The 72,089-nt window shown below is 26.1% G+C and overlaps 4 protein-coding genes across 8 annotated transcripts; 2 read left to right on the top strand and 2 right to left on the bottom strand.

The window, feature by feature from the left end:
• The first annotated feature begins 5,615 nt into the window (after positions 1 to 5,615).
• Positions 5,616 to 9,822, top strand: LOC114178437 (serine/threonine-protein phosphatase PP1). Its single transcript, XM_028064340.1, has 4 exons — positions 5,616 to 6,146; positions 7,376 to 7,935; positions 8,457 to 8,669; positions 9,420 to 9,822. The coding sequence occupies exons 1-4, from the start codon at positions 5,969 to 5,971 to the stop codon at positions 9,432 to 9,434; spliced, it is 966 nt and encodes a 321-aa protein (XP_027920141.1). The 5' UTR covers positions 5,616 to 5,968; the 3' UTR covers positions 9,435 to 9,822.
• Positions 9,823 to 11,105: 1,283 nt separating this feature from the next.
• Positions 11,106 to 24,899, top strand: LOC114175787. 5 transcript variants are annotated; one of them, XM_028060587.1, is made up of 9 exons: positions 11,111 to 11,484; positions 11,578 to 14,166; positions 14,249 to 14,352; positions 16,812 to 16,881; positions 18,334 to 19,122; positions 20,384 to 20,586; positions 21,367 to 21,493; positions 23,093 to 23,299; positions 24,687 to 24,899. In XM_028060587.1, exons 1-9 carry the CDS (start codon positions 11,323 to 11,325, stop codon positions 24,699 to 24,701), a joined length of 4,266 nt encoding a protein of 1,421 aa, XP_027916388.1. In that variant the 5' UTR covers positions 11,111 to 11,322; the 3' UTR covers positions 24,702 to 24,899. The 5 variants fall into 5 exon arrangements, 3 of the variants coding, with proteins under 3 accessions (XP_027916389.1, XP_027916388.1, XP_027916387.1); XM_028060586.1 differs by lacking the exon at positions 24,687 to 24,899 and adding an exon at positions 23,691 to 24,592 and having other exon boundaries at positions 11,113 to 11,484; XR_003602910.1 differs by lacking the exons at positions 20,384 to 20,586; positions 21,367 to 21,493; positions 23,093 to 23,299; positions 24,687 to 24,899 and adding exons at positions 19,872 to 19,976; positions 20,060 to 20,077 and having other exon boundaries at positions 11,106 to 11,484.
• A 3,800-nt stretch (positions 24,900 to 28,699) lies between these two features.
• LOC114177110 (probable WRKY transcription factor 29) lies at positions 28,700 to 30,132 on the bottom strand. Its single transcript, XM_028062360.1, has 2 exons — positions 29,652 to 30,132; positions 28,700 to 29,458 (listed from the first exon to the last, which is right to left on the bottom strand). The coding sequence occupies exons 1-2, from the start codon at positions 30,005 to 30,007 to the stop codon at positions 28,903 to 28,905; spliced, it is 912 nt and encodes a 303-aa protein (XP_027918161.1). The 5' UTR covers positions 30,008 to 30,132; the 3' UTR covers positions 28,700 to 28,902.
• A 5,161-nt stretch (positions 30,133 to 35,293) lies between these two features.
• Positions 35,294 to 39,434, bottom strand: LOC114175953. Its single transcript, XM_028060809.1, has 11 exons — positions 39,216 to 39,434; positions 39,040 to 39,124; positions 38,854 to 38,930; positions 38,737 to 38,761; positions 38,560 to 38,653; positions 38,403 to 38,469; positions 37,592 to 37,685; positions 37,327 to 37,508; positions 36,064 to 36,288; positions 35,870 to 35,986; positions 35,294 to 35,676 (listed from the first exon to the last, which is right to left on the bottom strand). Exons 1-11 carry the CDS (start codon positions 39,291 to 39,293, stop codon positions 35,611 to 35,613), a joined length of 1,110 nt encoding a protein of 369 aa, XP_027916610.1. The 5' UTR covers positions 39,294 to 39,434; the 3' UTR covers positions 35,294 to 35,610.
• Positions 39,435 to 72,089: the final 32,655 nt, after the last annotated feature.

Below are 72,089 nucleotides of genomic sequence, written 5' to 3' on the forward strand. Positions count from 1 at the left end.
TAAATTAGACAAATTGAAGTAACTCAATATTCTAATCAATTGTCCCTTTTATTGATTATTTGTTTATTTAAATTTTTTATGTTTAATTATATTTTAATTTTAAACAATGTAAAATAAAATAGTTTTATTATTTAATTATATTTTTATTTTAATTCATAAAGTTTAAATAAATATTAAATATAATTGACCGATACTTTACTTTTAAAATAAAATAAAATAATATTAATAATTATTAAATTAAATTTTATTTAATATCATAATTAATTAAGAATAATTTTTTTTAGTTGCTAATAATCGTGACTCATTTATTAATAATAAGGTTTAAAATTTATTCTTGTGACAAAATATATGTCTGTAATTCTGTGCAACCACAAACTGCACGCAGAAAATAATCATATTTGAAAAAAAAATTATATTTGTTTTATTCGAACGATTAAACAGATAGGGTTGTCAACTAGATATACGTGTCAATAGCTAGAACACAATTAGTGAGACATGATTTGTCAATTGTTAAAATCCAATCCATTGGTCAAACTACTTAACTTAATAATAAAATAAAATAAATTGTATATAAAGAGTTCCAATCAGGTTACTTCTTACTATTACTTAAAGTTAACTAAATGTGATGTCAGTAAATCATATGATAAGTTGATATAATTTTATATGATTAATTCTTTTCAATTAGAAAGAAATTAATTAGATGTGTTTAACACATTTTATCATTTTCTTATTATTGTTTATAAAGATTTTTATCTTTAGAAGAAATTTAAGTGTGAAAGAGTTTCATATTAAGTGCAAATAAATAATATATAAAAAAAATTTACAAATTCATTATTTTTTTTTTGAAACATATTAGTGTGATCTGTTATATAAATTTACTTAGTATGTGTGTGGATATTCATATAAATAAAAATTATTCTAAGATTAATAAAAGTCAATTATTTTTCTAAAAGATACATTTTTAACATTTTAGAATTTATTATTTTGAAATCTTAAATTTTTGTATTAAAGGCAAGATATAAAATTGAAGAAAAATATAAAAAAAATATTAAAAAGAAAACGTAATTTTAAGGTATATGAGATAAAAGAGTAGCACTTGATTTTTATTTTATTTTTTTAATTTTATGGACGATTTCCTTCCTTCGTTCGATTTCAAATAATTTTAGTATGTTATAAAGATTAGTAAACATAGACTTTCTTATATCACAAATCTTTTATAGTGGGTTTAAGACAAGTGCATTACTATGACAAATATCATAAAATAATGGTACAAGTAAGGATTATTACTGAAATAAGTATGATTAAAATATTTTTCTGAAAGAATAATATATAATAGAAATGACACATTTTAGAGATTATTAGAAAATCCTTTATCCCAAAAAACAACTAAATATTTTTAACATATGTCAGTATAACTAATTACTTTCAAGCATATAGTTTCTGGTCCCACATAATATTTTTTTCATATACCAAGTACAATCACAACATATTTCTAAAATAACAAGTACAATATCACATTATTGAAAATAAATTAATCGTATCTTGACCCAGTGATGAAAATAGACGGATCTAAATATCAGAACTAAAAAAACAAAGTAATGAAACCTTATAATGATGGTTCCTAAAACATGCTTGAGAAATATATACGAAAATTTCTACAATTTATATATTTATATATATATATATATATATATATATATATATATATATATATAATTTGAGATTAATACGAGATATTTTGTTTATTTATATTTAAAATAATCTATAATAATATATATAGAGATTTTCTCTTTTATGTTTATATTTTCAAATACTAATTTTATCTTTTAAAATATAATTATTTATTAAATTTTTGAGAATTAACGGTTACTTTTACGAGTTTATTTAAAAAATTGTTTGCATTTGTTTTTTCTCTTATTCTTTATTTATCAACAGTTATCCTCTCATATTTTCTGATATATTTCACTTTATTTTAATAAATATAATTTAATTTTATATATTAACTTAAAAACATTTCATTATAATTACCTACTAATATAATATCACGTATATTTAAAAAATGTGTACACGTAAGCGTGACAGTATCTGTTTGTACAATAATAATAATAATGATAATAGAGTGATACAGATGTCATTTTTTCATTTTATTTAATATATTTTTATACCTGACATAATTGGTTAACAAACTTGAAAAATTGATATAACAAAGAATAAGGAGAGATAACTACATCACTCCCAACCACCGTGGTGTTAAAAGAAGACATGCAATATGAATAGAACATACATCTTGTTTTTGTTCACATTAACAAATTCTTCTCTTCAATTATTATTTTCACATCTCAATATTTTTTTGTTGTTATACTAATTCACATTAAAATTGAATTTAAATTTTCATTCACATCACACCAACATTATGGAGAAATGACTCAATCAGTTCACACTGCTATACACAATTAAAACGTGAATGTTCCTGTAAATTGTTTTCTTTTATCAACCATATAAAATGTACAGAAAATGTTAAAAAGGTGATTTTTTTATTGAAATTTTCCGGTAACTCTAACATTTATAAACTATTATAATATAACAAATTAAAATTCATAAAAATATCATAATGTTGGTTCCATCTTATTTATATTTACTTTTTATTTATTTATACCTTTTATGTATCTTTTATATAGATATCTTGTTTTGGTGTCCATAATTTGACTTTCAATTTTATTCTTTAATAAATAATAATTTTTTAAATTAAAATAATTAATTTATCATTTTTATCTTTCAAATTATTGTATTATTCGATTTAATTATTTCCTTCATTTATTATTTTAAATTAATATTTTTAAAATAAAATATCTTTAATAAAAAAAATTACAAAATAAATAAATATATTTATATTTATTTTTAAAATTAAAAGAATTGAAAATACATACAGATATTACATGGGTTTTCACTAGTTTATTTTAAACGAATACAAATTATATATATATATATATATATATATATATATATATATATATATATATATATATATATATATATATATATATATATATATATATATATATAAACTTAATTAAATTAAGTTAGACACTTATTAGGTCCAAAAGAATTATAGAAATAAAAAAAAAATACATGGAATTAAAAAACACCTGTGTTCTAAAATTAATTCCGATGGAAAACAAATTCCAGCCTTTTCGATTGTTATTAATTTAACAATTCAAATAACGAAAACCAAATGAAAAATCAATACAAATTCACATCAATTCAATGCTTAAATATTATTTAACTTCTTACAAATGTAATTTTTATAAATTGCTTTTACCGTACTTTTTATTTGTAAGTTTTAGATATTAATTTATTTTTCTACTGTTGTTTTATTCCTTACCTTTAATAATATTTGATTTAACTTTTAAAAATAGAAAATTGAATTAAGATAACAAATTTAATTATGAAACTTTAAATTAATATAATTAAATTATGTTTAGGTGTATCGTTCATATTTATTATTTATATACGATACTTACTTATATTTTTTACTTTTAATGTCGTGACAAATATATTTTATATTATTTTTGTTAAATCATATATTTATCTGTATTTGTCATTTTAAAAGTAAAGAATGATAAATACCAAAGTATATTTAATGAATTATTACAACATTACTTTTAATATGTTAAAATTGTATCATATTTATTAATTAATATGTTAAAACTGTATCATATCTAATAATTAATGATCCTGTTGTTATTTTTTTGTCTTTGATGTTGAAAGTACTGTTTCTAATATATTAAACACGAGTATACTACAGTCAATGAAAAATATGATTATAATAATTAAAATTTCAAACGTAATCCTATATTGAAACTAAATCATACACTTGTAAGTAAATCATAATTCTGCTCTTATAAAAGTATAACTTGAAAAAATCATCGAACCAATATAAATAATATAAAAAATTGAAAAAATTATATATACTTATGTTATTTATAGAAAAAATATAAAATTATCTAATTTAGTCGAGTTTCTAAAATAATATAGTTATCTTAATTTACAATAGAATGCATTAACTTAATTTCTTTAATTTACATTTTTTATATTTAACATTAAACTTGTGTTGCAAAGTTATATTAGGTAATTTGATCCTTCTAATATATAAAAAACTTAATTACTCATTTGATCTTAATTTTTGTTAAAAAGTTTTAATAGTTTTCTATTTTTTTTAATTGAATTCCAATTTTGTTAAAATATTTAACCAAGTTATAAGTAACTCGTGGGTGAAGAGGAATAAAGAGTGAATTGGGGGAAATAAGAGATGGATGGTAAGGGTCTTGAGGTTTTGGAAAACTTTTGGAGGGAGAAAAAATAAGGAAGTTGACTTTGTTTATCCAAATTTTGGTGTTCTAAATCCACCAAAAAATCCCAAATTTCATTCACATTTAAAATGCTGCTATAAGTAAATTCCCACATTAGAAAAAAAAAAAAAACTATGTCAATGCATCGACTACCAAATAAACATGTCTCATCACTTAATTATTAACAATCGTAAAATATTAATATTTAGGATATAATTATATGTTTTACCAAAAATTGAAACTCAATTAAAACAAAAATAAAAGTGAAAAGAGGAGAGCTACTTAAATTTTCTAACTAAAATTGAGAACAAAAATTAATTAAGCCTTTATAAAAGTAAGAATGTAAAAGAAAACAAATTTACCTAAAATTAAGTTAATTTGTAATTATATTATAAAAAAAAGTCAGAAAATATAAAAAAAGCAACAATAAAGATATCAACAATTAGTTCAAAGTTAAAAAAATCAACATTTTTTATTACTAGCTGAAAACGAAAAAAAGAAGAAGATTTCTAGTTGACATTTTTTGTTTTTAATTTTAGACATTTGACTTAGGTATGAGCTCATATTTTAATTATTTTTTAAAATATATTTCAATTTTACGTTTATATTTTAACTATTTGTAGCATGGGTGAATTATAAAGTCTAACTAGCAGCATTAAAAAATGCCATATATCTAAAACTCAACCATTTTCCCCATAAAAGAAACCAACACTTTTTCTTTTGTAGAAATTATATAAGGGTGATTTTTACATAAACTTAAAATGTATTAAAAATTGAGATATTCATCACATAAATCCCATTGAAGAACACTGAGAAATATAAGATCCTTGATTATCATCATAGGTGATGATTATAGTGAATTGAAGCACCGAAAAAAAAAATGTCACAGGAGAGGAAGAAAAGATGACGTGGCGACACATTGCACGTGCGAGGAGTGGGTCCCACTTCCTAAAATGTTTCAGATAGGGTTCCAGACGAGGATTCAGGAATGGAATGCATAGCAGGGAGGCAAAGTAAGGTATCAGATTTTAATTTCTTTATTACTTTTTAATCATGATGTTGGTGCCATGACTAATTTTCGTAATTTTTTTATATTAAAATTTAAAGCTTATTTTAGAAGTGAAGTGCATCGTGTATGAATTAAAGATAGTGTTTTATTTATTATTTATAGTTAGTTATAAATTAGTTACTAATATTTTATTTAATTTTTTTGCAATTTACTTATAGAGAAAAATGAGAAGGAAGATGAATGTGTATTATTATTTGTCCTTGTCACAAGGAAGTAGAACTAGGGTAGGGTTGGTACTAGTGGCCACTCCCCTCCGCCAAACCCAAAGGGTACAAAACCTACATAACTATTAGCGTCGTCGATGCCTCTCTAAACAACTCCGTTTGTCATTTCCGTTCTGGAAGCGGGAAACGGCGCCATTTCCAATCACTCCCTCGTCGTTTCGCTCCTTTCCCCGTTTTGCGTTTTCGATTCGTTCGTTAAACCCTTTGCTTTGCCTTCGCTCTATCTCTTATTTCTTCTTCGGCTTTATCTTTAAGCCAAAGCGAGAACCCTTTCTTCTCCTTCTCAAACCCACAACCCGATCATCCGCTTTTGAAATTCTCGCGAGATGGACGAGAACTTGCTCGACGATATTATCCGCCGGCTCGTTGCGGCAAAAAACGGTAGAGCCACGAAGCAGGTGCAGCTTACGGAGGCGGAAATTCGACAACTCTGCGCTTCCTCTAAAGAGATCTTTCTCAGTCAACCCAATCTTCTCGAACTCGAGGCTCCAATTAAGATTTGTGGTATATTTTTTTCCCGTAATTAGTTGATTATTGTAATTTTTTGTATTGCTTGTTATTTTGTTGGTTGTTGTTTTGTAATAATTGTGAATTGTGATATGTGGATTCTGTAATTGAATGGAAAACGTGGGGTGAATCTGCATGTGATACTCCTTGTTCGTTTTACATGCGGTTTGGGATTACCGTTTTTTGCATGGAATTGAAATTAGGGAGCGATTAGGATTGGGCGTGAATACGGAGGTCTTAGGTTACGGCGTCATGTCTCTTTCCTATCTCTTTTGGTGCATTGAATTTGCTATGGGCCTTTTAGGTTGGTGTGTGCTGAAGACGGGGTTGCTGCTCACTATTTTGTTTCGTTTTCTTGCGGCTGTTTAGAAGACAGGTGAGGAATTGGTGGAAGCAAAGGGATGTGTGATCAGTGGTGATAGCTACTACGCTTCTGAGATAATCACCAACTTTTGCAAAATCATTAACTCTTCATTTCTGTGGAATTGTGTGTTGAGGTTTCCGTGTAAATGAAGAATTGTTTTCGATGCGTTGTTGGGTAGAATTTATGCCTTCTAAAGTTCTATACCCCAATAATTGCATTACTACTCGCAGTAGCTGATTTTCTGTAAGTTTGTTGTTTATCTGTCAGTGTGACGTATATAGTTGATAGGGACCAATAAGGGGGACCAAGGATGGAACAGAAGGAATTGATGGGCTTTTGGGGTTGTAGTTGTAGACAACGTGCCCCTCCTGTCAGGCTTCTGCTGCCTTGTGATGTTTTCCTGGTTCGACCAAGTTGCTTGCCTTGATGACTTTTCCATGGTACTTGGTTTAAATGGCCAATAATTGTGACAACTCCCAAAGCCTACCCATCTAATTTTCTTTGTCATGAATTTAAACTTTAGGGCTGCGGTGTTGGCTGTAGTATTTATTTTTGTTTTTGAAAATTTGACATTGGAGCCTGTTTTCAACTTATTATTGTGCTTTGCAATTGAACATCTTTCACTTTTAAGTAGTAATGTCGTGTTTGAGTAGTTGATTTATGTTGAATTGGTTAACATTTTACTGTTTTCTTTTTCTAATTTTAATGCCTTGCTACTTTAGGTTTTTACTTTCTGGCACTTTTTGGTTTGGGGCGGTAAAAGCCCTAGAACCTTTAGGTTGCCTTCCTTTGCTTTTGACCACTGTGTTATCTATAGATGTTAAATAATAGATGGCATCTGTGTTAAACGATTCTTTTGCAGGAGATGTTCATGGCCAATACTCAGACCTTTTAAGGCTGTTTGAATACGGGGGATACCCACCTGAAGCAAATTATTTATTTCTTGGAGATTATGTTGATCGTGGTAAGCAAAGCATCGAGACAATATGCTTACTCCTTGCATACAAGGTCAAATACAAGGAGAATTTCTTTCTTCTCAGGGGTAACCATGAGTGTGCCTCCATCAACCGAATATATGGTTTCTATGATGAGTGTAAGAGGAGATTTAATGTTCGCATCTGGAAGACATTTACTGAATGCTTTAATTGTCTACCTGTTGCTGCTCTGATAGATGAGAAGATTCTTTGCATGCATGGTGGTTTATCACCTGATCTTAAACATTTGGATCAGATACGAAATATTGCTCGTCCTATTGATGTGCCAGATCACGGTCTTCTCTGTGACCTTCTATGGGCTGATCCTGATAAAGATCTTGATGGGTGGGGAGAAAATGATCGAGGTGTGTCATTTACATTTGGGGCTGACAAGGTTGTTGAATTTCTTGAACATCATGATCTTGATCTAATTTGCAGAGCTCACCAGGTAATGAAACCTATAGTTTTGTCCATTTCTCTGTAGTTTGGCATGCATGATGTATGCGTTTGCAATTTACTATTCATATTGTTAATGTTTAATGAAGAATAATCACATGCATTGAGTAGATTCATTATTTTTTATAACTGAGTCAGAGGGGAAAAAAGGGACAGAATGCATGAGAATGTGATTAATTTGTGTTTTGACCTCACGCATTGAGTATTATAATAAAAATTATTATGTTTAATATTTTAATCCGTAATTTTCTAGCACCAGTTGGATTTTTCAATATATTTTCTGTACCATCAACTCTGACACCTTGTAAATATCTGATGGTGTTTGATTGATGATCCTGATTTTTGTTAATGTACTTGTATTGCATTGTTTCTCTGTCTGACTATTCTAATTTATTTGATATTTACTTGGCTCATCAGTCTTCATTCTTTTTAACGAATTGGTGAATCTATCTATACAAATATTGATGAATCTGGTTTGATGTTTCCCTTCTTAAATTTTGGGTTGTGTTTCAGGTCGTAGAGGATGGATATGAGTTTTTTGCCAAGCGTCAGCTGGTGACTATATTCTCCGCCCCTAATTACTGTGGTGAATTTGATAATGCTGGTGCTATGATGAGTGTGGATGACACCTTGACATGCTCTTTCCAAATACTTAAATCTTCTGAAAAGAAAGTGAAAGGTGGATTTGGCAACAACACATCAAGACCGGGAACTCCACCTCATAAGGTAAAGATTGAAATTATTTTAAGACATGCACTTGTTCATTAATATTTATGTTTATGGATGTGGATAGCTGTTTGTATGTTTTAATGTAAGTATGTCCCAAACTCGAGTTTTAATCAAGAAGGTGACTGTATCATAACTTCTAGGTCTATCTATTAACAATCATTATCCATGTGTATTACTTAAGTTGGTTAGTGTACATATGAATCAATTAGTGTTGATTTAACCTGTCCAGAAGATCCAAGTCTGGCGGGGCCTTACCCATAAACACTGCTCACAATTATCTTAGACTTTTATACCCAATAATCAATTTTCTGGGTTGGTTACATTCTATTTGGGGGCATGAGCGTCAAGTGAAATAGTGACCTATAGTGCAGAGCCCGTGTTATGTTGCGTGGGACATGAGTGAAATGGCTAGGCTATTCTCTTTGGGGCAATTCCTCTTAACGAGGTGTATACCTCCTTCACGTGTTCAAGGAGTCTGATGTTTGTTGATATTAAAATTTGTTTAGTTGTCCACCAATGTTGATTTTCCTTTTTTTTTTTTTCTTTTTGCGAGCCCATCAATGTGAGACAGGATAAAAGGCGAAAAGAGTAGTACGAATTTTGTTAAATTATTTGAGCATCTATTAATTGTGGCTTGAAAAATTTGGCGAAGTTTGCTAGCTGCCTTCTTTTCATTCTATCATATGCTACGTATATTTTTGAAATTATAGTACCGAGTTCTAATCTATCCTACCCTTTTGCATCCAGGGTGGGAAGAATTAACATTTCGATCTATACAAAAGGTCGATGAGCTGAATGGAGGCTTTCACTCTTCGTTTAGTTCAAAGGCTTATCGTTGTGTTGCCTGGCATGATTCACAGCATATATATATATAACGCATAGTGTCTTCCTTCCTTGGTAACGAAACTAAACAGTGTAGCAAGGAACAGGGCACTTCATTGTGCAACTGATTGACCCCCTTTCCTTTGTTTCTTTCTTTCTTTCTTCACATAGTTTTTTTAATGTACAATGGGAATTCAAACCTTGTAAGGAGAAATCTGGATATCTTATTTCGTCGCGGAAAGTTTTATTTAGGTTAAATTCATTTCTCCTTGCTTTAAAAGTTACATTTTATATTTTAGTCATTACTAATGAAATTTACACTTCAGCTCCCTGTGTTTTATATATCATTTGTATTGATTTTTACATAAAAATGGTTATTGTCATAGTTTTTATCCTATTGAAGAATTAATTTGAACCAGGCGTGTTTTTTTATGAATTGAAATGTAAACATTTAAAACAGTGTAATAAGCATGCAGTCTGTTAGTATCTTGAATAATGTTATATGAAGATTAAAACATCGTGATTTGTATGTGGTCTTAAGAAAACTAACCTCTTAAGTGCTTGAAAACTTGTGAATTGTTATGAGTGTGTAATTATTGAAACTTTAAAATCACAGGAAAGTAAATGTACCTTTGCTCATTTTCACAGGATTTGATTCTTCTAAAGAGAGTAAGTGACATTGAGTAACGTCTGTTAAAAAAGAATCAACAGTTTATATTTCAATACATCTGCGAATTATTATAGATAAGTATGTAATATTAACGATTAATTTCCTTAATCATAAAGAAGTTGTACACATGATTCTATTCCTCTTCATCTCTCTCGTTGCTTCTTTGTTCTTCTGTTCTCAAAACTCTCCTATTTCTTCCAACCTTTTTATTATATATCACTTTTTTACTTAAAATAATGCCGTCATTTCATTTTGTTGGTCATGTTAATTTAAAAGTCATGTTCTTTACTTATTATTGTTACCAACACGAAGAATGGCAGAAACATTAGGGGTGATATAATGTTTTTCAAATAGATATACATTAAAAAATAAAATTACTATATACTAGTTAAATATTTTGCATTCACTCGGTACACAGACGATGCATGTGACAGAAAAATGATATTAAATTCTTATATACAAAACCTCGTTGAATAACTGGCACTTACAAAATTACAAACTAAATAAAAAACTAGTTTTTTAGTTTATGAACTTGGAAAAAGTATAACAAAATGAAAAGTTATATCAAAGCAAACATTTTAAATAATCTTAATATTAACCTTGTCTTTTTCTGCTTTCATAAAAAAATTTATTAACATTTGTTTTTAATTGATAAAAAGTATTTTTAGAAATAATAAAATTTAAACCAATTATTTTTAAACATATCCAGAATAACCGTCTTCATCATACTAATATTTTTGAAACTATCATCTCTAAAAATGTAATATTATTTGGTGAAACAAATTTGTCCAAATTGAAAGTCTATGTATCCCAAAAATTGAAAATTAATGCGTCACTTTAAACTTTCCATAAATAAACATTCCATGAAAGAATGGCACAAGGACATATATTTTTTAGACCCAAAATATAAATAGGTTGCTTTGGGGATTAAATTAAATAAACTGTGTTGTGCGTTAACTCTGAAGTGAAATAAAAAACGTGAATCTAACAATATCAAACAAGCAACAACGAATAGTGATCGAGTTCAAATCAAGTGTCCAAACCAAAACCCCTTCGTTTCGAACCAAAATTCGCGAATGGAGTGATAGAGTAATAATCACACATGCGATGTGTAGCCGTTATTCAAAAAAAGCAATGAAGTGAGAAATTCGATTATCGATGAAGTGCAGATCGGTGGCGTGCATATGGTCCGGCACGCCGTTCCCTCACCGCGTCACCGCCGTCGCCGCTTTGACGGAACCACCGACGCCGACCTTTTACACAGCCGGATCGGATGGCTCCATCATCTGGTGGACCATCTCCAGTTCCACTTCCACACCGGTATTTTCAATTTTTCTGTTCTCCTTTCCAATTATCAAATAATTATAACAACTATTTCTCCTTCAATCGCTAAGAGCCGCGTCGATTTTGCAGGAAGTTAAGGCGGTGGGCGTGTTGTGCGGTCACGGCGCACCGGTTACCGATCTCGCCGTCTGTAGGCCCATTGCAGATGCAGGAAACGGTTATACTTCGAGTACAAGTAAGTTCAATGCGTTGATAAGTGCGTGCTGTGATGGTTTTCTGTGTGTGTGGAGCAAAAACAGTGGCCATTGCCGGTGCCGGAGGAAATTGCCGCCTTGGGTTGGCACTCCTCGCTTAATTAGAACCTTGCCTTCGACACCGAGATATGTGTGTATAGCGTGTTCTTTAGAGGGGAATGAAGGATTAATTGATAGAGAAACTCAGCTTAGGAAGCCTCCTAAGTGCACTGTTCTTATTGTGGACTCGTATTCGCTTTCCATTACTCAAACTGTGTTTCATGGAAGTCTATCCATTGGTCCAATTAAGTTTATGGCATTGGTTTTGGGTGATGATGACGAGAAGAGAAACTCTGTGTTTGTAGCTGATTCGGATGGGAGGCAGCAGATGGTTCCCATATCAGAGGATCGAGGGGAGAACTTGGCGGGTTCACTTGGTGATAAAGGTCAATTGGAGACCTCTTTTTTCGATGAAGAATTGAGTAGTGTGGAGCAGGTTGTTTCGGTTTTAACCTATGGGAATGTTGTTGCTTCAATATTGGAAGATCGGTGTGTCTTCAGGTTACTGAATCATAGTGTGATTGGAGAAGTTTCTTTTGCGGATAGCTTATTCAGTTTGGATCAGGGTTGTACTCAAACACATGCTGATGGTGGCATTTTTCTTGAGAATGATGATGTGGAGAGTGTCTGCAATGGCAACGAATATGGAAACTCGATTACAGTAAGATTTGTTGTGTGGAATAATGTAGGTTATGCAGTTATATATAATGTATTGTATCAGAATGATGTTTTCCGATGTGAACCTCTTTCTGAGATTCCTGGTATTCGTTATCAACCTGATATGAGATTATCTGTTTTTTTTCAACAAGTAAGTCAATATCTTGTATGCATCAAGTCAATTTGCTATAATTATGAGGATCCTTTACTATGGAGGCCACTTGCCACAATGTGGTCATTGCATGATTTTAGTGATGAACCTGGTAGATTGTATCGTCAGTGCAGAATGATCGGTGATGGTGTATCTTTCACCGGCTGGTTTGAGAAATCGACTCAGCTCAAGGGATTCGATGGTCTTGAGACTAAAACTTTTGGTTTGAGTCCATATTCTGATATTGTTGACAACAAACATGCTGGTACTGGAACTAATTATTATGCTTACAAGGGGAAGGTTGTTTCTTCTTCCATGATCATCTCTGAGAACCTTTTCACTCCTTATGCTGTTGTATACGGTTTTTTAAGTGGAGAAATAGAGGTTGTAAGGTTTGATCTGTTTCAAGGGATTTGCTTGGATGATGCAAGTTCCAATCCTGATGAAAAGCCATCTGCATGCAAACAGTTTTTCTCAGGACATACAGGTGCTGTACTTTGTTTGGCAGCACATCAAATGATGGGTAGTGCCAAAAGCTGGAATTTTAAGCAGGTTTTGGTGTCTGGAAGTATGGATTGCACGATTCGAATATGGGATCTTGACACTGGCAGTCTTATCATGGTAATGCATCATCATGTAGCTCCTGTGCGTCAAATTATTCTTGCTCCACCTTTGACTGTGCATCCTTGGAGTAATTGTTTCCTTTCAGTAGGAGAGGATGCATGTGTTGCTCTTGTTTCTCTAGAGACTCTGCGAGTGGAGAGAATCTTTCCTGGACACGTGAACTATCCTTCTAAAGTTTTATGGGACGGAGCAAGAGGTTATATTTCCTGTCTCTGTCAAACACATTACGGAACTTCTGATGCTAATGATGTATTATACATTTGGGATGTAAAGACAGGTTCTCGTGAGCGAGTCCTACTTGGGACAGCTGCACATTCAATGTTTGATCATTTTTGTAAATGCGTCAGCAAGAATTCCGTATCTGGCACATTGCTGAATGGAAACACATCAGTCTCTTCCTTACTCCTTCCGATAGTTGATGATGCAAGGTTCTCTAACTCCCCCTTAAATAGTTCAGACAACTTGCTTACTTCATCAAGGTCGTCACCAAATATTTCAAATATGACTGAGCTGAATTCTTCCAACACAAATGCAGGTAAAGAAATTTCAGTGAAGCCAGATTCATCCTCTCAGATTGCTCTTTTGAGTAGCAAGCTTCCTATCAAATGCGCTTGCCCTTTCCCAGGGATTGTGTCTCTTTGTTTTGATCTTGCATCCTTGATGCTCTTATTTCAAAAGAATGAATCCATAGAAAATGGTGGTGGCAAGCCAGTGATTATCAATTTGAAGCAGCAGGGAGTCCAGGAGCAAAATCCCAGCCACCGTAATTCAGAAACTTTAGAAGGGCATGACTTGGTTAACCTGTTTGAAGAATACTTGCTTCGATATAGCTTGTCATATCTACATTCGTGGAGTGTAGACACAGAGCTTGATAATTTGTTGATAAGTGACATGAAGCTGAGGAGACCAGAAAATTTCATAGTAGCTTCTGGTCTGCAGGGGGATAAAGGGTCATTGACATTGACATTTCCTGCTCAGAGTGCTAATCTTGAGGTAATATTTTGGACAGTACATTGGGACTTTTCTTTTATCTCTGTTTTCAATAATTCCTGAGACATTAAAAACCTTGTTTCAGCTCTGGAAATCATCATCTGAGTTTTGTGCATTGAGATCATTGACGATGGTGTCCCTTGCCCAACGTCTGATTAGCTTGTCTCACTCTGGTTCAGCAGCCAGCAGGTATAGTCACAATTACATTAATAGAAAAGAAAAAAAATCTAGTTATTTGTACTCCTACATCTTCTTTTTGCTTTTAAATGAAAATATTTTAATCACAGCTTTTAGTAGTTTTTTTTCCTCGGAGGAACCCTCTTTTCCCCCCCTAAACTGAACTTAGAAACATACTTTAAATTTAAATTTTAACAAACCACTCGAGATGTTTTTTTTTTTTTTAAACGCTACAAAGTTTCAAAGTCCTATTTGAGGTTCTTCACAAAATGGAACAACCATCCATTTACTTAAGTAGTTCCATGTGTTATGGAACTCGTGTTATAGGTGGATTCTTGGTATTATGTGAAACCAGCTCCTTGGAGTTTTTCTTGTAACATATACATATTTTTTCATAAATAGAAAAGTGATGAAAATAATAAAAGAAAAAAACTATGCCCCGACTATCATGGCCAACTAGATATTTTAGGTCCTACGTTGGCTTATCAGTCGAGCTGGTCAATAAGCCAGACTAGTTTGACACTTTTGTAATATTCTGAATAGAAAAAGTATTCATCAGGTGTAGGATAAATAATAGTAGGTTTTTCCATGGCTGGTTTTGGTCAAAATCCCTTAATGTATGCTGCAGTTAACATTTCCGTGTACAATTTTAATTACATAATTGGAAGATTTAATTACATTTCATAAATAGGAGGATTAATAGGCTAACAATATATTTTATATTTATTATACAAGATCATTGATCTTGAATTGTAGGGATAGACTATATCCTTCGTAACTTAAGATTTTCAGTTATTATGTCTATGTATTCTATTTGAGAGCAATTGCTCCTGTATGAATAAGACAAGAAACAATTTTTCTGACATGGTATCAATGCTCTAAAATCCTTGGGAGCCTGTGTAATTTCTTGCGCAGCCTGCATTGCTGCAAAACAACATTCCTTTCTTTCTTCTGCTGTATTTACCTGCGCAACATGGATTGCTGCAACAGCAAAAACCTCTATTCCAATGTATACCTTCTAGGCCTGCATTACCGTAGTTCAACCCTAAAAAATGTCTGATACAGAAAACTCGACCCACCAGAGTTCAGCACAAAGGAGACTCTAAAATTAAGGGGGTTGCTGAACACATTAATAAAACCTGCAGACTCAGGTAATTGCTCCTTAGCATTCGCATGTAATATTCTTTATTCCTACACTCAATGCCTTAAATTCCTGTAAAGAAGGTGTCTGGGTAATTGATTCTGGTGCCATAGACCACATGACTCAATTATCTACTAGGTTTATATCTTATAGACCCTGTCCAATATAGAAAAAAATTTGGTTAGACCCCTTTCGATTAGGTCATCCATCATTCAGTACCCTACAAATCATGTTTCCTAACTTATTTTAAAAGGTTGACGAACAAATGTTTCATTGTGATCCTTATGAATTTGTAAAGCACAAGTGTGTAATATCCTCGGAAAATCTAAACAATAATAGTCACATTCAACTACTCTCTGAATTTCTCCCAGACTTTAGGATAACTAATCATCTTGTACCTCGAGTCTTTGGTTATATATCCTCTGTCCATGTTCATCCCAATCTTAGGGGAAAGCTTGATCCTCGAGCTATTAAATGCATATTTATTGGTTACTAACCTATCAAAAGATATACAAATGTTACCACCTTCCAACAAAACGATTCTTGTGCCTTGTGATGTCACCTTTGATGAAAATACACAATATTTTCAACCATATCTTCTGGGGGAAAGCTCATGCATTGAAGATAAGGATAATCCAATCTTGACAGAAAACCTCATTTTCTAAAAAATTAAGTCTCATTAATACTCTATCATCTATTGAGTCTAATACTTCACCATCTATTGAGTCTAGTAATACTTCACCATCTATTGAGTGTAGCCCTAATACTTCACCTTCTATTGAGTCTAGTCCTAACCGGTTATTCATTTTAGTCTATTATTGGCAAATTGGGAATGGATGACATCCAATCAATAACTTGAGGGGGAGTGCCAGAATCCCTTGATCTATGTTGCAGTTAATATTTCCTTCTACAATTTTAATTACATAATTAGCTGACTTAATTTCATATGATAATTAGGAGGATTAATAGGCTGACAATATATTTTATATTTATAGTACAAGATCGTTGATCCAGAATTGTAGGGAGGGATACATTATATCCAATCATAAATTAGGATTTTTAGTTATTATGTCTATGTATTCTATTTAAGAGCAATTGCTCCTCTATGATGCTTGCAAAGATTCTGTTCCTATTATCTTATATTTTTGCCCTCTTACTAATCTTACTTTTACTGTTTGGGTAATGGTATTTTTGTGCAGTTTATAATGTGGTAATCCCTTTTTAAAGTCGAATTCTTTAATTTATTAAACAAGCCGTCTTAAATTATTTTCTAAAAATGTACTCAGTTTGAAAAAATGTGCTGATGATTGATAGTATCATATGTATGCAGTGCTTTAGCAGCCTTTTATACTCGGAATTTCCTGGAAAATTTTCCAGATGTGAAGCCACCTTCATTACAGGTTGTAATATGTAAACGTGCTTTTGTAGCTTTATAATTTTATTCGCAATTGATTTTATGCATGCCCTATATTATTTGTGTTGTGAGCTTGTGAAGAATATATGATAACTTTGGACGCATCACACTGCATTAGACATTAGCCAACTCTGAATAAGAGAATAAGATTTGGTGGCATATTCCAGAAGAAAAAAAAGTAGTAGGAGACCAGTGGTTAGGTTTAGGTGGTTTCATTTCAGGGGCAGTAAGGAGGTTACGTAGTTAAATTAGGTAAATTGCAATAGGAATGTATCTTTTTGGTAAATAACCAAAATTAAGATTTTCAGTAGGAGGAGGGAGTGCCAAGGATTCTTCCTCTTGTATTCTACACTTTTCAATACCGATATCGTTCTTTCTACCTTTCTCTTTCTTTCCTAATCTTACCTTTTATTTCTTTCTCAACATCTGTTATTTCTATTTTCTTGATTTTACATTCTTTTAAATCAATCTTTTTGGTAAGTGCTGCACATATTCAGAAATGTATCTTGTAAATTCATTTCTCAAAGAGGAAGAGTTACAATTCAGTGTAGCTCAAGCAGTTCGATTTAGAAGTAATTCAGTTTTTTTTTTTTTTAAAAAACTAAACTAAAATAGTTCAGCTTTTTTCAGAACAATTGTAATTCAGTTCAATTCAATACTAATGTGGTCCAGTTCAATTTTGTAATAGCCCTAGCTGTGAGGCCCGAGTAATCCAGAAATAGTACCACATACGTTAGGTACTTTCGAGGATACAAATGGCTGGAATACAAGTTCTAATCCTCTCCTCTCCACTTCCCATAAAAACTGCATCATTATGCCGCAATATTCCCTAAAACAAAAAAAAAATGAGGCAGTTGGAGGAAATAGATTATAGCAAGGAGAAAACCCTCAGTTGTTTTGCCTTTGTAGTTTGATTGTTCCTGTTTGTTGTTTGTCTAAAATTTCATTTTTGAGGAAAATTTTTGGTTTCAAATACCTAATTGGCCTTTGAATGTTGTCCATTGTGTGTTTCCTAGAATAAGCTCCTCTAAAGGGAGTTTGTTTTCTGAAGGTTTTAACTGCATTTAAAAATTAGTGCGTTAATTAATAAGATGCACTTTAAATTAAATTGAGGGTGGATACTACCTTACTTTCTAACTTAAGAAACAGACTCAATTTAGGCCAGCTTTGCCATGTTTCTTGTGTTTTTGAGATAGCTTAAAATCTGGCAGTTTAGTCCATTCTCTTAGTTACAGCATAACATTTTACGAAAGCTATTTTTTATTTGTATTTTTGTTCCATTAGATGACCTTACTGGAATGATCAATTCCAATACTTGATTAATGTTGTTTGTAGTTTGTCATATTATGGGCAGTGGACTGTGTCCATGCGCTGTGTTATTGAAAAACTTCCTAATTACTTGATTTCAACTTCTGAAGGCTATTTCCTCTTTTTGCAGCTCTTGGTGGCTTTTTGGCAAGATGAAAGTGAACATGTGCGTATGGCTGCACGCTCTATATTTCATTGTGCTGCCTCTCATGTTATTCCTCTACCTCTATGCAATTTGAAACCTACTGAGTCAAACAATATGAGTTTCCATACTGGAAGTAGAGACACGCATAATCTAGGAAACATGAGGGAAGGGAGTATATCTCCAAAGGTAGAAAAACAAGGAGTTTCCCGAGATGAGGAATCCAAGATACTTGCTTGGCTAGAATCATTTGAAGTGCAAGATTGGATTTCTTGTGTTGGTGGAACTAGTCAGGATGCAATGACATCTCACATTATTGTTGCTGGTGCACTGGCTATCTGGTATCCTAGTCTTGTAAAGCCAAGTCTTTCCAGGCTTGTTGTTCATCCATTAATGAAGTTGGCTATGGCTATGAACGAGAAGTATAGCTCCACTGCTGCTGAGCTACTTGCAGAGGGCATGGAAAGTACATGGAAAGAATGCATTGTCTCTGAGATTCCTCGTCTGATTGGGGATATTTTTTTCCAAGTAGAGTTGAGTGGCCCATCTTCCAAGTCAGTGAAAGAAATATCGGATGCATCTTTTTCTATTAAAAAGACATTGGTGGAGGTTCTTCTTCCAAGTTTGGCTATGGCTGATATAACAGGCTTTTTGGCTGTGATTGAAAGCCAAATTTGGTCTACTGCATCTGATTCACCTGTCCACATGGTGTCTTTGTTGACTCTCATAAGGATCATGCGTGGTTCTCCAAAGAATTTGGCTCAATACCTTGACAAGGTTTGTGAAAACAGTTGTTGCTAAGACTAGCCTTATTTTTATTAATCTTTCTGGTAGATTCATTACTGCGTCTTGATTTTTGACTTCACCTTATGTTTGTGGTTAGGTATCTACCTCAAGACTTAATTTATATTTAACTTTTTTGGTTTCAATCCACCTTTGATCCTCAAAGTTGTGATTTTGCAATTTTGGACCCTATAAAAATTTAATTGCACATTTGGTCCTTTAGTTATCAAAATTAACTAATTCTGATCCTTTACTAATATGTCATCTAATCGCTAACAAAAAATGCTAATGTGTCTGGTACTAATATTTGGTGTTAAACCTTGCTATTAATATTATGCTTGAATAAATAGCTAACAATGTTATCATAATTGGACACACCAGCATTTTCTGTTAGCAATTGAATTATATTCAATGGTGGAGCAAAATTGCTTGAGTTGGAAAAATTAGTGGATTAAATGTGCAATTAATTTTTTATTGGGACCAAAATTTACATCTTTACATATCTGTAGGGACCAAAAGTAGTTAAGCCTATTTCTTTTCTTATTTTATTATTGTTCAATTTCTGTTTACTAGAAGTGAATCCTTGAAACCAAACATTTTAGCATATATTCCTTTTGGTGAATGACTATTGTTTGGAGAGAATTATATCCAAGGAGCATTTGCTTTACAATAATGATACTTTATTATTTAAATATGAATTTTATTTTTTAGAAAATAAAATATTTTTTCCATTGTGATATCAGATGTGTTTATTGCTGTGTAAAGGGAGGCTGAAAAAGTTATAGGCAAAATGATTAAGAAAGGTTTAAAGGTTAGCAAACAGGCATGATTTGAGACAAAACATCAGGGTATCCTTTTATCCATGTAACTAATCTCACTAGAGGGAAAAACCTTTATTGTTGTTTTCTTACTTATATACTAATGTTGACAGATTGAACTATTTGGTATTTATGCCGTGCAAACTGAATCTTATCGGTATATCTCAGTTCTTCATTTTAGATATACATTTGTTTCATATTGGTTGTGTACTTTCTTATAATGAATTTCCTATTCTTATATCTTTAATTACTTGTTTCTCTTCTTTTTCTATTCGGGAGTAGACTGATTTTTGTTTTTTGAGAGGCTATCATCTGTTCGTACTGAAACATATGATTTGCTAGTATTTCTCTCTTCCCCAATAGATTTAAATTCATACTGCTTATTTGTTTTGAAACATTGAAGCATGAATTTTTGTGACAGTGCGTCAGATCTGCAGGTGGTCAACTTCATTTTACAGACTATAGATCCTAGCAACTCAGTCATGCGGAAGGCATGCTTCCAGAGTTCAATGACAACTTTCAAGGAACTTGTACGTGTATATCCCATGGTGGCTGTCACTGATTCATGGACCAAACTAGCAGTTGGAGATGTGATTGGAGAAGTTAACAACGCAAACATCAGGGTTTATGATATGCAAAGGTATTAGGATTCAGATATAGATTGTAATTAATGATTCAGAATGGGTTCAGGCTGAAATGTTAAAATATCCTCCAATTTCTGTCTCTCTTGTACTTGAGAGAAGTGCACTTGATTTTGTGGCATTTATATATTATATGCAGGGTTGGAAGGTCAAAGAATAAAAACCATTAGAAGTACCTAGTCGAATTAATTAAAATTTTGTAAGGGAAAAAATAACAATAATAGTATATTTAAGGGGGGGGAAAGACAAGGTGTGAGCCTAGCTAAGATGCCAAAGTATATAGTGATGCTTAATATGACGTTCTATGCTTAGTGCTTAGTCTTACCCCAGGTTTTATCCTAAGTAGCTGACTGGTATTTTTTTTTTTTGCTTTGATGGTATTCTTCAACATCATATTCAGCGAATGATGAAGAAAATCACCAGATCTAATCTAATACATACGGTGGCATTTGTAAATCCTTGTGACAGTTTTAATTTCCATTTTCAAATAATTTGACTAAAAGGATAATTTAATAATTAGCACCATCATAACCATGGTTAGCCTATGATGATATAGACAATTTCTTAAGAAATGAATTAGAAATTTATTTTGGACCGAACCTACATTCCCAGTTTATACGATAATGGCATTTATAACTTGTTCTCTTCTTTTCTTTCTTTCGCACTTCTATGGTTCCCTTTTTGAAATTTCTGATTCAAAATGTTGTCATGTATTTCTTGTCTCTTAGATATCTGGAGATAAAAGTTTCCTAAATGGAGAGCCTTCGTTTTTTATGCAGTGTGACAATGATAAAGGTTTTAGATGCAAGTGGGCCTCCTGGACTTCCAACTCTACTTCCAGCATCATCATTAGGAACAATGTTGACCACTGCTATTTCAGCACTGAGTTTTTCACCAGATGGAGAGGTACTGACACATTTTGTTGATAAAAAACCTTAACTACTTGGTGTTTCATGATATGATTTACTTAGTAGATTTTGGATTACCTAACCTAATAATTATATATATATATATATATATATATATATATAAAGGTTTGATATTATTCAGAGTCTTAATTATATTAAACAAACTATAAACTTTGATATATCTGTGACCGAAATATGGGCTGTTACTGGTTTCAGATCATATGTATGCTATGATAATGTGATTAATAAATTCAGTTGGGAATTACTCTGACTACTCAGAGCAATAGGGGAATCCTCACAACGTAACTTCCTAACAGACTTCCTTCTGGCTCCCACCCATTTTCGTTCACTATATTATTTTTTATGATTTGACTAAACTGTTCGCATTGGTTCACTCTACTTGATTGGACCAATTTAAATAAGATGAAAACCTTTCTTTCATATATATTCTTTTCCAAAAATCTGAGTGCACTGTTAACCAGAGAAAGCAATCTTGTATGAGGATAGGGCCTATAGGTTGAATCAATCTTGTTTGTGCATTATTTCCATAGATTTTAGCAGACTTGATTATTATTTTAGTACATTTTGAACTTTTGATTGATTTGCCTTTATGCAATCGGCTCATGCAAGTATTGCTCATATAACAGTTGGGTTCCTCTTCTCCCTCTCGTCCTGAAAATTTGGTTCAGAATATCACTACGTAAAGTAATTTGCCATTTCCATTCAAAATTTTACTTATTTCTTTTTATTTCTGGTCTACAAGAGTAGCCAAATTGCTAGAGGTAGATTTAAACTCAGAAAAAAACTATAGGCAAAACCATTAAAAATAATTTAGAGATATAAACGTGTTTCATGACAGAACATTATAGCGTCATAATTCATTTGATCCATGGAGTTGACCTATTCTGGTGAGGAAAGGCTGGATTGTTGTTTTCTGCTGGAACATACACTTTGAATTTAAAAGAAAATATTTGAAAGCTTTTTTATTTTTTATTCAGAAGGAGAAATGCATCGGGGTATGTGTACTATGCACCGGAACTTAGGTGTAATAATTTCCAAATCTTTCCAAAAACATGTTCTGTATGGATATTATTAGGAAGTTTGTGAAGGTTTGCTTTAGTCTCTGTACTCTGCAAGGATTAGGATCACACGAACATCCAAACTCTTTCTATTGGAGAAAGAATATTTATGAACTTTTAGGAAGTAATGATCAAGAAAGGGGTAAATTCTTTAGTTCCTATCCTTCTGGTCAAATAAAAGGATTCCTAACAAGTGTTACACTTTCTAACGCACTACCTGTTATTGCTTACAGAATCAGGAGCTGAACTTATTAAATAAGAAATGAAACCCTAAAAATAATTTGATTTTCAATAAATATCAATGCACAACAGTGTGTCCAAGAATATTAGAGAATGTGCTGCTAGTATTTTTTTTTTCCTTGATTATTCAATAGCGTCTTTAATTTCTGCATGGCCCCATTTTATGCCAAATAGTGTTTCTTCTTTATCGATCTATTTGCTTCAAGATTGGTACTTATCGTCAGTATCTCAAACTGATATTTCTTTCCCTCCTATACCCCAATATTCTTCACTGATAGGGGCTGGTTGCTTTTTCCGAACATGGACTACTGATTAGATGGTGGTCACTGGGATCTTTCTGGTGGGAGAAACTCAGCCGGAACTTTGTTCCTGTCCAGTGCACCAAACTAATATTTGTTCCTCCTTGGGAAGGATTTTCACCTAATTCTTCAAGATCAAGCATAATGGCCAATATTTTGGAAACTGACAGGCTGCAGAACTTTCAGGTAATCTATATATATATATTTATCTTATTTTTTTTCATTACTGAAGCTATTTACATCCAGCGAATGAGCCTAGGATCCGGTCTTCAACTGAATCTGATACCTGAGGGGAAGATACAATGAGTTGTATGAAATTATACTTAGCAGGAGAATTCAACTGCCAAGCTGGATATTATTAGTTTAACTAAGTAAATGATGAAAGCATAATAGAAAGTTGGTTGAAAGCATACTAAAATACATTCAATTGGTTGAGATGCATGAATATAAATGGTAGACAGGTCAGGATGAAAACGTTTCATTAGGAGTCATAAGGTCATTAATTAATCAAGTCATCTACCATGTCAAAAAATTTAGTTCTTATATTGAGAAATAGCACCTATATTTTCTTTTGTAGGATAATGCGAGGGATTCAAATCACGGGGACAGTCCAAAACAATTGCTTCATAATTTGGATCTCTCCTATAGACTAGAATGGGTTGAGGGGCGGAAAGTACTTCTTACAAGACACGGTCATGAATTGGGCACTTTTCAGTTATAAGCGTCTACTAGTACTGATTCTTAGAAATTCTTGCTGAGAAATTTCATTTATTCCATAATTTAGTTGAGGCTGCATGAAACAACACTTTAGCTTCTATAGCCAGCCCAAACTAGCAACAGGAAAGATTTTTACTAGCTCATACTAGCATAGTAATTGAAAAGTTATTCTGTGGAGCTCCAATAATTTGGGACACCGCCTTTGGAGGATTTTTAAAGAACAGCTTGATGATATCAGTATAAGGAGCCAATTGGATGGCCTTTAGTATGAGTTGAGATACTTTGGCTATCTTCTTTAGGATGAAATGCTGGTAAAAGGAGAAGTAAGCCTTTCAATATAGTAACTACGAACTTATTTGCATTTGGGGGCCAAATAATTGCCACGTTATTCAAAGTGATTAACCATTCTGGTTTGACTATTTGGTCTCTATCTATGAATAAGTTAAGTAGTTTCTGAAGTCCCAGAAGAATAATCTTGAAAAATTAGTCTTCACAGATTGTGTAATCTTTATATGGACAGAAATTACGTTGATCTCTCCCCAGTTTTTCGGAGAGCATCCCCTTAAATTTTGTATAGATCTCTGGCTTCTCATGCAGTTTGAGTTTTTTTATTTTTCTTTTTCTGAGTATCACATTGATTTGGTCATGCTCACGTAATATTGTAAACGAAAGGAAAGCAAATAAGACAAGAAGGCCACGCTTACGTGTGGTAGTTATATGTAAAAGATTATCATATATCAATGTAGCTTTATTTATACCTCCTTGGTTGGGCAAGTTGAATTACTCTAATGAAAGAGTGAAGGATAATTATTGAACTCCACCGTCATTCATTACAAGACTTTTTGTGAGATCTCAGGTGAGACTCTTTTAAGAGAAACCGCGTGAACATGCTGGATTATCCAAGAATAGTGAGAAAGGGAGATACCAAGAAAGATTATTTTACATTATAGTAATTCGTCCTCGATCAATCTTAACGAGGCAATATATATTTTAGTTCTTTACAGAAAGAATGGATGAGCTGTTTGGAACTGTTACATAATTCAAAAGTCCAATAGTTCCTTTTGGAAAATCCAATGTTGAAGTCAATTGTCTTTGTTAAAGCGTAATTTCTGTGATATTTACTTACGAAAAACCTTTTAAGTCAACATCCCGCTGTTATGGTTTGCCACTGAAAGGCATTGTTGTACCATGGAATTGTTTACCTGTTCTTTCTCACTTTAATGAAATGTCACCTACTCTTAACTTTTGCGAAAACTATACCTATCAAGCTACATACCCCCTTTTGAATGAATTTTTCTTCATAACAACGTAACATCATAGTACCTTCCATAGCACAACAATTACAAGTGCAAATGACTATAACCAGAGAGATCTCTCCTACAACCTACACTTTTGAAGGACTGAGATTTCAGGAGGTAAGTTTCGAAAACTTCGAGTTTGGTTGGGTAACTCACAGAGTTATCTAAGTAATTGTTATTTGTTTAACCTGTTATATTACATAACTTGGCAGAAACGCACGCAAGTTGGTGATATTTATATCTGCATTTTGAGTTATACAAGCATTGACATCAAATTTTATTGAGGTATATTGAGTTTGAATAGAACTCATAATTAAAGATAAATAAATAGAATGTGGGGTTAATGGGTACAAAAAAAAAAATGAAACCTGAATGTGTAACAGTTTTGTGGGTGTGATACCTTTTTTAAGCAATTGATTGAAATATAATTTACAATAATATATAAAAGGTATATCACTTTTTGTAACTTTTCTTTTTATATATTTTTTTCTTACAATTTTACCATCACTCGTAACATTTTAATTTTTTTTGTATAAAACTACTGTTATTTTTAACCTAAATTGTGAGGGGGAAATTGTGAATCTTCATTCAAATTTTGCAACAAATACAGAAAGAATAAACTACAACCCCAGTGGATAAATAAAATAATTGAAAACAATGTATTCAATAAGAAAATCAATTTGTAAAAAACCGAGGAAATAACGTTGACAATTACTAATTTTGTTAGATAACCTCCCAATTTCGTAGAGACAAGTTCTGACATCACTAATCTACTATCTACAATAACTTCTATTTAGAACTATGCAAATTACAAATAATAATTCACGAAAGCTCTAGTCAAAGAAAAACTTACTAATTCCTTTTAGATATAAATAAAAGATGTGTAAACTTGTGTCTAGTCTGCCAATAAAATTTAGTAACAAATGGAAATAGGGAAAATGCACTACTGAGAAAAGAATAAAATGTTTGAGCGGAAAAGAAGTGAGAGATATGAAAAATAGAGAAAAAAAATGTTTAAGGTTAGAAGAGACAAGAGATATAAAGCATTTAAAACAAGATGGAATAAACAAACTAAAGGAAAAAGAAAAGGTGACTTATTACCTATTAAGACTTCCTACAGGAAATTTGTAAGATTAATATGGAATATACGTATATAATCAATTATGGATAAAACTATAATGGACTATACTAAATATTTTATTAAAAATTATACTTTTCGATAAATAGTTAAAATAAAAATATTTAAATAATAAATTAAATTATTTTAAAATATTAAACTATTTATTAAATTTTATATTTTAATTTAATATTTTTAAATGATATTTTATTTATTATTTTTAAAAAGACTAAAATATAAATATGATTACAATCTTTTGTTGATTTTCTTTTACTTTCTTTGTTTCCCTTAAAGAAATACACATTTTACTGTTTTCTCTCCTTTCATTTCCTTTTTTTTTTCAATTTGCCTATAAACATAGCCAGCTAAGTGTAGTATGCATTCCCCATGTGCCTGGTTTGGGAACGAATTTTTAAGATCGAGAAGTTTGATGTGATTGGGTGACTTTGGGCGTATATGAATAAAATTCAACAACTTATTTTATTCCAATATTCTTTTTTATTTTATTTCTTTTAATGTGAAATGAAAATATGTTTTTTATAACTTGAAGTCAACATAAAACAAATTTCTATACCTAGCAAACATAAGACTAAACTTACGTATTACATATGTTTTCTTTCAATTTAGCAAGTATACTAAATGATACAAATGAGTATAAGGAAATGCCAGAAATGAATTAGGACTTGTGCAAAGCTTCATAAAGTTTATGATAGCGCAAAATAGGAGAACATATATGCATTCAATATCTTCTAACCAAAAGATACAAACACTCTAAAATAGAATATTTATGTTCTTCCTTTTTATGGATTCAGAGTCTCTGATTCTTCTCCAAGTCAAGATTAGGCCAAAATTAGAGACATAATCCTTGATTCTGTCTTCTAACAATTAAGCTGTTGATTAATAGTCCAAATTCATTAGTAATTAACATATAATAATAAATGCATTTATTTAATTATAGGAAGAATTATTTATATCTTATGTAATTGTTTTTTTTGAAAAGGGGTTTTTTCTTATTGTTTGTTTAATTCAGAAGCAGAGTCTTAGTCAAAAGATTAAAACGAAACAAAAATGAGTTTTACATGAAAACGAAATTGAGAATGACGATATAGTGACCAAAATCCTATCCAAGTGAAAGAAGAAACATGCATAGTAGAAGAACAAGTTGTTAAAAGAATATTTAAAAAAAGAAGAAGAGAGAAAATGAAGGTAAAGCGATAAGTTAGTTTAATGGTAATTGCTCCTACCCAATGGATTTATTGGATAATAAATCAGTTATTACTTTATACATAACAACGAGTAAGTAATTTGTTATTGAAGATTAAATTCAATAACTTGATTGCATATGACATGTTTTTATAAATTTAATATATATATATATATATATATATATATATATATATATATATATATATAAAGTTAAATATATTTTTAGTTCCTAAACTTTGACACAAAAAATTGGAATCCCTTCTTATCTTAAACTTTGATAGAGTCCAAATTTTAATAATGAATAGATATAGTTTTTATATTGACACAAAATTGGGATTTGCTTTTGTCTCAAACTTTTTTTAAAGTATAATAATATTTTGATTCACTCTTAATTATAACTTGAATCACCTTTCAATTATCTATTTTATTTTTGGAGTGGTGTGATATGATAATTTAATGATGATCGGAATGGTAAATTAAGAGTGAGTCAAAAAAAGTGATTCAAAATATCATTATTCAATCTTAAGATGAATATATATAATGCTCCTAACTTAATTTAGTTAATTTTTTTTTCAGGTGTCAAACAACATTTTAGATTTTTACAAAGTTTGACACATTCTAGATCAAATGTTAGTCTAGAATATTGTTTAATACGTAAAATAAATTTAACATTGTTAGATTAAAATGATTATATTCATTATATTTTATTATTTTTTAAGTTTAAGAACTAAAATATATCAAAATTTTAAATAAATTTTAATTTCACCTCTAAGTTTAAAGATACAAATATATTTAATCCAATAAAAAATAATAGAGGTTAAATATATTTTTCCGTTTCTAAACTCACATTATTTTTAAGAATTATGTTTCATTCTTAAATTGAATATATATACTTATTTTAAAATTCTATTTGTCACATTTTAAAATTCATAAAGTATAAGACAAAAAAGATATAGATCAGTTTAAATACAAATTTTAAAAATATATTAAATACGAAAAACATATTTTAACTAAAAAATCATATAGAAAATAAAAGTATATAAATCTATATAATGATAATAATATATATTAGGAAAAATTTTAGTCGGACTGACATTGTGATGACATTAACCTGTAATTAAGTCATACTTAAAGAAGAACTTATTGAACAAATACTGTAAACAACCTCACAAAATGAATCAACATGAACAGTTGAAGAATGAAAGATTCACCGACTACTGAGAAGGGAGCCAAAATAAAAGACGGAAATCAGGTAAAAAAAAAAGAGAGTAAAATATTGTTTGATGTGGGAATATCTACAAACATAATTGGTATTGCAACATTACAGTGCATGAACCGCAATGTAAAATGGTGGTATATAAACATAACTGCAATTTAAAACACCCAGAAAACTGAGTAGGTCTGGATCTACATTGGCCTTGAAAAAAAGAAAACTCTAAATCAGAAATTTGTCAAGAGTGAGCATAACCATCGGTGAAACCCCCGTCCAGTGCAAAATGCTGGCATTCAAGTCCAATAAGCTTCTCTAGATCTGAGGTTGGAATCCAAGCATCACCAAATTGAGCACCATCATCATCGAACCACTCAAGAAAGTCTTCCTCTTTCTTCAAGTCCATGCTTTGTTGCACACTTGTTACAAGTTTTTCTTCAATGGATTGCACCATCAAAGGTGTCCTGGAGGAACAAGTAGTGTTGTGGTTACGAGTTGTTGGAGGGGGAATGAGGGAATTGTTCTTCCTAGTGGTCCCAGCAAGAGAGTTTCTCCGAGTTGGGTGGGGATGGCTGTGTTCAGCAGTGTAGGTAACCAGAAAAACTGCAGGATCTAAGTGGCTTCTTTCAACCTGTTTCCTCGCCAAACACCCTTTGGAACTGCTGCACCTATAGTAGCTTCTCGGATACGGAGAACCCTTTATTGGTTTCTGTCCATATTTACGCCATGCCCATGCATCGTCCAGACCTTCTGCTGTTGTTACCTGCTTCACCACACTCTTGTTCTGGTTCTTCTTCCTGCAACAACAAATACAACGACAACACGCACCTCGTTATTAGAGAGTTTCGATGATATCTATGATATACAAATTATGGCGAAACTCTTGAAAAACATGCTAAACACAAAATTATACATCAGTTAATTATCGACATGAAAATAATAAGAAGATGAAGATTTTGCGTTTGATTGAATGGAAAATAATTAACATACCCTTTTTTACACTTAGGTGTTGGGGGAGTTTTCAAACCCTGTAGGGCTACTTTGTCTTCCGATGCTTTGAGTTCTTTGACCTGTTGGGGTTCTATGGGGATGGATAGGGAAGTGGTAACGATGGTGTGAGGTGAGAGAGGGTGCAAAACTGGGTAGAAAGGTTTGTAGAGATCTTCGAGATCATCAAGGACCCTGGTGGTTTCTGAGAATTCTGGAAAGCTATCAAGAAGCTCGTCTTGGTCGGAGAAGAAATAAGAAAAATCAGGATTTGGATCGTCCATGGCGGTGGCTTCACCACTGCTTCCTCTCACAATAGCCTCCAAATCCCAATCCCTCAAGCACGCAAATTCATCCATCAAACAACCAACTAACAATAATTATGAAGAAGAAATGAAGGTTGGACCGTGAGACTTGAAACTGAAAAACGAAAGTCAGAAAATTTTTTGGTGAGTGAAGAGGGTGTTGAAGAAATGTCAAACCGAAATGTTTGGCTATATATAGATTGATGAAATGGTAACCAAACCAGTGGGTAGGGTTTTGAATAATGTATGTTCTCTCTTCTCGCTTCAAACTTCAAATTGGCAATAGTATTTTCGTTAGGGTTGACTAACTATAAAGTCAAAATGAGTGCAAGTGGATCATGTGTAGAAAGGATATTTTTTTTTTCAGCAATTCGGTGCTGATCAATTAATAACCTTTTCCCTTTATTTGGGTTCATATAGACGAGTGAATCACAGGGGAATAATAATAATAATAAGACTATTGAATCAGTCTTGTTCTTAAGTCAATTCAATATATGCAATTTGCTTCCAAGGGATCAATAATTTGAACTTTATACACACATGGATAAAGCTTTAGTCTTCACTATGCCCCTTTTTCTCTTTAGCCTCAAAATAACCAAAAGTAATTATGGTGCCGGTATGAAAGGAGTTAGCTAGACACATTATTTATGCGGTATGTTTCTATAATATTTTATGTAACACTTCCTCCACATTCATTGTATTTTAATATTTTTTCTCTCTCTCTGTTCTTTGTTTATCCATTTTTTATTGTAGAAATACATAAACTCCAGTGGGATATATATTAGATGATGTCAGTATATATTATGATATAACCTTTATATTTTAACAGCTAATTAATTAAATGATATTCTTTTTCCTATTTTTCTTCATCCATATTGTGATTGTTACCTAACACAATGTTTTATACAAGAAAAATATTAGAAGATGGTTTTAAGTCTAATTTAACCCTATAAAATTGACTTGTAAGGTGAGATTTGTACATTATCTATATATTATAAATTGACTTTATCTCTAGTCGACGTAGAACTTTCAACAGAAAATTGAATATAAATTTTCATTTTTATTTACGTATATAGCTCTAAAATCTTTTCCATTTTTGGTCGACGAGGGATTTCACTGAATGTAATGTGTGAGTGGTATTGTTGCAGCCAAAGGTTTGGTGTTTATTTGATTACGTTTGAGTTTGAGAAGAATAAATTGGGGATTTTTGATGGAGTCAGTTGGAGTGGGCTAATAATTAGTTACATAACGCACACGTTTCTAGCTCTTTCTTGATATATAGGATGTTAGGGTTGTCACTGTGAATAGCTCCAATCCTTACTTAGATTTGAGACCACACTCTCCTTTTTGGGCACGAAACCACTATGCCATATACTATAAATCCTAGCTAGGAATCTAGCAAAACCGAACTTAATCTCTTCCCTTTTTCATTCTACACTTTAAAGATGTTCCACTCATTTATCACACCTCCAATCCAATGGATTTATATATATATATATATATATATATATATATATATATATATATATATATATATATATATATATATATATATATATATATATATATATATATATATATATATATATATATATATATATATATATATGTTTATAAAAAAAGTGTTTTCAGTATAATTTTGCCAATTAAATCCACTTACCATCATAAAAAAAATGCGTCCAAGTCTTATTCGACATCACAAAAACAATTTGTAAAGTAAAATTTGTACCTATTTATATATGATAAATTTGTCTTGTTTTTTTATTTATGTGAGATCTTTAATACACCTTATATATACATATCGAATTTGAAATTAGATATTAATGATTATCTGATAGCAAATGAATAGTAGGTAATTGAAGTCTAACACACGATCAATATTTTTAAAATTAAATTTTGGATGATTTTAATATTATCTTAAAAAATGAACTTTAAGTCTAAGTCTAATGTAATCTTTCAAAACTAATTTTACGAAGTTAAGTTTAAATTTACTACTTAAGAATAATTATGTATGTGATGAAGTTTTGAAGTAAATAGGTTGTTGTCTTATTAATAATAATAATAACAATAAAAAGAAGTAAATAGATTATGCAAGTTGCAAGGATGGTGTAATGTTGGGGGTGTATGGTGTTGAATAGAGTGTTAAATGGAGAAGGACAAAGTAGAGCAAAGAAAAAACAAACACCTTAAAAGCTGAAATGTTGTTTGTTTCGTAAAACGCAGGGAAAGTGGTAGATGCAAATGTGGACTTTTATGGGCAAAGTGGTCCGTCTAGTACACTTCCAAAATATCAAATCAAACGTAACATTTTCATCATATAGCCCAATTTTATGACTTTACTACTTTTGCTTCTTCTGTTCACAATTCACAACACTTCTTAAGATTCAATATTAGGTTATGGGAATAGTTCTTCCTCTGTACCAAGCTGGTTCGCTCACAACTCTATGGTTGGATAAACTTTTTTATAAGAAAATTAATCAAAAAATCAATTACGAATTCCTCATTTAGTTGTTAAATATGAAAATTTATTATTAAAAATGATGCTCAGATTACGTAACAATCATGAAGAAAAATGTCTAGGTAACCTTTTTTATGTAAGTTCTTTTTAATGATGAACAATATTTTTTTTCCTAAAATGTTTTGAAATTTAGTTTTAATTTCTAATTATTTTTAGTGATACGGCATTCACATGGCTCCCACATGTCAGACATTTGTTAGTTTCCGAAAATTTTAAAATATGGTTTTGGTTTCTATAAAAATTCAAGCTTCATTTTACTCCGATAAAATTCGAAAATTTGGTATTAGTTTCCATAAAACTTAAAAGTTTGATTTTGTTCAATTAGTTTATTATCTTATTTGAGTTATTTTTAAATGCATAATATGTTCTCCATACACGTTTGCATTCATCTCACCAGCACGATCAGATATTACAATTTAAATCATAGTTTTCCGTACATTTAGAAACTAGTTACCAGATTGGTTTAATCAAATCTCAAATAAAGAATAATTTCCTACTTTTACTGAATTTGGATGTAGTGATATTTAAGGAGAAATGCTAGCAATTCATTTTCTTTCACATTTGATTGAGCATGCTTTTTATCATTAATTGTAATTTAATGAAAATAACAAGAAAAAATGAATCTCAATCTTAATTTTGTTGGTTTTCATAAATTTTATGACTCACTTCTTAATTACATGAAGGTTCATATGAACAACTTTGGGTCAATAAGAATAAAGATGAATTTATTGTAACGTGTCTTAGACTCATCCCTACCAATAATCTTACTAAGTTGTGATTATTGTGCTGTGTAGGTTTAAGAATTTCTTAATATATTATATTTGAATCAAAACCTTTTAATTTTAGAATTAATTGGATCATTCGGAATAAACAGAGTAAGGTTTAAAATATCACATTCGGAATTTGCTTCATTGAAATTGAAAATTTCGCAAATCACTTCACTTTGGCAATGATGTCGTCCCCTGTTTTTCTTTATGGTGTTGTTACTGTCAAAGTACACATTAGGAGCCGACGTGAGATTGACTATTTCAAGATGACTTTTGAAGTAAAAATTTATATTTAATTTAATGTTTAACAGATATAAAATTTATATTTTATCTCCGTTAGAAAATGGAAACAAACTCGTACTTATGTTTTTTTCTCTATTATTTTAAATATTAATCTCTATTATTTTAAATATTAATTAAATAATTTTTAGAAAATAAAAATCATCGAAGAAAACATCATAATATCTATGGTATTCATGATAAAAAGATATACAATTTTTTCAACATTAAATTAAATATTAAAAATAAATTATAATTATATAAAAATGAAATAATAATTAAATGAAAGTTAAATAATTGCATAAAAGTGTAAAAACCTAATAATGTGTACTTAATGATCAAAGATAAATTGATACAAATCTTATAAACTATCTAAAAAATTAAAAAGATCATAGTCCCTAAAGTTAAATTCAAAATTAAATTTATAGTTGTTTTAATTACGATAAGTTTTCTATATTTCAAAGTTAGAATACATTAATATAAACAGTTCAAGTGTCACCTTAAAATTTCACTTTAACACATGAAAAAAATTACATCAGATTAAAAAATTATAATTACATCAGATTAAAAAGATTATAATTATTTATTTTTAAAATTCGACAAAATTCGAAAATTGGCCTGTTAAGTATGTTTTTAGTCCTTAAACTTTGATCTAAAATTGGAATTCATCCCTGGTCGAAACTTTGATAAATTTTGGTCCCTAAACTTTAAAAATAAATGAATATAGTCCTTTTAACTAAATTTTGTTAACTTTTTTTTAGGTTTTGAATACATTTCTCAGTAAATATTGAGCCGAGAATGTGTCAAACGGCATAAATAACTCCAATATTTACTTAGAAATGCGTTCAAAACCTTAAAAAAAGTTAATAAAGTTGGGTTAAAAGAACTATATTCATTCATTTTTAAAGTTTAGGGACCGAAATTTATCAAAGTTTCGACCAGAGACAAATTCCAATTTTAGACCAAAGTTCAGAAACTAAAAACATACTTAATCCTAAAATTTATGAAATTTTGTTGGTCCATCCAACATAACAATTGTCTCATGGGTTTACAAATTGATCCAAAAAACAAAATCTTAAAAAATTTATATAAATATTATAACAATTATTGTATATTTATCAAAATTAGATCTTTCGTGAAACCATAAAAATAAATTATATCTAAACTATAAAAAAAATTATAACAATTAATAAAAAATAAAAGATTTAAGCAGAGTAAAAGAAAAAAAATATATAAAACAATTTTTGTCTAACTAAATATCAAAATATGATAAAAGAAAATTTTACGAAAGTACAGACCAGTTCGTCTTTTCCTATAATTGAAAGTTATACAAAACAGGTACAACAGGTCAGCAAATCGAAAACTCCACTTGTATGACACTTTTTCTTGCAGAATAAAGGACTTAGTTGCATTATCCTGTATTCTCATCCCTAAACCGAATTCATTTATCGTCCCAGACCACATAGTCCTTTCACCTATATTAAAAATTGAAAAGGAAGATTATGGTATTTATATAAACAGATATTTCATCAATTGGAACTTTCCATCGTATTTAAAGTAATTGAAATGTTTTAACAGTGACAATTTTTAACAAACTATATCACAATATAATATTTTTAAGACTATTATATAATGGAAAATACTAAATTAAATGATATTTAGAAAATAAAAATTAATCATGCACATGTTTTCTAGTGGTAAGTCTAATTATTGGAAGAGAAGAGTAGACATAAAAATAAAAAAAATAAATAAAAAACCTTCGATGCATGTTCCAGATTTTCATTCGAAAGGAATATGTATGAAGCTTCTAGATAAATAAAAATTAAGTACGAATCAAAAGGAACCCCTTTTGAGGATTCCATGTTCATCCATCACTCTAATGAGTACACATTATTTTACTATGGAATCCGGTTACACACGCTCTCGATTACAAATTTTTAAACTCGCAAAAAATGTAAATTAAATTTCATAAAATGCTATTTAAATAATACAACATACGTTGATAAAGATAACCAATGAAAAGCTACCTAAACCCTTTCTCTCCCAATAAATATAATGAATTAGAAAGGTCAAGAAAAAGACGTATCAAAATTTCAGCTTTTCTTTGATGCCAATCGCACTCTTTTGCCTTCGATACAGAACTTCCTACTACCTGTCAGCTGCAATAAAGGAAAAAATCATGTCAAAACGCGGAGGACTATGCAACTAATAACACGGATATTACCAAAGCAAGGAATGCCAAGTATAATATCCACGATTCCATATCCCAGATTTACAAATATTAGATGACTGCAACAATATTTCAAGCATCATACATTTCTTCTGTCAAGAAAAGGTTGCCAGAAGCACTACCTTTTGCCGTAAGTAAGCAATAGCCTCTCTCTTTGAAGAAAAGTCAGACAAAACCGAAGATGAATGTTCATCAATAACAACTTTGAGCTGTTTCAGTTTCAATGATTCTCCAGGCACCTGAAGTTAATCAGGAAGTGATCGGTCACGAATTTATTAAGGGGAAAAATATTTGCAACACAAAAAATAGGACTCACCTGCTGTAAAATCTTTTTGCACAACTTTTTCAGCTTCACCTTGCATTCAAGGATCTTTTCTACTTTAACCAAGTCATCATGGGCTTGTTTTTCAAGGGAATCCGTGTCAGCAGAATCTTCATCACTATCATCAAAGGATGTCTTTTTACCCTGATAATAGCAACCAGCTATTTTCTTTGTTTTGTCCTTGATCCCTAGTCCTTGCTTCCCCGTTGTGGATTTCTCCTGGAGAACAATTACTGTATAATTAAATATATTGCTATATAATTCATTACACCCAACAGGTTTGGATACGAAATTATTACCACAATATAGCCCTAGGGTTTTATGACACCCATTAACTGAAACCAAACACTTTGCGTATCGAGTGTTTGGGTCAAACCCAACACAATCAAACTCATTGTTCATTGGGTAGGGTATTTTTTTGGTGCTTAAACTCATGAACTCAACCCAACTCAACCCATCATTATATAACATTCTTAATTTTAATTTATTATTTGTATATTTTTATAAAAATAAAAATTGAAAAAAATCACATTAAACATCATTTTCGTTCTTTTTCCCTACTTTCCTTACTCAAACATAACTTGGAGCATCTATAGTAGAGAACATTAATGGGTTATTTAACTGCTTTTTGCAAATCTTAGTCTTCCACGTCATGTTTTAGAACCCTATCTAATTTTTACTTCAATGATAAACTCACTAACTATAAGCTTAACTTTCTCTAAAACTACTACTTTCTGTACAAAAGGGAAATATCTTTTTCATTTGTAAGAACAAGCTCTTACACATAAATAGTTCTTATTCACTGACTCCAAAGCAAACGTCATGAAAAACAAGTTCATAGCCTACAAACTAAATTTTGAACCGACTTCTCATATATACGTCAAAACAAAATACATATATAATATAAATAGTTGACAATTGTATCAAAATGAATTGGTAAAGGAAAAAATAGTATTTTTTTTTAAATTGTAAAACAATTTTTATTTTCTGAGAACTAAATTTTCCAATTCAACTCTATCCACTATTGATCAAAGTTGATACACTTTGGACTTGATAATTGACAATCCAGCCCAACCAAACCCAACCCCACCTAACCAATAACACCCGTAATATCAGTCGAGTACCGCCAGAACCATCTTAATATTGGACATCACAGGTGACTATATTACTGTTATCATTTGACATAAATGAAATAAACAGAAGTGACTATACTACCACTACGTGTAACAAGTTCAATAGCAACAAGAGGTCACATACCTGGACTAGATTATAAAGGTTTTCTTGATCCTCTTCATGAAAAGCAGTTCTCTCTGCCCTATTTTTTACAGTTTCAGATGTCATAGACCTTTTCTTTTTCAACTCAGCTCCTAGAAATCCACCAGAGACAAAACCATACTTGTAGCCCCACCAATCTGGAGGTATAGCGGGATATTTGCTTTCTGTACCAATGCAGTATCTAAATATCATATGTGAAGCCAATCAACATGAATAGCACAAACTAAATTTCGGTTGAATAGTATACCTTCAACTTCAAAATTGTGAATTTCAGATGACTTCGACATGTCCAGCTCACCATCAGAATTATCAGTAACCCCAGATATGTCACCCTTTTTAACCTATCACCAACATCATAGAAGTAAGCAAACAATGACAAGCTTGTATGAAATAAAACTGCAAAACACATTTAAGAAGCTAGAATATAGAAAATGCTACCACCATTAGCTTAATATTTTAATTTTAAAGATTTAAAGTATCAAGACTTTTCAAAAAGATAAAAAGAAGCACAAGGGGCATCTAATACTCAAGCATCCCTTCATGCAACGAAATTTGAGAATATTGCAATATACGGTAAGTCTGTGTCTAAACTAAGTATACTGGAACAAAAATTGAACTTTCTCGAATACCAGAGTTATAATTCAAATATATATATATATATATATGAAATAGTAAATAGGTGTTCTAGGTTCATCGAATAAACATAAAAGCAAATTTATTGAAAGAATAAAAAAAAACTAAAATAACAAAGTAGATATGCAAACATGAACATTGATTAGTAAATACACTAGCTAATGCCCGACCCCAATCCCATTCCCACAATTCTAGTGATAGTGATTCGTCCAATTCAGCAACTGGAGGTGTGTCATGCACCTGATTTCAAATGTAAACAAAACGCATTTCATTTATTCAACTATATCAGCCACTACATTAAAATAATAATAATAATAAAACACTACAACATCACATAGCGGTAACACGGCATGTTAGCATCACCACACAGGTTGTTAAAATGTGAGTAAATGGTGGTGAATCCAGCATCGAGAATTGGAACTTACAAGAATTCCTTCGAGATCCTTCATGGAATATTGCGAGACAAGCTTTCCCCTCTCTCTTCTCTTGTATCTGAAACAAAGTAAAGTTAAAATCGTGGACAACTAAATCAAGACTACACAACAACATAAATCACAAATCGTAAATAAAAGAGAAACACACCTTCCCTGAGGCCTTGTAGTTTTGGAGACAGAATCATTATTATCAACAGGAACATTAGCCTTGGTTTCCACCTTAGGTGCGTTTTCCTCAATGTCTAACAATGTTCGCAAAACACAATCCTCAAACACAATCAAGTGGGAAAATCACAGACGGGGCACGAATATGATATGATTATACCTTTGTCATGTGATTGCGGCGCTTGCTATACAGATCACACAGAAAAAATAAGATCTCAGCGAAGAGCAACAAAATTTGAACGAACACGAAAAAAAAAAACGTGAGGAAGAAACATACAACTTTCAATCTCTTGAGTATATTATCAAATTGAGTGGTGTCAAAGGCCCATTGGTTTGGCTTCTCAAGGCCAATACCTGTATAATTGAATTTATAAGCGAATAAGCATAGTGATTGCAAGAGAGATAAAAAGGAAAAGTAAGATTGAAAAGAAAAAACAAAAAAAAAAAAAGAGGAAGAAGAAACCAGTAGTGTCTTGTTTGTTTTGGACTCGAACGTGTCCTTTGATCCCCTGCTTCTCTTTTCCGAGACCTTCTCCTTCTTCCCAACCCTAACATTATACATAATACACTTGCACTCAATAAATATGTGTAAAGTACAGAGAATGAATTAAAAGGTGGAATGAGAGAAGGAGGATTCACCATTTGCTTCATAAGGCGAAAAGCAGCGGATTGCCTGGCGACACCAACGTAACAGAGAGGGGATTCAGGCGCCGCCATGGCTCCCACCGTACACCGCCGCTGCTGTCTTTTTTTCTTTCACTTCTTCTCCTTCGAGTGCTTTACTTCAGAAACCCCAAACACAGCCTCTCCCACCAACCACTGCTCGCTAAGGGTTTTCGTTTTGCTTTGCCTTTCTTTCTTTTTTTTTTTGTTAGAGGTTAGGTTTCACTCGGTTGGTTCATGGGTCATGGGCTTCCCTTAGCCCATATCATTCTCTACATAACGGACCTACACTTCCATATTTTCTTTCCGGACCTTATAAATATTAAAATTCTCATCTTACGTAATCCACAAATCAAAAATGTCTTGTGATTTACAAAAAGGTTTTAATATTATAATTTAAAAGTAATTTTTAATTTTTGAATTACACAATTTAAAAATTTAGTTTTTTTAAAAAAACTTAATTATGCAATTCGAAAATTAATTTTTATTTCTGAATTAAAAATTCTAAAACTTGTTTTTAACTTCAGATTGTGTAATTTAAAAGAGAGTTTCTGAATTTCAAAATGCAGAATTTGAAAGTATTTTTCTCCATTACTCACAAAATATTTTATCTTCCGCTTGACTCACATTCACTATCACAATTCTTGTTTACACTTCATCTTCAACTGCTTAAGGAGAAAAGCATTCTATTTCCTGAAGTTTACACAATTGGCCTCTACACCACCATTTGAATACGCTAAAAGCAGTTTCCTGAAGTATTCTTTTTTTAAGACAAAATAATTTTCAAATTATATAATTAAAAATTAAAAATGATTTTCAAATTATATAATTTAAAAAATATTTTTTAATTTTCAAATTACACAATTCAAAAAAATATATAAAATAAGAGTCTTGATATGGAAATGTAGAAAGATATCCTTACTCAACATTGCTGCCTTTGTAGTTATTATGGGCTGGTTCCAGCTCTTCACATTAAAACTAAAATGAGAAATCCAGTAAGAATACGAAAAACAGAAAGTTTAATAAACTGTTCACTGAAAAAATTAAAAACTTACTTTTATTAGTTTAATTCTCACACACGTTCTTAACACGAAAGAAAAATATACAATTTCACTTTTCAGTTTAATCAATGAATTTTTGTTCACTTGTTTATTGGTTATAAAGTCTGTTAATTTGTTTTACTGGGATTGATTACCATGAAACTTGATGTGTCTTTTTATTCAAGTTGATCAAACTCGAACTGATAATACCTTTTAAAAAAAATTGTCATGTGTTATTCTATAAATTAGATTTTTTGAATTTTTTGTCTTTTTATTTGGTTTTATTGAGATTATTGTCCGTGTACTATTTTGTTTTCATTTTCATTATTTCATTATAATAGATTCATGACTCAACCTAAATATTGTTAATTTGAACTAATTCTAGGGACGTTGACCAGGGCATCAGTCAAAAGCTTTGAAAAAATTATTCAAACAAGTTGTGATGTGAGCATGAAGAAAAAATTTCAACTCCTTTATGTTTGGAAAATGATAGAGTAACATCCATTTATTGACAACTTCTCTCACAATTTGACGTGGCATTGAAAGAAAAAAAAGCAGAAAGTGCGAGTGCAAACTGATGAACAGAAGAACATCTTGTTCCTTTTTTAACCGCGCTAGTATTCGTCTTAATCATTGTTCTTCGTATTGAAACCTTATTTTTTCTGAAAACCCCTCTTCTTCTTCGTCCCAACGTGTGGGTTTTCTAAAAACCTTATTTTTTTTAAAAACCTTCCTCCTTCTTCTTTGTCCCAACTGTGTGGGTTTTCTAAAAATCATATTTTTCTAAAAACTCCTCTTCTTCTTCATCCCAACTGTGTGGGTTTTCTAAAAATCATATTTTTTTAACAACACATCTTCTTCTTCGTCCCAACGGTGAGGGTGTTTTCACTGGAAATGAATTTTTCTTTCTTCGATTAATTCAGTAGTGACACTTTTATGCATTGAATTAATGTGCTAAAGTTAAATTTTCATACTCTTATTTCTTCGAGTGAGTCCAAATTTGTCTCTCTTTGTGTTTTGAAAAAGTAAAATAAAGGTGAGAAAAGTGTAAAAATAAATAATTCAAGAAGTTAATAAAAATAGGAATTAAAAAAAATTAAGAAAAGTGAGAAATTAGAATTTAAGAAAAATAATTTAAAACATTGAGGGAAGAACGCATTATGATGTTTAAAATCTCACAAAATAAAATACAAGAACATAATTAGAGTTTCAAAAGCAATTTATGAAGTTGATAATAGCTTAAAAAAATATAAAAAAAATTGAGAAAATTAAATTCAATAAAAGAACAATAAGTAAAAAAAAATTGTAAAAATAAATAATTAAGAAGATAATGAAAACAATGAGTTATAAAGAAATTAAGAAAATTGAGAAAATGAAAATAAGAAAAAGATTTTAAAAACTTTAAGAGAAAAACTTAATATAATGATTAAAATATTCCAAGACAAAATTCAAGAACACAATTAGAGATTAAAAAATGATCAAGAAGATGATAAAAACTTTTAAAAAGAATTAAAAAAAATAAAATAAAATTCAAGAAAAGAACAATAACTAAAAAAAGTGTAAAAATAAATAATTCAAGAAGTTAATGAGAATGACGAGTTAAAAAGAATTAAGAAACGTGAGAAAATAGAATTAAGAAAAAAAATTAAAAACTTTAAGAGAAGAACTGAATATATATATATATATATATATATATATATATATATATATATATATATATATATATATATATATATATTGATTAAAATTTTTCAAGACAAAATTCAAGAATACAATTAGAGATTAAAAAAGATCAAGAAAATCATAACAACTTTAAAAAATAATTAAAAAAAAATTCAAGAAAAGAACAATAAGTAAAAAAAGTGTAAAAATATATAATTCAAAAAGTTAATGAAAATGAGGAATTAAAAAAATTAAGAAAAGTGAGAAAATAGAATTCAAGAAAAAGATTTTAAAAACTTTGAAATAAGAACTCATTATGATGTTTAAAATTTCACAAAATAAAATAAAATACAAGAAGATAATAAGAGTTTCAAAAGCAACTTATGAAGTTGATAAAAACTTTAAAAAAACAATTTCAAACAAATTGAGAAAAGTAAATTCAAGAAAAGAATAATAAGTAAAAAATGTGTAAAAATAAATAATTCAAAAAAGTAATGAAAACATTGAGTTATAAAGAAATTAAGAAAAGTGAGAAAATGAAAATCAAGAAAAAAAATAAAAACTTTAAGAGAATAACTCATTATGATGATAAAAATTTTCAAGACAAAATTCAAGAATACAATTAAAAATTAAAAAAGGCTAAAGAAGATGATAACAACTTTAAAAAAAAAGAAAAAAAAAAGAAAATAGAATTCAAAAAAAGAATAATAACTAAAAAAAGTGTAAAAAATAATAATTCAAGAAGTTAATCAAAATGACGAGTTAAAAAAATTAAGAAAAGTAAGAAAAAAGAATTAAAGAAAAAGATTTTTAATACTTTAAGAGAAGAACTTAATATGATGATTTAAATTTTTCAACACAAAATTCAATAATACAATTAGAGATTAAAAAAGGATCAAGAAACACAAAATTCAATAATACAATTAGAGATTAAAAAAGGATCAAGAAGATGATAACAACTTTAAAAAAGAAATAAAAAAAGTAAATAAAAGTCAAGAAAATAACAATAAGTAAAAAAATTGTAAAAATAAATAATTCAAGAAGTTAATGAAAATGAGGAGTTAAAAAAAATAGAGAAAAGTGAGAAAATAGAATTCAAGAAAAATAATTTAAAAACTTTGAGAGAATAACTCATTATGACGTTTAAAATTTCACAAAATAAAATACAAGAAGATAATTAGAGTTTCAAAAGCAACTTATGAAGTTGATAAAAACTTAAAAAAAATTCAAAAAATTGAGAAAATAAAATTCAATAAGAATAATAAATAAAAATAATCATTTTTAAGAAGTTAATGAAAACAATGAGTTATAAAGAAATTAAGAAAATTGAGAAAATGCATATCAAGAAAAGGATTTTAAAAACTTTATGAGAAGAACTCACTATGATGATTAAAAATTTTCAAGACAAAATTCAAGAATACAATTATAGAATAAACAAGGATGAAGAAGATGATAACAACTTTAAAAAAAATTCAAAAAAAATAAGAAAAAAAAATTCAAGAACCGAACAATAACTAAAAAAAGTGTAAAAATAAATAATTCAAGAAGTTAATAAAAATGAGGAGTAATAAAGAAATTAAGAAAATTGAGAAAATGGAAATCAAGAAAAATATTTTAAAAAATTTAAGAGAAAAACACAATATGATGATTTAAAATTTTCAAGACAAAATTCAAGAGCACAATTAAAGATTATAAAAAGATCAAGAAGATCATATCAACTTTAAAAACAATTCAAAAAATAAAATAAAATAAAATTCAAGAAAAAAAAAAGTAAAAAAAAAAGTGTAAAAATAAATAATTCAAGAAGTTAATGAAAACGAGGAGTTTAAAAAAAATTAAGAAAAATGAAAAAATAGAATTCAAGAAAAAGAATTTAAAAATTTTGAGAGAAGAACTCACTATGATATTTAAAATTTCACAAAATAAAATATAAGAAGAAAATTAGAGTTTCAAAAGCAACTTATGAAGTTGATAAAAATTTAAAAAAAAATCAAAAAATTTTAGAAAATAAAATTCGATAAAAGAATAATGAATAAAAAAAGAATAAAAATAATCAATTCAAGAAGTTAATGAAAACAATGAGTTATAAAGAAATTAAAAAAATTGAGAAAAATGGAAATCAAGAAAAAGGTTTAAAAACTTTAAGAGGAGAACTCAATATGATGATTAAAATTTTTCAAGACAAAATTTAAGAACACAATTAGAGATTAAAAAAGGATAAAGAAGATGATAACAACTTTAAAAAAGAATTCAAAAAAAATAAGAAAATAAAATTCAAGAAAAGAACAATAACTAAAAAAAGTGTACAAAATAAATAATTCAAAAAGTTAATAAAAATGACGAGTTAAAAAAATTAGAAAAGTGAGAAAATAGAATTAAAGAAATTTTTTAAAAAAACTTTAAGAGAATAACTCAATATGATGATTCAAATTTTACAAAAATAAATTCAAGAACATAATTAGAGATTTAAAAAGGATTAGGAAGTACATAACAACTTTAAAAAATAATTCAAAAAGTTAAAGAAAGTAAAATTCAAGAAAAGAAAAATAAGTAACGAAAGTTTAAAAATAAGTAATTCAAAAAGTTAATGAAAATGAAGAGTTTAAAAAAATTAAGAAAAGTGAGAAAATAGAATTCAAGAAAAAAAATTTAAAAACTTTAAGAGAAGAATTCAATATGATAAGTAAAATTTTACAATAACAATTTCAAGAACATAATTAGAGATTTGAACATAACGAAGAAGTTCATAACAACTTTAAAAAAGAATTCAAAAATTTAAGAAAATAAAATTCAAGAAAAGATAAATAAGTAAAGAAAGTGTAAAAATAAGTAATTCAAGAAGTTAATGAAAATGAAGAATTCAAAAAAATCAAGAAAAGTGAGGAAATATATTTCAAGAAAAAGAATTTAAAAACTTTAAGAGGGAAACTCAATATGATGAGTAAAATTTTACAAAAACAAATTCAATAACATAATTAAAGGTTTGAAAAGGATGAAGACAAATTATAATTGAAGAAGATAATGAAAATGAGTAGTTTAAAAAAAATAAGAAAAGTTAGAAAATAGAATTCAAGAAAAAAGAATTTAAATACTTCAAGAGAAGAACACAATATGACAAGTAAAATTTTACAAAAACAAATTCAAGAACATAATTACAGATTTGAAAAGGATTAAGAAGTTGATAAAAACTTTAAAAAAGAATTCAAAAAGTTTAAGAAAATAAAAATCAAGAAAAGAAAAATAAGTAAAGAAAATGCAAAAATAAGTAATACAAGAAGTTAATGAAAATGAAATGTTTAAAAAAATTAAGAAAAGTGAGAAAATAGAATTTAAAAAAAAGAATTTAAAAACTTTAAATAAGAACTCAACATGATGATTATAATTTTACAAAGAAAAATTAAACAAAATTTTTAGAGTTTAAAAAATGATCAAGAAGTTGACAAAAACTTTAAAAAAGAATTCAAAAAAATTTAAAAAAAATTGAAAAAATAAAAATAAGTAAAGAAAATGTAAAAATAAGTAATTCAATAAGTTAATGAAAATGAAGAGTTTAAAAAAATTAGGAAAAGTGAGAAAATAGATTTAAAGAAAAAGAATTTAAAAACTTTAAGAGAAGAACTCAATATCATGAGTAAAATTTTACAAAAACAATTTCAAAAACATAATTAGAGATTTGAAAAGGATTAAGAAGTTGATAAAAACTTTAAAAAAGGATTCAAAAAGTTTAAGAAAATGAAATTCAAGAAAAGATAAGTAAAGAAAGTGTAAAAATAAATAATTCAAGAAGTTAATGAAAATGAAGAGTTTAAAAAATTAGGAAAAGTGAGAAAATAGATTTCAATAAAAATAATTTAAAAAATTTAAGATAAGAACTCAATATGATGAGTAAATATTTGCAAAAACTATTTCAAGAATATAATTAAAGATCTGAAAAGGATCAAGAAGTTGATAAAACTTTAAAATGGAATTCAAGAACTTTAAGAAAATAGAATTCAAGAAAAGAAAAGTAAAGAAAGTGAAAAAATAAGTAATTCAAGAAGTCGATGAAAATCAAGAGTTTAAAAAAATTAGGAAAAGTGAGCAAATAGATTTCAAGAAAAAAGATTCAAAAACTTTAAGATAAGAACTCAATATGATTTGCAAAAAGCATTTCAAGAACATAATTAAAGATTTGAAAAGGATCAAGAAGTTGATAAAAACTTTAAAAAATTAATTCAAAAAGTTTAAGAAAGAAAAATTTAAGAGTAGAAAATTAAAGAAAGTGTAAAAATAAGTAATTCAAGAAGTTAATGAAAATGAAAAGTTTAAAAAAAATAGGAAAAGTAAGAAAATAAAATTCAAGAAAAAAGGATTTTAAAAACTTTAATAGAAGAACTGAATATGATGAGTAAAATTTTGCAAAAACCATTTCAAGAACGTAATTAAAGATTTGAAAAGAATCAAGAACTTGATAAAAACTTTAAAAAAGATTTCAAAAACTTCAAGAAAATAAAAATTCAAGAAAAAAAAAGTAAAGAAAGTGTGAAAATAAGTAATTCAAAAAGTTAATGAAAATGAAGAGTTTAGAAAAATTAGGAAAAGTGAGAAAACAGATTTCAAGAAAAAGATTTTAAAAACTTTAAGATAAGAACTCAATATGATGAATAAAATTTTTCAAAAACCATTTCAACATCATAATTAAAGATTTGAAAAGGATCAAGAATTTGATAAAAACTTTAAAAAAGAATTCAAAAACTTTAAGAAAATAAAATTCAAGAAAACAAAAGTAAAGAAAGTGTGAAAGTAAGTAATTCAAAAGGTTAATGAAAATGAAGAGTTTTGAAAAATTAGGAAAAGATTGAAAATAGATTTCAAGAAAAATAATGTAAAAACTTTAAGAGAAGAACTCAATATGAAGAGTAAATTTTGTATAAAAAAAAATTTTAAGAACATAATTAAAGATTTGAAAAGGATCAAGAAGTTGGTAAAAACTTTAAAAAAGAATTCAAAACCTTAAGAAAATAAAATTCATGTAAAGAAAAGTAAAGAAAGTGTAAAAATAAGTAATTCAAAAAGTTATGAAAATGAAGAGTTTAAAAAAATTAGGAATAGTGAGAAAATAGATTTCAAGAAAAAGATTTAAAAAACTTTAAGATAAGAACTCAATATGATGAGTAAAATTTTTCAAAAACCATTTCAAGAAAATAATTAAAGATTTGAAAGGGATCAAGAAGTTGATAAAAACTTTAAAAAAGAATTCAAAATGTTTAAGAAAATAAAATTTAAGAAAATAAAAGTAAAAAAAGTTTAAAAATAAGTAATTAAAAAAGTTAATGAAAATGAAGAGTTTAAAAAAATTAGGAATAGTGAGAAAATAGATTTCAAGAAAAAGATTTAAAAAACTTTAAGATAAGAACTCAATATGATGAGTAAAATTTTTCAAAAACCATTTCAAGAAAATAATTAAAGATTTGAAAGGGATCAAGAAGTTGATAAAAACTTTAAAAAAGAATTCAAAATGTTTAAGAAAATAAAATTCAAGAAAAGAAAAGTAAAGAAAGTGTAAAAATAAGTAATTAAAAAAGTTAATGAAAATGAAGACTTTAAAAAAATTAGGAATAGTGAAAAAATATATTTCAAGAAAAAAGGAATTTAAAAACTTTAATAGAGGGACTCAATATGATTAGTAAAATTTTTCAAAAACCATTTCAAGAACATAATTAAAGATTTGAAAAAGTTCAAGAAGTTGATAAAAACTTTAAAAAAGAATTCAAAAACTTTAAGAAAATGAAATTCAAGAAAAGAAAAGTAAAGAAAATGTAGAAATAAGTATTTGAAAAAGTTAATGAAAATGAAGAGTTTAAAAAAATTAAGAATAGTGAGAAAATAGATATCAAGAAAAAGATTTAAAAAACTGTAAGATAAGAAATCAATATGATGAGTAAATTTTTTCAAAAACCATTTCAAGAACATAATTAAAGATTTGAAAAAGATCGAGAGATTGATAAAAACTTTAAAAAAGAATTCAAAAACATTAAGAAAATGAAATTCAAGAAAAGAAAAGTAAAGAACGTGTAAAAATAAGTATTTGAAAAAGTTATGAAAATGAAGAGTTTAAAAAAAGTAGGAATAGTGAAAAAATATATTTCAAGAAAAAAGGAATTTAAAAACTTTAATAGAGGGACTCAATATGATTAGTAAAATTTTTCAAAAACCATTTCAAGAACATAATTAAAGATTTGAAAAAGTTCAAGAAGTTGATAAAAACTTTAAAAAAGAATTCAAAAACTTTAAGAAAATGAAATTCAAGAAAAGAAAAGTAAAGAAAATGTAGAAATAAGTATTTGAAAAAGTTAATGAAAATGAAGAGTTTAAAAAAATTAAGAATAGTGAGAAAATAGATATCAAGAAAAAGATTTAAAAAACTGTAAGATAAGAAATCAATATGATGAGTAAATTTTTTCAAAAACCATTTCAAGAACATAATTAAAGATTTGAAAAAGATCGAGAGATTGATAAAAACTTTAAAAAAGAATTCAAAAACTTTAAGAAAATGAAATTCAAGAAAAGAAAAGTAAAGAACGTGTAAAAATAAGTATTTGAAAAAGTTATGAAAATGAAGAGTTTAAAAAAAGTAGGAATAGTGAAAAAATAGATTTCAAGAAAAAGATTTTAAAAACTTTAATATAAGAACTCAATATGATGAGTAAAATAATTCAAAAACCATTTCAAAAAAATAATTAAAGATTTTAAAGGGATCAAGGAGTTGATAAAAACTTTAAAAAAGAATTCAAAAACTTTAAGAAAATGAAATTCAAGAAAAGAAAAGTAAAGAAAGTGTAAAAATAAGTATTTGAAAAAGTTATGAAAATGAAGAGTTTAAAAAAAACTAGGAATAGTGAGAAAATAGATTTCAAGAAAAAGATTTTAAAAACTTTATGATCAGAACTCAATATGTTGAGTAAAATTTTTCAAAAATCATTTGAAGAACATAATTAAAGATTTGAAAAAGATTAAGAAGTTGATAAAAACTTTAAAAAAGAATTCAAAAACTTTAAGAAAATGAAATTCAAAAATGGAAAAGTAAAGAAAGTGTAAAAATAAGTATTTGAAAAAGTTATGAAAATGAAGAGTTTAAAAAAAGTAGGAATAGTGAGAAAATAGATTTCAAGAAAAAGATTTTTAAAACTTTAAGATAAGAACTCAATATGATGAGTAAAATTTTTCAAAAATCATTTCAAGAACATAATTAAAGATTTGAAAAAGATCAAGAAGTTGATAAAAACTTTAAAAAAGAATTCAAAAACTTTAAGAAAATGAAATTCAAGAAAAGAAAAGTAAAGAAAGTGTAAAAATAAGTATTTGAAAAAGTTATGAAAATGAAGAGTTTAAAAAAAGTAGGAATAGTGAGAAAATAGATTTCAAGAAAAAGATTTTTAAAACTTTAAGATAAGAACTCAATATGATGAGTAAAATTTTTCAAAAATCATTTCAAGAACATAATTAAAGATTTGAAAAAGATCAAGAAGTTGATAAAAACTTTAAAAAAGAATTCAAAAACTTTAAGAAAATGAAATTCAAGAAAAGAAAAGTAAAGAAAGTGTAAAAATAAGTATTTGAAAAAGTTATGAAAATGAAGAGTTTAAAAAAAGTAGGAATAGTGAGAAAATAGATTTCAAGAAAAAGATTTTAAAAACTTTAAGATAAGAACACAGTATGATGAGTAAAATTTTTCAAAAATCATTTCAAGAGAATAATTAAAGATTTGAAAAAGATCAAGAAGTTCATAAAAACTTTAAAAAAGAATTCAAAAACTTTAAGAAAACGAAATTCAAGAACAGAAAAGTAAAGAAAGTGTAAAAATAAGTATTTGAAAAAGTTATGAAAATGAAGAGTTTAAAAAAAGTAGGAATAGTGAGAAAATAGATTTCAAGAAAAAGATTTAAAAAACTTTAAGATAATAACTCAATATGATGAGTAAAATTTTTCAAAAACCATTTAAAGAAAATAATTAAAGATTTGAAAGGGATCAAGAAGTTGATAAAAACTTTAAAAAAGAATTCAAAATGTTTAAGAAAATAAAATTTAAGAAAATAAAAGTAAAAAAAGTTTAAAAATAAGTAATTAAAAAAGTTAATGAAAATGAAGAGTTTAAAAAAATTAGGAATAGTGAGAAAATAGATTTCAAGAAAAAGATTTAAAAAACTTTAAGATAAGAACTCAATATGATGAGTAAAATTTTTCAAAAACCATTTCAAGAAAATAATTAAAGATTTGAAAGGGATCAAGAAGTTGATAAAAACTTTAAAAAAGAATTCAAAATGTTTAAGAAAATAAAATTTAAGAAAATAAAAGTAAAAAAAGTTTAAAAATAAGTAATTCAAAAAGTTAATGAAAATGAAGAGTTTAAAAAAATTAGGAATAGTGAGAAAATAGATTTCTAGAAAAATATTTTAAAAACTTTAAGATAAGAACTCAATATGATGAGTAAAATTTTTCAAAAACCATTTCAAAAAAATAATTAAAGATTTGAAAGGGATCAAGAAGTTGATAAAAACTTTAAAAAAGAATTCAAAATGTTTAAGAAAATAAAATTTAAGAAAATAAAAGTAAAAAAAGTTTAAAAATAAGTAATTCAAAAAGTTAATGAAAATGAAGAGTTTAAAAAAATTAGGAATAGTGAGAAAATAGATTTCTAGAAAAATATTTTAAAAACTTTAAGATAAGAACTTAATATGATGAGTAAAATTTTTCAAAAACCATTTCAACAACATAATTAAAGATTTGAAAGATCAAGATGTTGATAAAAACTTAAAAAAAGAATTCAAAAACTTTAAGAAAATTAAATTCAAGTAAAGAAAAGTAAAGAAAGTGTAAAAATAAGTAATTCAATGAGTAAATTAAAATGAAGAGCTTTGAAAAATTAGGAAAAGTGAGAAAATAGATTTCAACAAAAAAATGTCAAAAACTTTAAGATAAGAACTCAATATGATGAGTTAAATTTTCAAAAACCATTTCAAGAACATAATTAAAGATTTCAAAAGGATCAAGAAGTTGATAAAAACTTTCAGAAAATAAAATTCAAGAAAAGAAAAGTAAAGAAAGTGTAAAAATAAGTAATTAAAAAAGTTAATGAAAATGAAGACTTTAAAAAAATTAGGAATAGTGAAAAAATATATTTCAAGAAAAAAGGAATTTAAAAACTTTAATAGAGGGACTCAATATGATTAGTAAAATTTTTCAAAAACCATTTCAAGAACATAATTAAAGATTTGAAAAAGTTCAAGAAGTTGATAAAAACTTTAAAAAAGAATTCAAAAACTTTAAGAAAATGAAATTCAAGAAAAGAAAAGTAAAGAACGTGTAAAAATAAGTATTTGAAAAAGTTATGAAAATGAAGAGTTTAAAAAAAGTAGGAATAGTGAGAAAATAGATTTCAAGAAAAAGATTTTTAAAACTTTAAGATAAGAACTCAATATGATGAGTAAAATTTTTCAAAAATCATTTCAAGAACATAATTAAAGATTTGAAAAAGATCAAGAAGTTGATAAAAACTTTAAAAAAGAATTCAAAAACTTTAAGAAAATGAAATTCAAGAAAAGAAAAGTAAAGAAAGTGTAAAAATAAGTATTTGAAAAAGTTATGAAAATGAAGAGTTTAAAAAAAGTAGGAATAGTGAGAAAATAGATTTCAAGAAAAAGATTTTTAAAACTTTAAGATAAGAACTCAATATGATGAGTAAAATTTTTCAAAAATCATTTCAAGAACATAATTAAAGATTTGAAAAAGATCAAGAAGTTGATAAAAACTTTAAAAAAGAATTCAAAAACTTTAAGAAAATGAAATTCAAGAAAAGAAAAGTAAAGAAAGTGTAAAAATAAGTATTTGAAAAAGTTATGAAAATGAAGAGTTTAAAAAAAGTAGGAATAGTGAGAAAATAGATTTCAAGAAAAAGATTTTAAAAACTTTAAGATAAGAACACAGTATGATGAGTAAAATTTTTCAAAAATCATTTCAAGAGAATAATTAAAGATTTGAAAAAGATCAAGAAGTTCATAAAAACTTTAAAAAAGAATTCAAAAACTTTAAGAAAACGAAATTCAAGAACAGAAAAGTAAAGAAAGTGTAAAAATAAGTATTTGAAAAAGTTATGAAAATGAAGAGTTTAAAAAAAGTAGGAATAGTGAGAAAATAGATTTCAAGAAAAAGATTTAAAAAACTTTAAGATAATAACTCAATATGATGAGTAAAATTTTTCAAAAACCATTTAAAGAAAATAATTAAAGATTTGAAAGGGATCAAGAAGTTGATAAAAACTTTAAAAAAGAATTCAAAATGTTTAAGAAAATAAAATTTAAGAAAATAAAAGTAAAAAAAGTTTAAAAATAAGTAATTAAAAAAGTTAATGAAAATGAAGAGTTTAAAAAAATTAGGAATAGTGAGAAAATAGATTTCAAGAAAAAGATTTAAAAAACTTTAAGATAAGAACTCAATATGATGAGTAAAATTTTTCAAAAACCATTTCAAGAAAATAATTAAACATTTGAAAGGGATCAAGAAGTTGATAAAAACTTTAAAAAAGAATTCAAAATGTTTAAGAAAATAAAATTTAAGAAAATAAAAGTAAAAAAAGTTTAAAAATAAGTAATTCAAAAAGTTAATGAAAATGAAGAGTTTAAAAAAATTAGGAATAGTGAGAAAATAGATTTCTAGAAAAATATTTTAAAAACTTTAAGATAAGAACTCAATATGATGAGTAAAATTTTTCAAAAACCATTTCAAAAAAATAATTAAAGATTTGAAAGGGATCAAGAAGTTGATAAAAACTTTAAAAAAGAATTCAAAATGTTTAAGAAAATAAAATTTAAGAAAATAAAAGTAAAAAAGTTTAAAAATAAGTAATTCAAAAAGTTAATGAAAATGAAGAGTTTAAAAAAATTAGGAATAGTGAGAAAATAGATTTCTAGAAAAATATTTTAAAAACTTTAAGATAAGAACTTAATATGATGAGTAAAATTTTTCAAAAACCATTTCAACAACATAATTAAAGATTTGAAAGATCAAGATGTTGATAAAAACTTAAAAAAAGAATTCAAAAACTTTAAGAAAATTAAATTCAAGTAAAGAAAAGTAAAGAAAGTGTAAAAATAAGTAATTCAATGAGTAAATTAAAATGAAGAGCTTTGAAAAATTAGGAAAAGTGAGAAAATAGATTTCAACAAAAAAATGTCAAAAACTTTAAGATAAGAACTCAATATGATGAGTTAAATTTTTCAAAAACCATTTCAAGAACATAATTAAAGATTTCAAAAGGATCAAGAAGTTGATAAAAACTTTCAGAAAATAAAATTCAAGAAAAGAAAAGTAAAGAAAGTGTAAAAATAAGTAATTAAAAAAGTTAATGAAAATGAAGACTTTAAAAAAATTAGGAATAGTGAAAAAATATATTTCAAGAAAAAAGGAATTTAAAAACTTTAATAGAGGGACTCCATATGATTAGTAAAATTTTTCAAAAACCATTTCAAGAACATAATTAAAGATTTGAAAAAGTTCAAGAAGTTGATAAAAACTTTAAAAAAGAATTCAAAAACTTTAAGAAAATGAAATTCAAGAAAAGAAAAGTAAAGAACGTGTAAAAATAAGTATTTGAAAAAGTTATGAAAATGAAGAGTTTAAAAAAAGTAGGAATAGTGAAAAAATAGATTTCAAGAAAAAGATTTTAAAAACTTTAATATAAGAACTCAATATGATGAGTAAAATAATTCAAAAACCATTTCAAAAAAATAATTAAAGATTTTAAAGGGATCAAGGAGTTGATAAAAACTTTAAAAAAGAATTCAAAAACTTTAAGAAAATGAAATTCAAGAAAAGAAAAGTAAAGAAAGTGTAAAAATAAGTATTTGAAAAAGTTATGAAAATGAAGAGTTTAAAAAAAACTAGGAATAGTGAGAAAATAGATTTCAAGAAAAAGATTTTAAAAACTTTATGATCAGAACTCAATATGTTGAGTAAAATTTTTCAAAAATCATTTCAAGAACATAATTAAAGATTTGAAAAAGATCAAGAAGTTGATAAAAACTTTAAAAAAGAATTCAAAAACTTTAAGAAAATGAAATTCAAAAATGGAAAAGTAAAGAAAGTGTAAAAATAAGTATTTGAAAAAGTTATGAAAATGAAGAGTTTAAAAAAAGTAGGAATAGTGAGAAAATAGATTTCAAGAAAAAGATTTTTAAAACTTTAAGATAAGAACTCAATATGATGAGTAAAATTTTTCAAAAATCATTTCAAGAACATAATTAAAGATTTGAAAAAGATCAAGAAGTTGATAAAAACTTTAAAAAAGAATTCAAAAACTTTAAGAAAATGAAATTCAAGAAAAGAAAAGTAAAGAAAGTGTAAAAATAAGTATTTGAAAAAGTTATGAAAAGGAAGAGTTTAAAAAAAGTAGGAATAGTGAGAAAATAGATTTCAAGAAAAAGATTTTAAAAACATTAAGATAAGAACACAGTATGATGAGTAAAATTTTTCAAAAATCATTTCAAGAGAATAATTAAAGATTTGAAAAAGATCAAGAAGTTGATAAAAACTTTAAAAAAGAATTCAAAAACTTTAAGAAAATGAAATTTAAGAAAAGAAAAGTAAAGAAAGTGTAAAAATAAGTATTTGAAAAAGTTATGAAAATGAAGAGTTTAAAAAAAGTAGGAATAGTGAGAAAATAGATTTCAAGAAAAAGATTTTTAAAACTTTAAGATAAGAACTCAATATGATGAGTAAAATTTTTCAAAAACCATTTCAAGAACATAATTAAAGATTTGAAAAAGTTCAAGAAGTTGATAAAAACTTTAAAAAAGAATTCAAAAACTTTAAGAAAATGAAATTCAAGAATGGAAAAGTAAAGAAAGTGTAAAAATAAGAATTTGAAAAAGTTATGAGAATAAAGAGGTTAAAAAAAGTAGGAATAGTGAGAAAATAGATTTCAAGAAAAAGATTTTTAAAACTTTAAGATAACAACTCAATATGATGAGTAAAATTTTTCAAAAACCATTTCAAGAAAATAATCAAAGATTTTAAAGGGATTTAGAAGTTGATAAAAACATTAAAAAAGAATTCAAAAACTTTAAGAAAATGAAATTCAAAAAGAAAAGTAAAGAACGTGTAAAAATAAGTATCTGAAAAACTTATGAAAATGAATAGTTTAAAAAAAGTACGAATAGTGAAAAAATAGATTTCAAGAAAAAGATTTTAAAAACTTTAAGATAAGAACTCAATATGATGAGTAAAATAATTCAAAAACCATTTCAAAAAAATAATTAAAGATTTTAAAGGGATCAAGAAGTGGATAAAAACTTTAAAAAATAATTCAAAAACATTAAGAAATTGAAATTCAAGAAAAGAAAAGTAAAGAAAGTGTAAAAATAAGTATTTGAAAAAGTTATGAAAATGAAAAGTTGAAATAAAGTAGGAATAGTGAAAAAATAGATTTCAAGAAATAGATTTTAAAAACTTTAAGATAAGAACTCAATATGATGAGTAAAATAATTCAAAAACCATTTCAAAAAAATAATTAAAGATTTTAAAGGGATCAAGAAGTGGATAAAAACTTTAAACAAGAATTCAAAAACATTAAGAAATTGAAATTCAAGAAAAGAAAAGTAAAGAAAGTCTAAAAATAAGTATTTGAAAAAGTTATGAAAATGAAAAGTTTAAAAAAAGTAGGAATAGTGAAAAAATAAATTTCAAGAAATAGATTTTAAAAACTTTAAGATAAGAACTCAATATGATGAGTAAAATAATTCAAAAACCATTTCAAAAAATAATTAAAGATTTTAAAGGGATCAAGAAGTGGATAAAAACTTTAAACAAGAATTCAAAAACATTAAGAAATTGAAATTCAAGAAAAGAAAAGTAAAGAAAGTGTAAAAATAAGTATTTGAAAAAGTTATGAAAATGAAAAGTTTAAAAAAGTAGGAATAGTGAAAAAATAGATTTCAAGAAATAGATTTTAAAAACTTTAAGATAAGAACTCAATATGATGAGTAAAATTTTTCAAAAATCATTTCAAGAACATAATTAAAGATTTGAAAAAGATCAAGAAGTTGATAAAAACTTTAAAAAAGAATTCAAAAACTTTAAGAAAATAAAATTCAAGAATGGAAAAGTAAAGAAAGTGTAAAAATAAGAATTTGAAAAAGTTATGAGAATGAAGAGTTTAAAAAAAGTAGGAATAGTGAGAAAATAGATTTCAAGAAAAAGATTTAAAAACTTTAAGATAGGAACACAATATGATGAGTAAAATTTTTCAAAAACCATTTCAAGAAAATAATTAAATATTTTAAATGGAATAAGAAGTTGATAAAAACTTTGGAAAAGAATTCAAAAACTTTAAGAAAATAAGATTTGGAAAAGAAAAGTAATGAAAGGGTAAAAATAAGAAATTCAAAAAGTTGTGAAGATGAAGAGTTTAAAAAAATTAGGAATAGTGAGAAAATAGATTTCAAAAAAAAGATTTTTAAAACTTTAAGATAAGAACTCAATATGGTGAGTAAAATTTTTCAAAAATCATTTCAAGAACATAATTAAAGATTTGAAAAAGATCAAGAAGTTGATAAAAACTTTAAAAAAGAATTCAAAAACTTTAAGAAAATGAAATTCAAGAATGGAAAAGTAAAGAAAGTGTAAAAATAAGTATTAGAAAAAGTTATGAAAATGAAGAGTTTAAAAAAAGTAGGAATAGTGAGAAAATAGATTTCAAGAAAAAGATTTTAAAAACTTTAAGATAAGAACACAGTATGATGAGTAAAATTTTTCAAAAATCATTTCAAGAAAATAATTAAACTTTTGAAAAAGATCAAGAAGTTGATAAAAACTTTAAAAAAGAATTCAAAAACTTTAAGAAAACGAAATTCAAGAAAAGAAAAGTAAAGAAAGTGTAAAAATAAGTATTTGAAAAAGTTATGAAAATGAAGAGTTTAAAAAAAGTAGGAATAGTGAGAAAATAGATTTCAAGAAAAAGATTTTTAAAACTTTAAGATAAGAACTCAATATGATGAGTAAAATTTTCAAAAACCATTTCATGAAAATAATTAAAGATTTTAAAGGTATCAAAAAGTTGATAAAAACTTTAAAAAATAATTCAAAAACTTTAAGAAAATGAAATTCAAGAAAAGAAAAGTAAAGAAAGTGTAAAAATAAGTATTTGAAAAAGTTATGAAAATGAAAAGTTTAAAAAAAGTAGGAATAGTGAGAAAATAGATTTCAAGAAAAAGATTTTTAAAACTTTAAGATAAGAACTCAATATGATGAGTAAAATTTTTCAAAAATCATTTCAAGAACATAATTAAAGATTTGAAAAAGATCAAGAAGTTGATAAAAACTTTAAAAAAGAATTCAAAAACTTTAAGAAAATGAAATTCAAGAATGGAAAAGTAAAGAAAGTGTAAAAATAAGAATTTGAAAAAGTTATGAAAATGAAGAGTTTAAAAAAAGTAGGAATAGTGAGAAAATAGATTTCAAGAAAAAGATTTTTAAAACTTTAAGATAAGAACTCAATATGATGAGTAAAATTTTTCAAAAATCATTTCAAGAAAATAATTAAACTTTTGAAAAAGATCAAGAAGTTGATAAAAACTTTAAAAAAGAATTCAAAAACTTTAAGAAAACGAAATTCAAGAAAAGAAAAGTAAAGAAAGTGTAAAAATAAGTATTTGAAAAAGTTATGAAAATGAAGAGTTTAAAAAAAGTAGGAATAGTAAGAAAATAGATTTCAAGAAAAAGATTTTTAAAACTTTAAGATAAGAACTCAATATGATGAGTAAAATTTTTCAAAAATCATTTCAAGAAAATAATTAAAGATTTTAAAGGTATCAAAAGTTGATAAAAACTTTAAAAAATAATTCAAAAACTTTAAGAAAATGAAATTCAAGAAAAGAAAAGTAAAGAAAGTGTAAAAATAAGTATTTGAAAAAGTTATGAAAATGAAAAGTTTAAAAAAAGTAGGAATAGTGAGAAAATAGATTTCAAGAAAAAGATTTTTAAAACTTTAAGATAAGAACTCAATATGATGAGTAAAATTTTTCAAAAATCATTTCAAGAACATAATTAAAGATTTCAAAAAGATCAAGAAGTTGATAAAAACTTTAAAAAAGAATTCAAAAACTTTAAGAAAATGAAATTCAAGAATGGAAAAGTAAAGAAAGTGTAAAAATAAGAATTTGAAAAAGTTATGAAAATGAAGAGTTTAAAAAAAGTAGGAATAGTGAGAAAATAGATTTCAAGAAAAAGATTTTTAAAACTTTAAGATAAGAACTCAATATGATGAGTAAAATTTTTCAAAAATCATTTCAAGAACATAATTAAAGATTTCAAAAAGATCAAGAAGTTGATAAAAACTTTAAAAAAGAATTCAAAAACTTTAAGAAAATAAAATTCAAGAATGGAAAAGTAAAGAAAGTGTAAAAATAAGAATTTGAAAAAGTTATGAGAATGAAGAGTTTAAAAAAAAGTAGGAATAGTGAGAAAATAGATTTCAAGAAAAAGATTTAAAAACTTTAAGATAGGAACACAATATGATGAGTAAAATTTTTCAAAAACCATTTCAAGAAAATAATTAAAGATTTTAAATGGAATAAGAAGTTGATAAAAACTTTGGAAAAGAATTCAAAAACTTTAAGAAAATAAGATTTTGGAAAAGAAAAGTAATGAAAGGGTAAAAATAAGAAATTCAAAAAGTTGTGAAGATGAAGAGTTTAAAAAAATTAGGAATAGTGAGAAAATAGATTTCAAAAAAAAGATTTTTAAAACTTTAAGATAAGAACTCAATATGGTGAGTAAAATTTTTCAAAAATCATTTCAAGAACATAATTAAAGATTTGAAAAAGATCAAGAAGTTGATAAAAACTTTAAAAAAGAATTCAAAAACTTTAAGAAAATGAAATTCAAGAATGGAAAAGTAAAGAAAGTGTAAAAATAAGTATTAGAAAAAGTTATGAAAATGAAGAGTTTAAAAAAAGTAGGAATAGTGAGAAAATAGATTTCAAGAAAAAGATTTTAAAAACTTTAAGATAAGAACACAGTATGATGAGTAAAATTTTTCAAAAATCATTTCAAGAAAATAATTAAACTTTTGAAAAAGATCAAGAAGTTGATAAAAACTTTAAAAAAGAATTCAAAAACTTTAAGAAAACGAAATTCAAGAAAAGAAAAGTAAAGAAAGTGTAAAAATAAGTATTTGAAAAAGTTATGAAAATGAAGAGTTTAAAAAAAGTAGGAATAGTGAGAAAATAGATTTCAAGAAAAAGATTTTTAAAACTTTAAGATAAGAACTCAATATGATGAGTAAAATTTTTCAAAAACCATTTCATGAAAATAATTAAAGATTTTAAAGGTATCAAAAAGTTGATAAAAACTTTAAAAAATAATTCAAAAACTTTAAGAAAATGAAATTCAAGAAAAGAAAAGTAAAGAAAGTGTAAAAATAAGTATTTGAAAAAGTTATGAAAATGAAAAGTTTAAAAAAAGTAGGAATAGTGAGAAAATAGATTTCAAGAAAAAGATTTTTAAAACTTTAAGATAAGAACTCAATATGATGAGTAAAATTTTTCAAAAATCATTTCAAGAACATAATTAAAGATTTGAAAAGATCAAGAAGTTGATAAAAACTTTAAAAAAGAATTCAAAAACTTTAAGAAAATGAAATTCAAGAATGGAAAAGTAAAGAAAGTGTAAAAATAAGAATTTGAAAAAGTTATGAAAATGAAGAGTTTAAAAAAAGTAGGAATAGTGAGAAAATAGATTTCAAGAAAAAGATTTTTAAAACTTTAAGATAAGAACTCAATATGATGAGTAAAATTTTTCAAAAATCATTTCAAGAAAATAATTAAACTTTTGAAAAAGATCAAGAAGTTGATAAAAACTTTAAAAAAGAATTCAAAAACTTTAAGAAAACGAAATTCAAGAAAAGAAAAGTAAAGAAAGTGTAAAAATAAGTATTTGAAAAAGTTATGAAAATGAAGAGTTTAAAAAAAGTAGGAATAGTAAGAAAATAGATTTCAAGAAAAAGATTTTTAAAACTTTAAGATAAGAACTCAATATGATGAGTAAAATTTTTCAAAAATCATTTCAAGAAAATAATTAAAGATTTAAAGGTATCAAAAGTTGATAAAAACTTTAAAAAATAATTCAAAAACTTTAAGAAAATGAAATTCAAGAAAAGAAAAGTAAAGAAAGTGTAAAAATAAGTATTTGAAAAAGTTATGAAAATGAAAGTTTAAAAAAAGTAGGAATAGTGAGAAAATAGATTTCAAGAAAAAGATTTTTAAAACTTTAAGATAAGAACTCAATATGATGAGTAAAATTTTTCAAAAATCATTTCAAGAACATAATTAAAGATTTCAAAAAGATCAAGAAGTTGATAAAAACTTTAAAAAAGAATTCAAAAACTTTAAGAAAATGAAATTCAAGAATGGAAAAGTAAAGAAAGTGTAAAAATAAGAATTTGAAAAAGTTATGAAAATGAAGAGTTTAAAAAAAGTAGGAATAGTGAGAAAATAGATTTCAAGAAAAAGATTTTTAAAACTTTAAGATAAGAACTCAATATGATGAGTAAAATTTTTCAAAAATCATTTCAAGAACATAATTAAAGATTTAAAAAGATCAAGAAGTTGATAAAAACTTTAAAAAAGAATTCAAAAACTTTAAGAAAATAAATTCAAGAATGGAAAAGTAAAGAAAGTGTAAAAATAAGAATTTGAAAAAGTTATGAAATGAAGAGTTTAAAAAAAGTAGGAATAGTGAGAAAATAGATTTCAAGAAAAAGATTTAAAAACTTTAAGATAGGAACACAATATGATGAGTAAAATTTTTCAAAAACCATTTCAAGAAAATAATTAAAGATTTTAAATGGAATAAGAAGTTGATAAAAACTTTGAAAAGAATTCAAAAACTTTAAGAAAATAAGATTTGGAAAAGAAAAGTAAGAAAGGGTAAAAATAAGAATTCAAAAAGTTGTGAAATGAAGAGTTTAAAAAAATTAGGAATAGTGAGAAAATAGATTTCAAAAAAAAGATTTTTAAAACTTTAAGATAAGAACTCAATATGTGAGTAAAATTTTTCAAAAATCATTTCAAGAACATAATTAAAGATTTGAAAAAGATCAAGAAGTTGATAAAAACTTTAAAAAAGAATTCAAAAACTTTAAGAAAATGAAATTCAAGAATGGAAAAGTAAAGAAAGTGTAAAAATAAGTATTGAAAAAGTTATGAAAATGAAGAGTTTAAAAAAAGTAGGAATAGTGAGAAAATAGATTTCAAGAAAAAGATTTTAAAAACTTTAAGATAAGAACACAGTATGATGAGTAAAATTTTTCAAAAATCATTTCAAGAAAATAATTAAACTTTTGAAAAGATCAAGAAGTTGATAAAAACTTTAAAAAAGAATTCAAAAACTTTAAGAAAACGAAATTCAAGAAAAGAAAAGTAAAGAAAGTGTAAAAATAAGTATTTGAAAAAGTTATGAAAATGAAGAGTTTAAAAAAAGTAGGAATAGTGAGAAAATAGATTTCAAGAAAAAGATTTTTAAAACTTTAAGATAAGAACTCAATATGATGAGTAAAATTTTTCAAAAACCATTTCATGAAAATAATTAAAGATTTTAAAGGTATCAAAAGTTGATAAAAACTTTAAAAAAAATTCAAAAACTTTAAGAAAATGAAATTCAAGAAAAGAAAAGTAAAGAAAGTGTAAAAATAAGTATTTGAAAAAGTTATGAAAATGAAAGTTTAAAAAAAGTAGGAATAGTGAGAAAATAGATTTCAAGAAAAAGATTTTTAAAACTTTAAGATAAGAACTCAATATGATGAGTAAAATTTTTCAAAAATCATTTCAAGAACATAATTAAAGATTTGAAAAAGATCAAGAAGTTGATAAAAACTTTAAAAAAGAATTCAAAACTTTAAGAAAATGAAATTCAAGAATGGAAAAGTAAAGAAAGTGTAAAAATAAGAATTTGAAAAAGTTATGAAAATGAAGAGTTTAAAAAAAGTAGGAATAGTGAGAAAATAGATTTCAAGAAAAAGATTTTAAAACTTTAAGATAAGAACTCAATATGATGAGTAAAATTTTTCAAAAATCATTTCAAGAAATAATTAAACTTTTGAAAAAGATCAAGAAGTTGATAAAAACTTTAAAAAAGAATTCAAAAACTTTAAGAAAACGAAATTCAAGAAAGAAAAGTAAAGAAAGTGTAAAAATAAGTATTTGAAAAAGTTATGAAAATGAAGAGTTTAAAAAAAGTAGGAATAGTAAGAAAATAGATTTCAAGAAAAAGATTTTTAAAACTTTAAGATAAGAACTCAATATGATGAGTAAAATTTTTCAAAAATCATTTCAAGAAAATAATTAAAGATTTTAAAGGATCAAAAGTTGATAAAAACTTTAAAAAATAATTCAAAAACTTTAAGAAAATGAAATTCAAGAAAAGAAAAGTAAAGAAAGTGTAAAAATAAGTATTTGAAAAAGTTATGAAAATGAAAAGTTTAAAAAAAGTAGGAATAGTGAGAAAATAGATTTCAAGAAAAAGATTTTTAAAACTTTAAGATAAGAACTCAATATGATGAGTAAAATTTTTCAAAAATCATTTCAAGAACATAATTAAAGATTTAAAAAGATCAAGAAGTTGATAAAAACTTTAAAAAAGAATTCAAAAACTTTAAGAAAATGAAATTCAAGAATGGAAAAGTAAAGAAAGTGTAAAAATAAGAATTTGAAAAAGTTATGAAAATGAAGAGTTTAAAAAAAGTAGGAATAGTGAGAAAATAGATTTCAAGAAAAAGATTTTTAAAACTTTAAGATAAGAACTCAATATGATGAGTAAAATTTTTCAAAAATCATTTCAAGAAAATAATTAAATTTTGAAAAAGATCAAGAAGTTGATAAAAACTTTAAAAAAGAATTCAAAAACTTTAAGAAAAGAAATTCAAGAAAAGAAAAGTAAAGAAAGTGTAAAAATAAGTATTTGAAAAAGTTATGAAAATGAAGAGTTTAAAAAAAGTAGGAATAGTGAGAAAATAGATTTCAAGAAAAAGATTTTTAAAACTTTAAGATAAGAACTCAATATGATGAGTAAAATTTTTCAAAAATCATTTCAAGAAAATAATTAAATTTTGAAAAGATCAAGAAGTTGATAAAAACTTTAAAAAAGAATTCAAAAACTTTAAGAAAATGAAATTCAAGAAAAGAAAAGTAAAGAAAGTGTAAAAATAAGTATTTGAAAAAGTTATGAAAATGAAGAGTTTAAAAAAAGTAGGAATAGTGAGAAAATAGATTTCAAGAAAAAGATTTTTAAAACTTTAAGATAAGAACTCAATATGATGAGTAAAATTTTTCAAAAATCATTTCAAGAAAATAATTAAAGATTTAAAAGATCAAGAAGTTGATAAAAACTTTAAAAAAAATTCAAAAACTTTAAGAAAATGAAATTCAAGAAAAGAAAAGTAAAGAAAGTGTAAAAATAAGTATTTGAAAAAGTTATGAAAATGAAAGTTTAAAAAAAGTAGGAATAGTGAGAAAATAGATTTCAAGAAAAAGATTTTTAAAACTTTAAGATAAGAACTCAATATGATGAGTAAAATTTTTCAAAAATCATTTCAAGAAAATAATTAAAGATTTTAAAAGATCAAGAAGTTGATAAAAACTTTAAAAAGAATTCAAAAACTTTAAGAAAATGAAATTCAAGAAAGAAAAGTAAAGAAAGTGTAAAAATAAGTATTTGAAAAAGTTATGAAAATGAAGAGTTTAAAAAAAGTAGGAATAGTGAGAAAATAGATTTCAAGAAAAAGATTTTTAAAACTTTAAGATAAGAACTCAATATGATGAGTAAAATTTTTCAAAAACATTTCAAGAAAATAATTAAGATTTGAAAAGATCAAGAAGTTGATAAAAACTTTAAAAAAGAATTCAAAAACTTTAAGAAAATGAAATTCAAGAAAAGAAAAGTAAAGAAAGTGTAAAAATAAGTATTTGAAAAAGTTATGAAAATGAAGAGTTTAAAAAAAGTAGGAATAGTGAGAAAATAGATTTCAAGAAAAAGATTTTTAAAACTTTAAGATAAGAACTCAATATGATGAGTAAAATTTTCAAAAATCATTTCAAGAAATAATTAAAGATTTAAAAAGATCAAGAAGTTGATAAAAACTTTAAAAAGAATTCAAAAACTTTAAGAAAATGAAATTCAAGAAAGAAAAGTAAAGAAAGTGTAAAAATAAGTATTTGAAAAAGTTATGAAATGAAGAGTTTAAAAAAAGTAGGAATAGTGAGAAAATAGATTTCAAGAAAAAGATTTTAAAACTTTAAGATAAGAACTCAATATGATGAGTAAAATTTTTCAAAAATCATTTCAAGAACATAATTAAAGATTTGAAAAGATCAAGAAGTTGATAAAAACTTTAAAAAAGAATTCAAAAACTTTAAGAAAATGAAATTCAAGAATGGAAAAGTAAAGAAAGTGTAAAAATAAGTATTTGAAAAAGTTATGAAATGAAGAGTTTAAAAAAAGTAGGAATAGTGAGAAAATAGATTTCAAGAAAAAGATTTTAAAACTTTAAGATAAGAACTCAATATGATGAGTAAAATTTTTCAAAAACATTTCAAGAAATAATTAAAGATTTGAAAAGATCAAGAAGTTGATAAAAACTTTAAAAAAGAATTCAAAAACTTTAAGAAAATGAAATTCAAGAAAAGAAAAGTAAAGAAAGTGTAAAAATAAGTATTTGAAAAAGTTATGAAAATGAAGAGTTTAAAAAAAGTAGGAATAGTGAGAAAATAGATTTCAAGAAAAAGATTTTAAAACTTTAAGATAAGAACTCAATATGATGAGTAAAATTTTTCAAAAATCATTTCAAGAACATAATTAAAGATTTGAAAAGATCAAGAAGTTGATAAAAACTTTAAAAAAGAATTCAAAAACTTTAAGAAAATGAAATTCAAGAATGAAAAGTAAAGAAAGTGTAAAAATAAGTATTTGAAAAAGTTATGAAATGAAGAGTTTAAAAAAAGTAGGAATAGTGAGAAAATAGATTTCAAGAAAAAGATTTTAAAACTTTAAGATAAGAACTCAATATGATGAGTAAAATTTTTCAAAAATCATTTCAAGAACATAATTAAAGATTTGAAAAAGATCAAGAAGTTGATAAAAACTTTAAAAAAGAATTCAAAAACTTTAAGAAAATGAAATTCAAGAAGAAAAGTAAAGAAAGTGTAAAAATAAGTATTTGAAAAAGTTATGAAAATGAAGAGTTTAAAAAAGTAGGAATAGTGAGAAAATAGATTTCAAGAAAAAGATTTTAAAACTTTAAGATAAGAACTCAATATGATGAGTAAAATTTTTCAAAAATCATTTCAAGAAATAATTAAAGATTTGAAAAGATCAAGAAGTTGATAAAAACTTTAAAAAAGAATTCAAAAACTTTAAGAAAATGAAATTCAAGAAAAGAAAAGTAAAGAAAGTGTAAAAATAAGTATTTGAAAAAGTTATGAAAATGAAGATTTAAAAAAAGTAGGAATAGTAAGAAAATAGATTTCAAGAAAAAGATTTTAAAACTTTAAGATAAGAACTCAATATGATGAGTAAAATTTTTCAAAAATCATTTCAAGAACATAATTAAAGATTTGAAAAGATCAAGAAGTTGATAAAAACTTTAAAAAAGAATTCAAAAACTTTAAGAAAATGAAATTCAAGAATGGAAAAGTAAAGAAAGTGTAAAAATAAGTATTTGAAAAAGTTATGAAATGAAGAGTTTAAAAAAAGTAGGAATAGTGAGAAAATAGATTTCAAGAAAAAGATTTTAAAACTTTAAGATAAGAACTCAATATGATGAGTAAAATTTTTCAAAAACATTTCAAGAACATAATTAAAGATTTGAAAAAGATCAAGAAGTTGATAAAAACTTTAAAAAGAATTCAAAAACTTTAAGAAAATGAAATTCAAGAATGAAAAGTAAAGAAAGTGTAAAAATAAGTATTTGAAAAAGTTATGAAAATGAAGAGTTTAAAAAAAGTAGGAATAGTGAGAAAATAGATTTCAAGAAAAAGATTTTTAAAACTTTAAGATAAGAACTCAATATGATGAGTAAAATTTTTCAAAAATCATTTCAAGAAATAATTAAAATTTGAAAAGATCAAGAAGTTGATAAAAACTTTAAAAAGAATTCAAAAACTTTAAGAAAATGAAATTCAAGAATGAAAAGTAAAGAAAGTGTAAAAATAAGTATTTGAAAAAGTTATGAAAATGAAGAGTTTAAAAAAAGTAGGAATAGTGAGAAAATAGATTTCAAGAAAAAGATTTTTAAAACTTTAAGATAAGAACTCAATATGATGAGTAAAATTTTTCAAAAATCATTTCAAGAACATAATTAAAGATTTGAAAAAGATCAAGAAGTTGATAAAAACTTTAAAAAGAATTCAAAAACTTTAAGAAAATGAAATTCAAGAATGGAAAAGTAAAGAAAGTGTAAAAATAAGTATTTGAAAAAGTTATGAAATGAAGAGTTTAAAAAAAGTAGGAATAGTGAGAAAATAGATTTCAAGAAAAAGATTTTTAAAACTTTAAGATAAGAACTCAATATGATGAGTAAAATTTTTCAAAAATCATTTCAAGAACATAATTAAAGATTTGAAAAAGATCAAGAAGTTGATAAAAACTTTAAAAAAGAATTCAAAAACTTTAAGAAAATGAAATTCAAGAATGAAAAGTAAAGAAAGTGTAAAAATAAGTATTTGAAAAAGTTATGAAAATGAAGAGTTTAAAAAAAGTAGGAATAGTGAGAAAATAGATTTCAAGAAAAAGATTTTAAAACTTTAAGATAAGAACTCAATATGATGAGTAAAATTTTTCAAAAATCATTTCAAGAACATAATTAAATATTTGAAAAGATCAAGAAGTTGATAAAAACTTTAAAAAGAATTCAAAAACTTTAAGAAAATGAAATTCAAGAATGGAAAAGTAAAGAAAGTGTAAAAATAAGTATTTGAAAAAGTTATGAAAATGAAGAGTTTAAAAAAAGTAGGAATAGTGAGAAAATAGATTTCAAGAAAAAGATTTTTAAAACTTTAAGATAAGAACTCAATATGATGAGTAAAATTTTTCAAAAATCATTTCAAGAACATAATTAAAGATTTGAAAAGATCAAGAAGTTGATAAAAACTTTAAAAAAGAATTCAAAAACTTTAAGAAAATGAAATTCAAGAATGAAAAGTAAAGAAAGTGTAAAAATAAGTATTTGAAAAAGTTATGAAAATGAAGAGTTTAAAAAAAGTAGGAATAGTGAGAAAATAGATTTCAAGAAAAAGATTTTTAAAACTTTAAGATAAGAACTCAATATGATGAGTAAAATTTTTCAAAAATCATTTCAAGAACATAATTAAAGATTTGAAAAAGATCAAGAAGTTGATAAAAACTTTAAAAAAGAATTCAAAAACTTTAAGAAAATGAAATTCAAAAAGAAAAGTAAAGAAAGTGTAAAAATAAGTATTTGAAAAAGTTATGAAAATGAAGAGTTTAAAAAAAGTAGGAATAGTGAGAAAATAGATTTCAAGAAAAAGATTTTAAAACTTTAAGATAAGAACTCAATATGATGAGTAAAATTTTTCAAAAATCATTTCAAGAACATAATTAAATATTTGAAAAGATCAAGAAGTTGATAAAAACTTTAAAAAAGAATTCAAAAACTTTAAGAAAATGAAATTCAAGAATGGAAAAGTAAAGAAAGTGTAAAAATAAGTATTTGAAAAAGTTATGAAATGAAGAGTTTAAAAAAAGTAGGAATAGTGAGAAAATAGATTTCAAGAAAAAGATTTTTAAAACTTTAAGATAAGAACTCAATATGATGAGTAAAATTTTTCAAAAATCATTTCAAGAACATAATTAAGATTTGAAAAGATCAAGAAGTTGATAAAAACTTTAAAAAGAATTCAAAAACTTTAAGAAAATGAAATTCAAGAATGAAAAGTAAAGAAAGTGTAAAAATAAGTATTTGAAAAAGTTATGAAAATGAAGAGTTTAAAAAAAGTAGGAATAGTGAGAAAATAGATTTCAAGAAAAAGATTTTTAAAACTTTAAGATAAGAACTCAATATGATGAGTAAAATTTTTCAAAATCATTTCAAGAACATAATTAAAGATTTGAAAAGATCAAGAAGTTGATAAAAACTTTAAAAAAGAATTCAAAAACTTTAAGAAAATGAAATTCAAGAATGGAAAAGTAAAGAAAGTGTAAAAATAAGTATTTGAAAAAGTTATGAAATGAAGAGTTTAAAAAAAGTAGGAATAGTGAGAAAATAGATTTCAAGAAAAAGATTTTAAAACTTTAAGATAAGAACTCAATATGATGAGTAAAATTTTCAAAATCATTTCAAGAACATAATTAAAGATTTGAAAAGATCAAGAAGTTGATAAAAACTTTAAAAAAGAATTCAAAAACTTTAAGAAAATGAAATTCAAGAATGGAAAAGTAAAGAAAGTGTAAAAATAAGTATTTGAAAAAGTTATGAAAATGAAGAGTTTAAAAAAAGTAGGAATAGTGAGAAAATAGATTTCAAGAAAAAGATTTTTAAAACTTTAAGATAAGAACTCAATATGATGAGTAAAATTTTTCAAAAATCATTTCAAGAACATAATTAAAGATTTGAAAAAGATCAAGAAGTTGATAAAAACTTTAAAAAAGAATTCAAAAACTTTAAGAAAATGAAATTCAAGAATGGAAAAGTAAAGAAAGTGTAAAAATAAGTATTTGAAAAAGTTATGAAAATGAAGAGTTTAAAAAAAGTAGGAATAGTGAGAAAATAGATTTCAAGAAAAAGATTTTAAAACTTTAAGATAAGAACTCAATATGATGAGTAAAATTTTTCAAAAATCATTTCAAGAACATAATTAAAGATTTGAAAAGATCAAGAAGTTGATAAAAACTTTAAAAAAGAATTCAAAAACTTTAAGAAAATGAAATTCAAGAATGAAAAGTAAAGAAAGTGTAAAAATAAGTATTTGAAAAAGTTATGAAAATGAAGAGTTTAAAAAAAGTAGGAATAGTGAGAAAATAGATTTCAAGAAAAAGATTTTTAAAACTTTAAGATAAGAACTCAATATGATGAGTAAAATTTTCAAAAATCATTTCAAGAACATAATTAAATATTTAGAAAAGATCAAGAAGTTGATAAAAACTTTAAAAAAGAATTCAAAAACTTTAAGAAAATGAAATTCAAGAATGGAAAGTAAAGAAAGTGTAAAAATAAGTATTTGAAAAAGTTATGAAAATGAAGAGTTTAAAAAAAGTAGGAATAGTGAGAAAATAGATTTCAAGAAAAAGATTTTTAAAACTTTAAGATAAGAACTCAATATGATGAGTAAAATTTTTCAAAAATCATTTCAAGAACATAATTAAAGATTTGAAAAGATCAAGAAGTTGATAAAAACTTTAAAAAAGAATTCAAAAACTTTAAGAAAATGAAATTCAAGAATGAAAAGTAAAGAAAGTGTAAAAATAAGTATTTGAAAAAGTTATGAAAATGAAGAGTTTAAAAAAAGTAGGAATAGTGAGAAAATAGATTTCAAGAAAAAGATTTTAAAACTTTAAGATAAGAACTCAATATGATGAGTAAAATTTTTCAAAAATCATTTCAAGAACATAATTAAAGATTTGAAAAGATCAAGAAGTTGATAAAAACTTTAAAAAAGAATTCAAAAACTTTAAGAAAATGAAATTCAAGAATGAAAAGTAAAGAAAGTGTAAAAATAAGTATTTGAAAAAGTTATGAAAATGAAGAGTTTAAAAAAAGTAGGAATAGTGAGAAAATAGATTTCAAGAAAAAGATTTTTAAAAACTTTAAGATAAGAACTCAATATGATGAGTAAAATTTTTCAAAAATCATTTCAAGAACATAATTAAAGATTTGAAAAGATCAAGAAGTTGATAAAAACTTTAAAAAAGAATTCAAAACTTTAAGAAAATGAAATTCAAGAAAGAAAAGTAAAGAAAGTGTAAAAATAAGTATTTGAAAAAGTTATGAAAATGAAGAGTTTAAAAAAAGTAGGAATAGTGAGAAAATAGATTTCAAGAAAAAGATTTTTAAAACTTTAAGATAAGAACTCAATATGATGAGTAAAATTTTTCAAAAATCATTTCAAGAACATAATTAAAGATTTGAAAAGATCAAGAAGTTGATAAAAACTTTAAAAAGAATTCAAAAACTTTAAGAAAATGAAATTCAAGAATGAAAAGTAAAGAAAGTGTAAAAATAAGTATTTGAAAAAGTTATGAAAATGAAGAGTTTAAAAAAAGTAGGAATAGTGAGAAAATAGATTTCAAGAAAAAGATTTTTAAAAACTTTAAGATAAGAACTCAATATGATGAGTAAAATTTTTCAAAATCATTTCAAGAACATAATTAAAGATTTGAAAAGATCAAGAAGTTGATAAAAACTTTAAAAAAGAATTCAAAACTTTAAGAAAATGAAATTCAAGAATGAAAAGTAAAGAAAGTGTAAAAATAAGTATTTGAAAAAGTTATGAAATGAAGAGTTTAAAAAAAGTAGGAATAGTGAGAAAATAGATTTCAAGAAAAAGATTTTAAAAACTTTAAGATAAGAACTCAATATGATGAGTAAAATTTTTCAAAAATCATTTCAAGAAATAATTAAAGATTTGAAAAAGATCAAGAAGTTGATAAAAACTTTAAAAAAGAATTCAAAAACTTTAAGAAAATGAAATTCAAGAATGAAAAGTAAAGAAAGTGTAAAAATAAGTATTTGAAAAAGTTATGAAAATGAAGAGTTTAAAAAAAGTAGGAATAGTGAGAAAATAGATTTCAAGAAAAAGATTTTAAAACTTTAAGATAAGAACTCAATATGATGAGTAAAATTTTTCAAAAATCATTTCAAGAACATAATTAAAGATTTGAAAAAGATCAAGAAGTTGATAAAAACTTTAAAAAAGAATTCAAAAACTTTAAGAAAATGAAATTCAGAAAGAAAAGTAAAGAAAGTGTAAAAATAAGTATTTGAAAAAGTTATGAAAATGAAGAGTTTAAAAAAAGTAGGAATAGTGAGAAAATAGATTTCAAGAAAAAGATTTTTAAAACTTTAAGATAAGAACTCAATATGATGAGTAAAATTTTTCAAAAATCATTTCAAGAACATAATTAAAGATTTGAAAAGATCAAGAAGTTGATAAAAACTTTAAAAAAGAATTCAAAAACTTTAAGAAAATGAAATTCAAAATGGAAAAGTAAAGAAAGTGTAAAAATAAGTATTTGAAAAAGTTATGAAAATGAAGAGTTTAAAAAAAGTAGGAATAGTGAGAAAATAGATTTCAAGAAAAAGATTTTTAAAACTTTAAGATAAGAACTCAATATGATGAGTAAAATTTTTCAAAAATCATTTCAAGAACATAATTAAAGATTTGAAAAAGATCAAGAAGTTGATAAAAACTTTAAAAAAGAATTCAAAAACTTTAAGAAAATGAAATTCAAGAAAGAAAAGTAAAGAAAGTGTAAAAATAAGTATTTGAAAAAGTTATGAAAATGAAGAGTTTAAAAAAAGTAGGAATAGTGAGAAAATAGATTTCAAGAAAAAGATTTTAAAACTTTAAGATAAGAACTCAATATGATGAGTAAAATTTTTCAAAAATCATTTCAAGAACATAATTAAAGATTTGAAAAGATCAAGAAGTTGATAAAAACTTTAAAAAAGAATTCAAAAACTTTAAGAAAATGAAATTCAAGAATGGAAAAGTAAAGAAAGTGTAAAAATAAGTATTTGAAAAAGTTATGAAAATGAAGAGTTTAAAAAAAGTAGGAATAGTGAGAAAATAGATTTCAAGAAAAAGATTTTAAAACTTTAAGATAAGAACTCAATATGATGAGTAAAATTTTTCAAAAATCATTTCAAGAACATAATTAAAGATTTGAAAAGATCAAGAAGTTGATAAAAACTTTAAAAAGAATTCAAAAACTTTAAGAAAATGAAATTCATGAAGAAAAGTAAAGAAAGTGTAAAAATAAGTATTTGAAAAAGTTATGAAAATGAAGAGTTTAAAAAAAGTAGGAATAGTGAGAAAATAGATTTCAAGAAAAAGATTTTTAAAACTTTAAGATAAGAACTCAATATGATGAGTAAAATTTTTCAAAA

This window comes from Vigna unguiculata, chromosome 3 (genome assembly GCF_004118075.2).
Source record: "Vigna unguiculata cultivar IT97K-499-35 chromosome 3, ASM411807v1, whole genome shotgun sequence".
NCBI classification, from domain to species: Eukaryota; Viridiplantae; Streptophyta; class Magnoliopsida; order Fabales; family Fabaceae; genus Vigna; species Vigna unguiculata.

Coding starts and splice junctions, on each gene's coding strand:
- LOC114178437 (XM_028064340.1), top strand. CDS start 5,969: ATGGACGAGAACTTGCTCGACGATATTATCCGCCGGCTCGTTGCGGCA. Junction 6,147..7,375: donor GGCTCCAATTAAGATTTGTG/GTATATTTTTTT, acceptor ATTCTTTTGCAG/GAGATGTTCATGGCCAATAC. Junction 7,936..8,456: donor TAATTTGCAGAGCTCACCAG/GTAATGAAACCT, acceptor GTTGTGTTTCAG/GTCGTAGAGGATGGATATGA.
- LOC114175787 (XM_028060586.1), top strand. CDS start 11,323: ATGAAGTGCAGATCGGTGGCGTGCATATGGTCCGGCACGCCGTTCCCT. Junction 14,167..14,248: donor CTCAGAGTGCTAATCTTGAG/GTAATATTTTGG, acceptor ACCTTGTTTCAG/CTCTGGAAATCATCATCTGA. Junction 19,123..20,383: donor TGGCTCAATACCTTGACAAG/GTTTGTGAAAAC, acceptor TCAGATCTGCAG/GTGGTCAACTTCATTTTACA.
- LOC114177110 (XM_028062360.1), bottom strand. CDS start 30,007: ATGGATGAATTTGCGTGCTTGAGGGATTGGGATTTGGAGGCTATTGTG. Junction 29,459..29,651: donor ACACCTAAGTGTAAAAAAGG/GTATGTTAATTA, acceptor TTGTTGTTGCAG/GAAGAAGAACCAGAACAAGA.
- LOC114175953 (XM_028060809.1), bottom strand. CDS start 39,293: ATGGCGGCGCCTGAATCCCCTCTCTGTTACGTTGGTGTCGCCAGGCAA. Junction 37,686..38,402: donor AGGATCTCGAAGGAATTCTT/GTAAGTTCCAAT, acceptor TGTTGGTGATAG/GTTAAAAAGGGTGACATATC. Junction 35,677..35,869: donor TTGCTTACTTACGGCAAAAG/GTAGTGCTTCTG, acceptor CCTTTATTGCAG/CTGACAGGTAGTAGGAAGTT.